The sequence below is a fragment of the Physeter macrocephalus genome, chromosome 15, assembly GCF_002837175.3.
Source record: "Physeter macrocephalus isolate SW-GA chromosome 15, ASM283717v5, whole genome shotgun sequence".
Classification (NCBI taxonomy): Eukaryota; Metazoa; Chordata; class Mammalia; order Artiodactyla; family Physeteridae; genus Physeter; species Physeter macrocephalus.
Window position 1 is genome coordinate 15,707,314 of NC_041228.1, and position 71,711 is coordinate 15,779,024.

General features: G+C 44.3%; 2 protein-coding genes across 2 annotated transcripts in view; one reads left to right on the plus strand and one right to left on the minus strand.

Moving 5' to 3' along the window:
• The window catches only part of TBC1D31 (TBC1 domain family member 31), a 60,837-nt gene extending 53,077 nt beyond the window's left edge, over window positions 1-7,760 (minus strand). Inside the window, exons 1-3 of the mRNA XM_024129407.3 lie at window positions 7,528-7,760; window positions 3,671-3,817; window positions 1-40 (exon numbers count right to left, since the gene is read on the minus strand). The exon at window positions 1-40 is cut by the window's left edge and continues 76 nt beyond it. Of these exons, the coding sequence (XP_023985175.1) occupies window positions 1-40; window positions 3,671-3,817; window positions 7,528-7,604 (264 nt within the window). The 5' untranslated portion in view covers window positions 7,605-7,760. The remainder of the gene's footprint in view (window positions 41-3,670; window positions 3,818-7,527) is intronic.
• Window positions 7,761-29,531: 21,771 nt separating this feature from the next.
• Window positions 29,532-54,336, plus strand: DERL1 (derlin 1). Its single transcript, XM_007126072.4, has 8 exons — window positions 29,532-29,912; window positions 39,594-39,705; window positions 43,367-43,431; window positions 44,501-44,527; window positions 45,069-45,164; window positions 47,642-47,694; window positions 49,175-49,285; window positions 52,522-54,336. The coding sequence occupies exons 1-8, from the start codon at window positions 29,760-29,762 to the stop codon at window positions 52,658-52,660; spliced, it is 756 nt and encodes a 251-aa protein (XP_007126134.1). The 5' UTR covers window positions 29,532-29,759; the 3' UTR covers window positions 52,661-54,336.
• Window positions 54,337-71,711: the final 17,375 nt, after the last annotated feature.

The window sequence follows — 71,711 nt, forward strand, 5'->3', positions numbered from 1 at the left end:
AGCTGTGCAAGCTTGCGATGTTCGCTGAACAAGATTAAACCTAGGAAGAGATGACTGCGTTAGTATCAGAAATTCTTCCAATAATGGTAAAATTTCACATTGGAGGTGTCCTTAGAGATGAAGAAAATGAAACCCAGAAAAATGAGCTCCCATTTTGGCAGAACAAAAACAGATTACGAAGAGAATCTGAATTCAAGAATTTTTGAATTTTTTGAGCACAGCAAGAATTTTTGAGCACAGCAGAATCATGGTCAGGCATGTCTTTCAGGAAGAGGATTCTGGTAGAGATGGCAAATGGACGGGGGACAAGAAGAGATGATTAAGAAAGCTACTACAGAGACTCTCAACCAGAGTTACGGGTATAAAATGGAAATGACGAATAGGAGAGGTGTCAGAAGTCAAGTGGAGAAAGGCCTGGTGATGCATGGAACATGGGGTGAAGAGGGAGGAATCAGGAATTCCTCACACGTGAAATGAAGAGAAGAAAAGATGTCTCATAAGGTTGTTGTGACAGTTAAATGAAATAATATCTGATGATTAAATGAAATAATGTATGTTAAGTACTTAGCAGAATACTTGGCACCTGGCCAGAGTTTCATTTACCAAAAAATGAAGTTTTCAAGCTTAGGCAAAAAAGGAACACACGTGGGGGTAGGAAACAATCATTCTGGTTTTAAACATGTAGAGTTTAGGCCCCTGAAAAGCATTTAGAGCCGTACTGTCCAAAAGAAATGGCCACATGCATAATTTAAAATTTTCTAGGAGCCACATAAAAAAAGTAAAAAGAAACATATGAAGTTAATCTTAACATATTTAACTTAATTCATTTCATTTAGATATTCATTTAGATATTCATTTAATATCATATCATTTAGATATTCATTTAATATCAAAAATATTATCGTTGTAACATTTCATTAATAAAAAACTGTTAGAGATATTTTACATTTTTTTTTATAGTAAGTCTTCAAAACCCATCTCAATTTGGACTAGCCACTTCTCAAGGGCTATAGAGCTTCATGCAGTCAGTACCCACCACATTAGACAGTCCAACCTAGAAGCTCCTCAGTGGGTGGCAGAAGCAGGTCTGAGTTAAGAATGTTACGTGGCAGCTGAAGTCTGAGGCTTGATGGTGACAAGATTATTAAAGGGAATACCTAGAATATGGATGGAAGCAGGCCAGGGACAGATGCCCAAACGGAACTGAAAAGAGACCACTGCTTAGGCAATTAGGAAGAGAGAACCCACTGCAGTGGGCTTTAGAATCAGGCCTGATTTCAAGTCACAGCTACGCCACTTACACCTCTGCCCAGGTGTCAATATTTACAGAGAGAAAAGGGACAGTGGACAGAATAAAAGAGAGGAATACTCATGGGGCAAAGTCCCAAGAGCAGCCATAGAAGACAGAGATTAGCGCTGGAAGAAATTAGGATCACCTATTTCTACAAATGAAGTGGCAAAGAGTTATGGATGGCTGAACTTACAGATATATTTGAGGTTCCCCTGAGAAGAAAGGGAAGCTTGAGGGCATCTATTTTCATCAACCAGGAGGCTAGGCAGTCAGAATAAGAGTAGAGTCTGAACATACGGAATCACGGAAATCGGTAAAAGTTTGGAATATACAGAGAAGAATGGGAAAAGTAAATGACAATAGATACAAGCAAATGAAGTACTAGCATCACTGATGCTGAAGTTCATTACTCCGTAATGGAGTCAATCAACAGTTATTTTTATTTTGTTTAGTCTGTTATTTTCTTTAGTGGGAGCAAAGAAGAGACAGGTGTATTGACTTAAGATTGGGAACTGGCTGGGTAGGTTAGCAAGAATAAAGGGTGGGAAAACTGTGATCATTTTTTTGGTGGGGAGTAGAAACAATGATTAACAGATTTCTACCTAGTAAATCACAGATAGATAAATCATATATGACCTCTTCTTTCCCTGAAATATTTGAGAATAAGTTACTGAGATCACGTTTCCCACAGACAAGGAAATTCTCCTATATAATCATAACATAACCATCAAAATTAGAAAATTACATTTATATATTACTACCATCTAATCCCCAGACCCCAGTTTTGCCCAGTGTCCTAATAATGTCCTTTAGAGCAAAGGGACCAGTCCGGGTCCAAGCCCTGACCTGCCATGTGTCTAGGCTCCCTCGGTCTGGAAGAGTCTTCAGTCTTTCCACAACTTTCATGACCTTGACCCTTATGAAGATCACAGGCCAGTCTTGTTCTACAGTGCCCTTAATTCAGCTTTGCCTGCTGATTCTACTGATTAGACTCAGGTGTCCTGTCTTTGGTAGGTAGGACTATCAGAAAAGCAACACTGTGTTCTTATCACTGCGCCCTACAAGGTGGCACACAAACTTTGATTTGCCCCACTACTGGTTAATTTAATTTTAATCATTTGATAAGGTGGTGTTTGCCAGGTTTCTTCACTGTAAAATTACTCTTTTTTTCCTCTTTAATTAATAAATATTTGGTGGGGAGGTACTTTGCGACTATGCAAATATCCATTCTCATTAAACTATCTGTTTGTTGATTACAGCATGAATTCATGAATTTCTATTTTATTCAGTGGATTATGACCCATCACTATCAATTATTTTGAAACGCAAATTGTCTCCAATCTGCCCAGAGAGAGCTCCTTCAAGCTGACGTTTATGTCTTTTTGACACATCCCCATCGTTCTCTGAACAAGTCCTTCTTTCTGGCTACAAAGTGTTCCAGGCTCATCTTGTACTCTCCCTGCCTCCATCCTGAAACTGGCTATTTCTGCAAGGATCCCTGATTTCTTGTAACAGAGAGCGATATTTAGAAAAGAACTGGGCACTAGGTATATTCATTACTACTGCGGTGTTATTGCTCCCAGGTCCTATACGTGGACAAAGCTAGGAAATATATGTACATATAATTCATTCACTTTCTCATACACACACCTCTGTTCATTTGTCTGTCTATATATGCTCAAAACCAGGAGTTCACACAGATATACCCAATTACAATCCAGTTCCACAGGGTTCAGTCGAGTTTTCTCCCTTTTCATGTTTGTAACTCCCCTTTCCAATAGTGAGGAATCTGGCCCCCATCATCCTCAGTCTATTTACTCATGTGACCAAACCTCCCCTCTTTCCCATGATTGCCCTGCCCCCAGGCAGACACGTTCTGACTCTCTGGCTGGGCTAACACAGATTTCCCTCCCATCCACCCACCCTCACTGCATGGATGCCTGCCTTAATCAATCCCACCTAATTGCTTTTTCACTAATTGTTTGGCAGAAGAAGAGAAGAGGAGGAAGAGTAAGGATCAATTCTTTAAAACTCCTAGATCTAGTATACTGACAATAATGTACAAAGGAAACTGTGTTCTTTCTAAACAATTAACAGACATTAACTGATAAATTAGCAATAATAAAATTTTAAATTTAAGGGAAAAAAAGCTACTAGAGATGTTGTTAAAACAAGAACTTTAATTCACTGAAAAAAAATCCAGCCATTTTATCTTTCTATTCTTTCTCACGTTATTCTACCAACACTTATGACAGAGTTTTACAAAGTGCCTGAAATACAGTAAGAACTTAATAAATCTTTCCGAATGAATAATTAATAGCAGGTACTAAAATAGTCAAGGAATTAATTATTTGGTAAATATGCAAAGTATCTGCTCACCTGTTTCCATACAAGTCAAAAACATAGATATTTCCTTGATGGTCCCCAGCAATTAAAGAATCACCTGAGCTATCAAAAGCCACATTCAAAAATCGTAAAACTTTGGGCAGGTGGTCAGAAGTGTTGTGAATGATGTTCACTATAATTCTGTCAAAAGAACAAAAATAAAAACCATTCAGTTCTATGTCAAGCATTACTCGTTGTCATGAAAACGATGGATTTTGTAGTATGCCTCACTAATTGTGACGTCTTCTGCCCACCCCGTCTTCCCTCTCCTGCTGCTGCTGCCTCTGCCTCTCCTAGAAGCAGCCCTACAAGGATTTCTGAAAACTGTCCCGGAAGTTATTGTCAAAGTAGCTTCCGTTCATTTCTTTATCAAATACCTGAAAACCCAGGGTGTCAGACACTGAACAAGCCAGGAGCTAAGAGTAGTTGATAGACAGGGGCTCTGCCCTCAGGAAGCTTTCAGTTTAGTAGTAAAGACAGACACTAAAAAATATAAACACACACATGAAGAGATTTATAAACTGTGATTAAGTCAGACAACAGGATATGATAAGAAACTGTATTTTTGACTGAGTAGTTGAATTGCTACATCAAGCAACAGACCCATGATAAAAGCAATGAAGTTAATTAGTGAAAAGTAGAGAGTATTATATAAATCACAAGCTACCACATGTAAGACAAATTTCAATTCAATATCCTAATTTTAAGATAACCTAATGAGATTTTGTTTCTGTGATTACAGAATGTTCCAAGTGTACATGAGTTTTATTTTCAGGTATATTTGTCTAAAGCTATTATATTTTGAGAGGAAGATCATGTACCATGTATCTGCTGAAAAGAAAACTGTTATAAAACTTGTAGCACAAATTAACTCTTTAAAATAATATATGTGTTTATATTTGGGTCATGAAGACCAGAAAAATCCCATTCTCTCCTGCAACAAGTTTTCAAATCATGAAATTTTTTATCTTAATTGACTTTCTACGAATTTGAATTTTAATATTAGAAACATCTGCCTCATTATCACTTCATTTAAAAAACACTGCATTGAATTAAGTATATCAAACATTTTCTACAGTTTATCTAAAAATACGGCTTTCAGACTCATTGGGTAAAACAGTAAAATTATTTTTATCTAGTCCCTGACAAAGATTCTTGGCTTGACCAAACTTTAGTCAGGCTCCCAAACCGTCTCCTAGGCCCTTCTGTGCACTCCCTTATAAAATCTAATTTTAGCAAGAATGCTGCTTAGTCAGTTTAATCAGAACCCCCTACCCTCAATACTACTGTCCTTGACATCTGATGGGTTCCTCATCCTCCACCATCTCCCAAGTGATGTCTGATCACCTTGGCCTGTCTTCAGCAGGAATCCTGTGAGGTAGATTTAGCCAGGACTCCCTTAACCCCAGATGTTTTCTCTCAGTAATTTTCCATCCACCGACCCCCACCATTCTCCTTGGCTATAGCTTCCCACTTGCCCAGGCTGTATTCAGAACTGAGCCCAGTTCTACCCTGAGGTCTTGTTTCCTCTATTGCAACAGTCCTGAATACAGTCTGTTTTTACTTTAACTACTGTCCAGCTCTGGTTTTTGTTTGACATTCCCAAAGGGGGATGGGGGGAATAAATGTATTGAAATAATAAGTAACAACATCAAAATGGTCCCTGGCAATTAAGCTCAGACCAAGCAAAGGACTTTTCCCTCCAGTCTTTTTTCTGTAACATTTATTGTGTCTGGATTACAAAATTACATGATCACTGTTCAAAATATGGAAAATACGGAAAAACACTAATAATTTGATTAGAACCCTACCATCATGATATAATCACATTTAATAGCAAAATTCTGTCCTTCTGATTTTTCATATAAATCACACATGCAAATATTTATTTTAAAACGGCTTTTCAATTGCTCACAATTTGCGTGACAGAGTTCTCAGTCCTTAAACATCATAAAAACATCAAATATTTACTGAACACCAAGATGCATGAGACACTAATTCCCTGAGACAATCTTGCTGTTCAGTATGATTATCTTCACTTACAGCCTAAGAGATTAACTTGCCCAAGGTCACAGAGCTAGTGAGTGGACATTTACTTCAACTAAAGTCCATCTGACTCCACAGTCAGTGCCCCTTGCTTCTCTCAACACCATAACAACGGGTTTTACTGAACAGAAAGAAAGCTATGTTTTAGTGGAAGAAACAAATGAGGATGTTTGCACACAAACTCGTTTTTCATTTTTTGAATCTTGCATGTGTATCTAGATATTTTATAACAGCAAGAAAGAGAATTATTGTGGGTTGGCATAACTTTTACAACATTTAGAGAACATGAGAAGTAAGGGTGCTATTTACATAAACTCCAAATTTGGAAATGAAAATCTCTACTGAAGTACCCTATTCTAGATAAAATGTTTCTTCAATGGAGTTGATGGGACAGCAGTATTGTTAGGGGACTAACAGCAACCAGAAACCAAAGAAACTAATGGTACAATGTGTAGCAGTGTGCTTTGGGCATGTGTAGTTGGCACTCAAAGTCTACTGATTTGTTGAGGAGCAAGCAAAGAATCAACAGAAAAATTACGAGAACAAGAAACACACTGCAATATGAGTGCAAGTGAGGCAGCAAAGTCCATGGAATCCTAAGGAATTAGAAGCAATAAGATTAACCTGTGTGCAGCAACTGGAACCAAGATGGCACCACTTTGGGACAAAGGCTTCCATTAAAGTCACACAGGAGCCTCAAACAGGACAGATACCTGGGAACTGAATGAGGAGTTGGGGAGGGAGGGATGAATGGGCAGGGCAACAGCAATTTTTAGGGCAGTGAAAATACTTTGTATGAGACCGTAATGGTGGATGAGTCATTATACATTTGTCCAAACCTACAGAATGTAGAACACCAAGACTGAATCCTAATGTTAACTGTGGAATCTGGGCAATAATGATGTCTTCATGCAGGTTCATCAATTGCAACAAATATCTGGTGGGGAATATTAATAAGGGGGAGGCTAGGCATGTGTGGGAGCAGGGGGTATAAGGGAAATCTCTGTACCTTCCTCTCAATTTTGCTGTGAACCTAAAACTGTCCTAAAGAAATAACGTTTATCAAAAAAAAAAAAAAAAAAAAAAGCAGCAGCAACGCTAGCCTTACTAGAAAGAATGCCCTACCTTGTAAACCGTAACCCCTTCCTCCACCACTATCACCACCATACACGTTAATACGTAAACTCCAAGAGAACCAGAAGTTTGTTTTGGTCCACAGCTGTCCCTCAGCGCTTAGAAGCTTGGCACATAGTAAGTGCTCATCAAATAGTCGATGAGCGAATGCTTGCCTGAATACAAACAATGATTCAAGGATGGATAAACTGCGGCATTTGGAAGGGGGAGAAGTGCACTGTTCTCCTTCCGCATCAGTTCCTCCTCCTGAGTTCTTTCCCAGCTGGAATAACTAACGAATATTTACTGAGCATCTACTGCGTGCCAGGAATACTACAGGGATTCTGTGTTAATTAAGGCAGGCAGTCCTGGTACTCATCAGAAACTCAAATTCCCTGGCATAAATCAGGACCTCCCGCTCCACGTTGATCCTAATGAGACCCCGTCCCCCGGACTGGGAGGGGGGGGTCTCTAAGGATCATGAAACTCAGGGCACCTGGGTTTCTGGAGGTCACCCAACCCAGGTATCCGGGGCAGGATCAGAGCCAGGACCCGAACCTCCATCCGGCTCCCCGCACCCCTACCCGAAACCCTCTCCAACAGCCCCTCCAACGCCTCGCCAAAGCCGCGGACCCGCCCCTCGCCGGCGGCCATCCCCCTCCACAGCGCGCGCCTCCCGCCGCGGCCTTTACCCGTCCCGAGTGGCCGGCGATGGTTTGCGGTGCCATATCTTGCCGCTCTCCTTGTTGCCCAGGTTTATGCTCTGCATGTCGCACTCCACGCGCGGCCGCCGCCAGTCCAGCCGACAACGGCCCCGGCGCCTTTCCGGCAGGCCCCGCGCTTCCTGCCCGGGAAACTTGAGCGCCGGCCGCGGCTGCTCGGATCCCCGCCGACCGTACCAAGCGCGCCCAGGCCGCCGATCGGACGACGCTAAACCCCGCCCAGGCAACCCCTCCCGCTCTGGACAATGGAATCAGCCTACGACCGTCTCCCTTAGACTCCGCCCCCTTTCGCGGTCCGTTCTCCCCACCCCACCCCCCAAAACCTTCTGGGAATCGTAGTTTTCTGCAGGTGTAACCTGGCGCGCGGAATCGGCTTAGGAATTCTGCTTTCTGGGGGCCTCGCTGAGTTTTAGGCTTTCCACGGAAGCAATAAAAGTGATTTTTCCCCACGGCCGCCAGATCCCGTTTCACGTTGCGTTTAGGGATTGAGGAGTTGTACAGACAACTAATAGAGAAACAAGGACCCAAATGCATTGAGAATTGAAGGGTTCCTTTTATAGAACATTCGGGTTCAAAAAAGAACCTTGATGGAGTCCACTCTTCTTGACCTTTTCATCGTCGTCATGAATGTTGTTTTAATTTCGTAGTCTAACAAGAGGCTCCAGTATTATGGCGTCGGATCCACCAGTCATGCACCAGTAAAACAATGTCATCAACAGCCAGTTGCGTTGACGCCAGAGAAATTCTTTCTGGTAAATATTTACTTAGAACTTGTGTAGTGCTTACTAGGTATCAAACACTCTTCTAAGTGCTTTAGGACTATTAACTCATTTAAGTTTTTTAATCCTCATAACAAACCTACAACATTGGTAATACTGTCATCTTCATCTTTAGTGCTTTATGAGGTAGTGTATTGGTTTGCTGAGGCTTTGTGCCACAAACTTGGTGGCTAAAACAACAGAAATTTATTCTCTCACAGTTCTGGAGGCCAGAGTCTGAATCAAAGTGTTGGCAGGTCACTCCCTCCAGAGGCCCTAGGGAAGATTACTTTGCCTCTTCCACTTTCTGGTGGTTGCTGGCTTCCTTGGCATGGGACCACATCACTCCATTCTCTGCCTTCATCTTCACCAAGCCTTGTCTTTTCCTCTAATCTCTGTCTCAAATCTCCCTTTGCTTTTCTCTTATAAGAACACCTGTCCTTGGATTTAGGGCCCACCTGGATGATCTAGGATAATCTCCTCATTTCAAGATCCTTAACTTACTCACACCTGCAAAGACCCATTTTCCAAATAAGGTAACATTCACACGTTCTGGGCATTACTCCTTGGGTATATATTTCTGGGGTACACCATTCAACCCACTACAGGTAGAAAAATGACTTTTTACAAAATTATATGACCATGACATTTAAAAAGCTCGAATTCTAGCAGAAATACAAAACGCTCACAAAAATTTAGCAGGGTGGATTTTTAAACTTTTTATATTTTTATCAAGGGGTGGCCCTGAGAGACAACTCTTAGTAACCCTTTGCAGAGGAGATTTTTATTTTTTAATTTATTTTTATTTATTGGACTTGAGATGGTAATAAACTGTATGTATGAATGTTTGCTTTATTATCCAGGAAATTTAAGGTGTTAAGCTTAGGGCATCTAACTTGAAACAGGTTATTTCCCACATTTGTGGCTCACACAGGTAACCGTACAACTTTTTTTTTTTTTTTTTTTTTGGCGGTATGCGGGCCTCTCACTGTTGTGGCCTCCCCCGTTGCGGAGCACAGGCTCCGGATGCGCAGGCTCAGCGGCCATGGCTCACGGGCCCAGCCGCTCCGCAGCATGTGGGATCCTCCCAGACCGGGGCACGAACCCGTGTCCCCTGCATCGGCAGGCGGACTCTCAACCACCGCGCCACCAGGGAAGCCCAACCATACAACTTTTTATCAGTAGCGGAGACAAATCTGCTGAATGATTTCCTTAACTACTCTGGTTTAACCTGCCTGCAGCTCAGCTTGTATGGGTTGTCACAGCCTATGTGACCATCCTATTCAATTTCAGATACATTGGTAAAGAGGTTTCCATATTACAGATCTCTGGACACCCACTTTTCACTTATCTTTGGATTTAGTTGGACCAGATCTGAAGGTCAGGCTGGCAACTGAAGAGATGTGCACCCATGGCTGCCAACCTCCCAATTTTTTCTCTTTTCTTTTTTTTTTTGGCCGCACCGTGTGGCCTGTGGGATCTTAGTTCCCCCACCAGGGATCGATTCTGCACCCCCTGCATTTGAAGCGCAGAGTCTTAACCACTGGACCACCAGGGAAGTCCCTAATCTCCCAACTTAGTAACCCAAGTTGGTAGACCATTTTCTAGTTCCTTCTTGAATCATTACGTAGTCAATAACTGATGCATACTATACATAGATAATTTTCAGCTTTATTGAGGTATAATTCGCATTTAATAAACTGTACATATTTAAAGTGTATAATTTTATAAGTTTTGACATAAATATATTCCTGTGAAACCATGACCATAATCAAGATAATGAATAGATCCATCACCTCCAAAATTTTCCTTCTGCCTCTTTGCAATCTCTTTTTATCCCTACCCCACCTTGTCCATGGGCAACCACTGATCTGCTTTCTGTCTCTTAGATTAGTTAATATTTTCTAGAAATTTATACAAATGGCTGTTAAACTAGGTACTCCTTTTTTTTTTAATCCGGTTTCTTTCATTCGGCATAATTATTTTGAGAGTCAACTATGTTGTTGGGTATATCAGTGGTGCATATGCTTTTATTGCTGAGTAGTATTGCATGGTATTGATATACCACAATTAGTGGTATATTCAGCTGTTGATGAACATTGGTATTGTTTCCAGTGTTTGGCTATTACAAAGAAAGCTGTTATGGACATTCCTGTTCAAGGCTTTGTATAAATATATGTTTTCATTTCTGATGAGTAAATTCCTAGATGTGGAATGGCTGGGCCATATGGTAAGTGTAGGTTTAACTTTTTAAGAAAGTATCAATCATTTTCAAAGTAGTTGTCATTTTACATACCCACCGATACTGGATAGTGTAGGATGGTTTCAGATACTCCATATCTATGATGAGTCTTTGTCATTATAGCCGTTCTAGGAGTGTTGTGGTACTTCATGGTGAGTTTATTTTGTGTGGGATCCTAGTTCCCCGACCAGGGATCGAACCCACACCCCCTGCAGTGGAAGCTCTTAACCACTGGACCACCAGGGAAGTCCCTTTCATGGTGATGTTAATTTCCATTTCTGGAATGACAAATGATGTTCAGTATCTTGTCATGGGATTTTTTGCCTTCTGCATATATCTGCTCAACTCTTTTGCCCGATTTATAATTGAGTTGTTTTCTTATTTTTGAGTTTTGAGGATTCTGTATATGTTCTGGATATAGGCCTTTTATCATGTTTATGTTTTGCAAATATTTTCTCCTAGTCTTTGTCTTGTTTTTTCATTCTCTTGACCATGTCTTTGAATGCATAGAAACTATTAATATGGATGAAGGGTTGACCAAGTCAGTCACCGTGGAAGGAAACCAAACAGGCAACAGCTGGATGACAAGGGTCCGTTGACATATTGTGTAGGAAAGCTGACATTGCACAGGAAAGAGTTCTGTTTCATCAGTAAAACAGAAATGTGTGTCATGATGGTAACTGACACAAACCCAGGCAATGTTTTCCGTTTCCTAGACAACTATTTGGCCCTGTAAGGAAAGGGGTGAGGAAGCCAAAGCCATTACAGGTGAACTATGACATAGTGCACGTCCCCCACCCTTTAAACATGAATCAGAACAGAAAAGGAAAATCAAAGGGTTGTGCTCCAAGTTGCTTAAATAAATATTCATGCCTAGAGGTTCTCATAAAACATACATGAAAGCAACTAAGGGTAGTATTTCATGTGGAATCAAAAGGATTTGGCACCTACAGTTGAAATGGTACAGTATCAAAGCAGAGGGGAAAATGTGATGTTGATCTTGACAGGCAGCAAGATCAGTCCCACATACAGTGAGAAACAACTCAAACTAGGGTTTCTAAAAGGCCTCATCCAGACTAAAGGAAGGAGGAGACCAGTGGGTGAAGCTCCCTCTTCTATGGCAGAGTGGGCAGTGGTTGCAAGTTTCTCATCTTTACAGCCCTTACGTGTGGCCAGGAGAGGAGGAGGACTTAGAATTCTTGATCTCTGTCTCGTCAAAGCTGTCCTAAGAAGCAAGGACAGCCTAGAGCCACCTCTGCCTTAGCTGCAACTGCATAATATCCCATCTTGTTGATGCAGCATAATTTAATAATTCCCCTAATTCCTCTATTTTTGGCAGTTGGGTTTTAAAAAATTATATGCAAACATCATGCCAAAGAAATTAATATCTAAGTGCGTAATTGTAGGCAGTGGTATAAGCCAGCTCAGGAAGCTTCTATAGGGAAGCTTAAACCTTCCAAATTATGCTCTGCATGTAGTGGCCTATTCCAAAGGCCTCCCTGGGCAGAGGGCTGTGGAGTCAGAGAATGCTGGGAATGTCTCCCATAGGACTGAATAACGATTCTTGATTCACAGGCTCCTAATAACATTTGTGGGCTCAGAGGACAGACGATCAATCACGTGTGACAGGATGCCAGTAAACCATGAGTAAAATGCCTCTAATTGCTGTAAGGGAGGAAGGCAAACTGATTGGGCTAAGCATTTATTGTCCACTAAAGTATTCTAGGGCAGCGTGGCATCCTTCCTGCCCGCTCTGGGCAGTGTGTGGAGAGAGGCCACAGAGCCAAGGGAGGATGACCACTTTCATGGCAGAGGAAAATCTTTGGAGATGGTTTTTGGGGGACACCAAGTCCACCGTCTCCCCAGATTGCCAGCATTCTGATTAAAGGCAACTTTCCTTTCTACCAAATTCTGCGAGTATTGATTTTTTCAAGCAGCGAGCAGCCCGACCTGATTTGGTAACATTTTCATTGCCCTAAAAATCCTATGTGCTCCACCTATTTATCCCTCCCCTCTCCCTGCGTATTTTTGTTACTTTCATTATATAGATGGCTTTGAAAACTACTGCAAGCAGCTATCCACGGGAGGAAAGAGAAAGATAAGATAGAGATGCACAGTGAGGCGGGCTCTTGCACCTATAGACCTTAGAAGGGTGTTGTCTTTGTGAGTGAAGTAGTGGCCTGGAAGCTGGTTCCATCTGCTTGACCCTTCAGAGAATTCTGTGTGAGGAAGCAGATGTGGACAGGTGCGGGTTGGCTTAGGTAACCACTTTTCACTTCATTATTCCACAGTTTCTTCTTTGGTCTTGCTTGCTTTTATTTTTTAATCCTATAGAAACTCCAATTTGAATTTTGCATAAAATATTAAAACCTCTAAGTCATAAGTACTGTGAACATAGAGTCCGAATTTCAAATATTCTGCCCTGTACTCCCCCCAAGTACATTGCACTTATTAGATCTTGTACCCTGACTAGTGGTTTGGAAAATGTGGGCAGCCTATGTGTAAAGGCATGGTACCCAGAATGCCTAAGTACATTGGCTCTAAAGCTTACTAGTACTATAACCTTGGGCAAAGTATTTAACTTCTCTGTGCCTTGATTTCTTCATCTGTAAAATCAGGACAATAATAGTGCCAACCCCATAGAGTTGTGAAGAATTTAGAACAGCAGCTGACACATAGAAGTCGTCTCCTAGTTATTATTATTGCTATTATTTCAGCCCTTCTAGGGAGAGTACCAGTGATATGCAGATACATTTAACAACTGGCTGTCTGGACAAAAAACTCTGGTTTGTAGAATTTGGCAATTTCTGTGGTATAAATACTCCCACTATGGACAATTTCAAGCTATGAATGTGATGTCATTGAATGCAGAGTTGGAGAGAGATGAGCAGTAACACACTATTATATAGTATGTTCACCATACAGATACAACAGACACAACCTCAGGAGCATGGATAATAGTACAATGAATTAAAATAATTTAAAAAATGATATGTCTTGAGTATTACCTTTTAAAAAATATAATTTATTTCTACCTAAGTTAATATAATTTAATATTTAATAATTGACTCAGAAAATTCCTGAAAATTTAACAGTTTGCTCTTGTGAGCTAACATGAGCCTGCTCCAGCTCTGCACTGTTTCTTTCATCAACTTAGACATTTGCTAATGTTTCAGTTGACTTGCTGTGTAACACAGTACCTCAAAACTTATTGGCTTAAAACAAAACTGATTTCCTGTTTTCCAGTCCTGTGAGTTGACGGGGCTCAGCTGAACAGTTCTTCTGTTCCACATGGTGTAGCCAAGCTCACTCACGGTTGCATTCAGCCCAAGTTCATCTTGAACTGGAACATCCAGGATGGCTTCTCATCTACCAGTGCTTCTCTCCATGTGGCCTCTGGGCCTTCAGGAGTCTAGCCTGATCTTCTTTACATGGTACGGGCTCCCAAGAAAGGAATGTTCCAATAGGACAAGCCTGAATGTGTCAGTGTTTAACAAGCCTGTTTGTATCACCATGCCCGCTAATGTCCCATTGGCTAAAGGAGGTCACATGGTCAAGTCTAGACTCAATGTAGATGGGAATTGCATATGTGCAGGAGTCCGGAGAGATGTATTTTGTCAGAGGCTGCTAATATAATGGTTGACCACAGATGACATCAGGAAATCCCAGGGCACATTCGGAGGGAGTACACATAGGAATAAAGCTTCCTTTGAGGGGAGTTGAGAGTGTTGCCTTACCGTACATGTGTGGGGTGTGTGCGTGTGTGTAGGATGTATAGGGAGTTGCAAATGGAGGAGAGGGAGTGGACAAGCACCACATATAACTCAGTGGTTCTCAACCAGGGGCGAGTTTGCCCCCAGAACCCCAGAGGACATTTGGCCACATCTGCAGACATTCTTGGTTGTCATAACTGGTGAGGTTGTCATTTGCTGCCAGTCACCCTTTGCACAGGGAAGCCCCTCACCAACAAATAACTGTCTAACCCAAAGTGTCAACAGTGCCGAGGCTAAGACACGCTGTGTGTAACCTCACAGCACGAATTTGGCTGTTTAGTATGTGCTCTCTCCTCCCGACACGTTTTCGCTACTGCCTCTGACAGCACGTGCAAGATACAAAATTCTTTCACAGCTCTCCAAATGCATGTTTAGCCTACTTGGATTGGCTTCAAACAAATGTGACAGATGTAGCCTTTCTGGATCCAGTGCCTTGCCAGGCAAGCATATGCGTGTTTGCACATCACGTCTGCAAAATCCCGAGACTGAAAGAGGCCACACCTCCAACTTCCAGGAAAATATCTCAAATGACTTTTCCCCCAAGTCTTCTGGCTCTCAGAAGCTCTTGATACCTCTCTTTGCTCACTTCTCCAGGGAAGCTATTCTGTCCTATCCCTCGTTATGCCAAGGTTACATTTGCCCTATCTGCGCAAAGGAATCCTCCCTCATTAGTTCAGTAAATGTCAATGGAACGCGTATTGCTGGCCAGGGCTGTCCTGGGTGCTGGGGTGCAGCAGGGAGTGAGACACAATTGCCTTTGCATGGAGCTTGCCGTTCTAGTTGGGGAGACAGACAACAACTAAGGGAATAAATAAATGATATCATGTTAGGTAATGAAAAGTGAAGAAAATTTTAAGCAGGGTAAAGGGACGAGAACAATGGGGGTGGGGTGATACTTTGATTAAGGGGTTTAGGGAAGGCACTGTCGAGGGATGCTGTCTGAGCAGGGAACTAGACGCTGAGCAGCAGGGAGACACAATGACAGGTTCCCCACAGTGTACTCACTGCACTGTGTGGGAGCTTAGTATTTGGTTCCCAGGGCTGCGGTCACCAAGGATCACAAATTGGGTGGCTTAAAACAACCCAGATGTATCCTCTTACATCTCCAGAGGCCAGAGGTCTGAAATCAAGGTACTGGCAGGGTTGGTTCCTTCTGGAGGCTCTAAGGAACATCTGCTCCCTGCCTCTCTCCTAGCTCCTGGGGGTGGCTGTCAATCCTTGGTGTCCCTCGCCTTGTAGACGCATTACTTCAATCTCTGCCCTTGTCTTCACATGGCCTTCTCCCCTGTGTGTGTCTGTGTCTGTTTTCTCTTTTTATAAGGACACCAAGTCATTGCTAATCCAGTAGTTTAGCTCTCCCTAATCCAGTCTAACCTCATTTTAACTTAATTACATCTGCAAAGACTCTACTGTCAAATAAGGTCATGGTCACAGGTACTGGGGGTTAGGACATTAATATATCTTTTGGGGGAATACAATTCAACCCATACCGTGATTCTTTTGGGTTATCACAATGACTAGGGGCGCAACCGGCCTTTAGAACAGGGGGCAGGGATGCTAGGTAGGCATCCTGTAGTGTATAAACTGGTCCCACACCCTTTTGAATGTTACCAAGATATTCCTGTAAATGAAAACGCTGTTTGTAATAGCTAAACTAGAACTGAATTCTGTTTTACATATATATAAACATAAAGGATATTTACAGGGATTTTACATTCACTAAATTTTCCTAGCATGCAACTACCTATCCGCCTGCCAATGCAGGGAACACAGGTTCGATCCCTGGTCCGGGAAGATCCTACATGCTGAGGAGCAACTACGCCCGGACACCACAACTGCTGAGCCTGCGCTCTAGAGCCGGAGAGCCACAACTGCTGAAGCCCACGCGCCTAGAGCCCGTGCTCCGCAGCAAGAGAAGCCACCGCGATGAGAAGCCCGCGCACCGCAATGAAGAGTAGCGCCCACTTGCGGCAACTAGAGAAAGCCCGCGTGCAGCAACGAAGACCCATCGCAGCCATAAATGAATGAATGAATGAATGAATGAAAAGACTAAAATACTTACTTTAAAAAAAAAGTGGGCATTTGGTCTGACCGGGCTGAGCACCACTCCGCTGGAAGAAATATGTTCCAGGCCGAGGGTCCAGCAAACACTGTGTTGCTTTGGGCCGTCCAGTGCAGGGAAGTCAATGAGGCTGGAGCGTGTGACAAGGGGAAAAATGGGAGGGATGAGTTACAGAAGTAGCCAGGGTTCAAATCATCTAGGGCCTCAAAGGTCATGGTAAAGATTCACCATCATACTTAGCATAAAATTCAATGGAACTTTGAGCAAAGGAGTTTCGGGATCTGCTTTAGGCTCCTGTGTGAGAACAGACTTCAGAAGGCACGGTGGAAGCAGGGAGACCACTTAGAAGTCTACTGCAGAAGTTCAGTCACTAAGGAATAGTTGGGATGGGGGGTAGCGTAGTGGAGATGTTGCAGAGTGGTTGGATTGGGGATATATTTTGCAGTTGGAGAGGCCAGGATTTGCTCATGAAATTTCTTCCGTCTTGTGTGAAGAGTTATACAACCCAGCCTCCACCTGAAGGAGCTTATACTCTAGAGGAGACAGCTACACACACACACACACAAGTAATTATAAAACAGAGAGCTAAGCGCAATGATGGTGATTTGTGTAAGGTGTTCTAGGAGTATAGAGGAAGGGAGTATAGAGGAACATTGACCTAGGATGGGGAGTCAGGGAAAATTTCTAGGATGAATCATAATTCATCCCTTCCACAAGGATTTCTTGAGCACCCATTATGTATCAGGCACAGATGTAAGCACTGGGGATACAAAAGTGAACAAAACAAAGTCTCCATCCTTGTGGAGCTCACATGCTAGAGGTCACAGTCTGAGACCCTCTTCTTTTTTGGTGGGAGCACTCAGTACTTGTTGTATATGTAACATGACTCATTGGTGTTACTCAACTGTAGTCACAGGATTCTGGAAGGCCATTCCCTTGAGGCACTTGAATGTTTTCAGAGGGAAAGAAAAGGAAGAGGAGGGGAGGGTTTTGGCGGGAGTGAGAGGGAGGGAGGGCAGGTAGGGCTGGATTGACATCTTTAGAGTCAGACCCTAAATCTAAAAAAACGAAGGTACCTACTCCCGTTTGTAATTCAAAATCAGAAACAAGAGATTATCTGATTGGGAGATTCTATCGACAGATAAATTCACTGAGGCCCTGCTTTGCTGGTGTCCTAAACCTGTTCATCATTTACCAGCGGATGGTGAAGAGGATTGGCCATCTGGGTTGTGGGTAGGCTGAGAGCCAGAGCCTGTCCCTACATGGAAACAGGAATTTGATTGGGAACTCAGGTGGAGGTGCTGGGGATCTGATTCTTCTTCAATGCTATGCAGATTGCTCTGAACTTGAATTAGGGTCAAAGGGCTAAGGGCTGTGAGCTAAGGGCTCTATGCAGAAGGGCTCTACCTAAGACAAAACCCCTGAGGACACCAGACCAGGCAAATCTCATTAAGCCTTAACAATTGCTAATTGGGTTTCAGCCCAATTTTAAGAGCTCAAGGGCAATGACCCTGTAGCCTAACTAAGTTTTCTATGGGTGAAAAGCAATATGACAATGTGAAGGAAGTGGGCAGATCCAGGTTTTGTTGGGCTTGAAGATTATACAATTTGAGGGGCCCTCTTTAAGAAAAAAAAGTAAAATTATGAATACAAAATTAAGCGAAAGCCTTGCAAGAGCCGTGTAAGTGAGGTGTCCGGTAGCCTAATGTTGATTAGCTTTACAATCAGGTGATCTCTGGGAATAATAGTCATAAGGATGTTTGTATCCTTTCATCTCAGAATCCCACTCCTAGAAATCTGTTCCATAGAATTATTGAGAGGCAGTGTGGTACAGTAGTTAAGAGTAAGATAAAATGCAAGGTCCCTTCAGTAAACTACAAAGTCTTGTCTGATTCTTTCTTTCTCTCTCTGAACTTCTGCCCAACTCCCTCTCCACTCGGCCACACTGGTCTCCGTGCTGTACCGCCTCCGTTCCAGGCACCATCCCACTTCTGGGCCTTTGCTGGTCCTTCTACCTGAACTGCTGTTCCCCCAGATATCCACATTGTTTGCTCTTTCACCTCCTTAAGACCTTTACTCAAATATCTCCTGAGGTCACAGTGAGGCCTTTCCTGACCAATCCAAATCTCCTTCTCTTTATTTTTTTTCCTAGCATTTATCAACAGTTTTCTACTAAACTTCTTACTTTTACCCTTTTCAACTGTCTTTCTACGTCCTGTAGGATGTAACATCTAAGAGGACAGAAGTATTTGTCAATTTGGTTTACAGCCAGATCCTCAATGCCTACAAGAGTACCCGGTACTGGGCTTCCCTGGTGGCGCAGTGGTTGAGAGTCCGCCTGCCGATGCAGGGGACACGGGTTCGTGCCCCGGTGTGGGAAGATCCCACATGCCGCGGAGCGGCTGGGCCCGTGAGCCATGGCCGCCGAGCCTGCGCGTCCGGAGTCTGTGCTCCGCAACGGGAGAGGCCACAACAGTGAGAGGCCCGCGTACCGCAAAAAATAAATAAATAAATAAGAGTACCCGGTACAGCAACAAGCTCCTGTGGTCCGATTGTTGGTGTTTTTCCCAAATTCCCCCCAAAGTGCTGAAATCCTACTTGCCCAATGTGACGGTATTAGGAGGTGGGGCCTTTTGTAGGCTCCACCCTCATGATGAGGGTAACACCCTTATGAAAGAGACCTGGGAGCGCTCCCTTGCCCCTTCCACCAATGTGAGGATGTGATGGAGAAGTCTGCAACATGAAGAGGGCCTTCACCAGAACCTGGCCCTGCTGGCACCCTGGTCTTGGACTTCCAGCCTCCAGAATTGTGAGAAGTAAATTTCTGTTGCTTATAAGCCACCCAATCTATGGAATTTTCTTATAGCAGCTGGATCAGAGTAAGACACAAGTATTTGACAAAAACCTTGTTGAAGGGCCGAATTAAAGGGCACCGCCTTTGAATTCAGATAGACCTGGGTTTAAATCTTACTTATGCATCTGCTGGCAAGTGGCAAGTGACTTCACTTTTCTGAGGCTGTTTCTTCATTTATTTATTTATGTTTTAAATATGTTTTCCTTTCCATTCTTTATTTTTTTAAAGGTTTATTTTTTTATTATTATTTTTGGCCGTGTTGGGTCTTTGTTGCTGTGCGGGCTTTTCTCTAGTTGCGGTGAGCAGGGGCTACTCTTTGTTGCGGTGCGCGGCCTTCTCATTGTGGTGGCTTCTCTTTTTGCGGAGCACAGGCTCTAAGCGTGCGAGCTTCAGTAGCTGTGGCACGTGGGCTCAGTAATTGTGGCACACGGCAACGGGAGAGGCCACAACAGTGAGAGGCCCGCGTACCGCAAAAAATAAATAAATAAATAAGAGTACCCGGTACAGCAACAAGCTCCTGTGGTCCGATTGTTGGTGTTTTTCCCAAATTCCCCCCAAAGTGCTGAAATCCTACTTGCCCAATGTGACGGTATTAGGAGGTGGGGCCTTTTGTAGGCTCCACCCTCATGATGAGGGTAACACCCTTATGAAAGAGACCTGGGAGCGCTCCCTTGCCCCTTCCACCAATGTGAGGATGTGATGGAGAAGTCTGCAACATGAAGAGGGCCTTCACCAGAACCTGGCCCTGCTGGCACCCTGGTCTTGGACTTCCAGCCTCCAGAATTGTGAGAAGTAAATTTCTGTTGCTTATAAGCCACCCAATCTATGGAATTTTCTTATAGCAGCTGGATCAGAGTAAGACACAAGTATTTGACAAAAACCTTGTTGAAGGGCCGAATTAAAGGGCACCGCCTTTGAATTCAGATAGACCTGGGTTTAAATCTTACTTATGCATCTGCTGGCAAGTGGCAAGTGACTTCACTTTTCTGAGGCTGTTTCTTCATTTATTTATTTATGTTTTAAATATGTTTTCCCTTCCATTCTTTATTTTTTTAAAGGTTTATTTTTTTATTATTATTTTTGGCCGTGTTGGGTCTTTGTTGCTGTGCGGGCTTTCTCTAGTTGCGGTGAGCAGGGGCTACTCTTTGTTGTGGTGCGCGGCCTTCTCATTGTGGTGGCTTCTCATTTTGCGGAGCACAGGCTCTAAGCGTGCGAGCTTCAGTAGCTGTGGCACGTGGGCTCAGTAATTGTGGCACACGGGCTCAGTAGTTGTGGCACACAGGCTTAGTTACTCCGCGGCATGTGGGATCTTCCCGGACCAGGGATCGAACCTGTGTCTCCTGCATTGGCAGGCGGATTCGTAACCACTGCACCACCAGGGAAGTCTCCTGTTTCTTCGTTTATAAATGGAAATAAAAGTACCTCATAGGGTGATGTGTTCTTGCAAAGACTAATGGATAAAGTGCCAATCAAACTGTTAACACTCAGTAAATGTTAGCTATTAGTGAAAAAAACAGTTAGCTATTTTATACAAAGACGTATATGCATAAAGATTTTCAAATTGTCAACACACAAAATTAATCAATAGTCAATCTAAGAAAGGAAGGAAAATTTTATTCGAGCCAACCTGAGGATTAGAACCCGGCAGTCTTTCAGAAAGCTCTGAGGACTGTTCTGCCCGTTAGACGTCAAAGCACACATATAAGTTTTTGAGACAAAGTGTTATACATCAAATGACATATTACTGACAGTTAGTGAGTCATAAGTCATCATGGCTGTTACACGATTAAGATAGGGAATTCCCTAGCAGTCCAGTGGTTAGGATTCCGTGCTTTCACTGCCGAGGGCCCGGGTTCGACCCCTGGTTTGGGAACTAAGACCCCACAAGCTATGCAGCGCAGCCAAAACAGAAAGATTAAGATGGACTGTTATCTCCTAAGGACGTCTGGTTAATGCAGATGCACAATACACACTAAAGGGGAGGGAGGAGGCCCAAAAGGGCAGAGAGAAATTTTACATTTAAATTCTCGTCTTGTCATAAAATATGAATTTTATTTTATCAAAGCTATATTTAGTGTTGAGAAACAAATAGGAAAATAGTCAAAAGATTATACTACATCACTAGCAGAATATTATTTAGTCATCAAAATGATAATTATGAAGACTTTGTAGAAAGAGGGAAAGCTTTTTTTATATAAAGTTAAATAAAAAGACCAGACAACAGTTTGATATGGACAAAAACTAGGAGATAGTAAAATACTTTTATTACCTCTTCAAAAAACATCCTCCCTCCCCCAAATCCTCCTCTAATTACTCTATTCCTTCCCAGAAAACAATCTACCCGTAAAGTTTTTAACTACAAAACCCACAGTTTTGTGATATTGTGACATAATAAGAAATATGTATCTGGTCTTTGTCCCCGGTTCCTGGCACAGAGCTTCTAAAACCCTTGTCATCTCCTGAGTGATGGGGAGGAGAGGAGCGTCTTTTGTTATTCATAAGCCCCTTTCTACCACCCCTGAATTCCTGATAAGGCGGTGACTCTTGGAGGTTGGGGGCTGGTACCAGAGGCACCAACACTGTGATTAGGGGGTTGGAACTTTCATCACCACCTCCCAACCTCCAGCGAGGGGAGAGAGACTGGGAATCAAGTGCAGTCACAAGGGCTGATGATTTAATCAATCATGCCTGCGTAATGGGACCTCCATAAAAACCCTACATGAAGGGGTTCAGAGAGTTTCCAGGTTGGTGAACACATCGAGGACCTGGGAGGCTGGTGTGCCCGGAGAAGGCAGGGAAGCTCCAGTACCTTCCCCGTGCCTTGTCCTATGCATCTCTTCCATTTGGATATTCCTGCGTTGTATCCTTTAATAAACCAGTAATAAGTTGTTTCCTGTTATGGGAACAGGCTCCGTGCCTTTGCAATGGCTCAAGGCCCTGGTTAATGTGCCTTTCACCAGATGTATCACCAGCTGAAGGCCTTTGAGAGTTCTTCCTGTGCTTTAATTCTAGTGGAATGTCTATGTCATCCGTGATGACTTTGGTCCAAGGTCAACTGACAAGAATCTGTATTTAAATACACGTCACAGCCTAACACTGACATTAGCTTGAGCAGCTTTTTCTTCGATTTAGAGGGAAGGCATTTCAGATCCTTGCAGGCCTTCCTCAAGGCATGTCTTGAATATCATTCACTGTTGTTCTGATTATGAATACAAATCATGAGTATATGAATATATATATTGAATGTATGTTATGAACAGCAATAATGATTGTTGGATTATTGTTATTCTGATGATTTTGGTTTGCAGAATTGTTAGTCAAGAGAAGTTTGATATTAAAGGGATTCTTTTTTCCCCAAATACTTCTACATAAACTCTGGTCCAGCCAGCCTGGTTTAATCATCTATGAAACACTGAGTGAGTCCCATGTGCTGGTCCTTTGTGTTGGCTACTAGAATAAAACCAGTACCTATGAGATGCTTTTGAGTTTATAATAAAAAGCCTTCATTATTTTCACAGAGGTACAGCAGAGTGGTTAAAAGATGGACTCAAGTCAGATAGACCTAGATTTGAATCACCACTTACAGTTATGTGACTTTGGATAAATTAATCTCTGTTACTGTAATAATAGTACCTGCCTATGGGGGTTAGTGTAACCAAGCAGGACTCTATGAAGCCTTCCCAGAATAGACCTCCACCCTTGTCCTCCGCCTACATTTTGTCTGTAGAAATACTTTAGTCAAAGAATAAATTTAATCAGAGAAGTGAGAAAATGCAGAAAGGAAAACAGTCAAGCAAGATAAAATAATAATACTTTAGCCATTAAACAAAGTCAAGGACCTTTAGTTCTTCCTCAAGGACTATAGATAATATTCTGAGCCATGGCCTTTGAGCTGTTTTGCAGGTACTGAAACCCCCAACCAGGTGGAAGAAGTTAACTGTATGCTGCCCAAGACACGTAGACCCCAGACCGGTTGGAACCAGAAGGTCGATGATGCTGACTCCTGATTACCTCACCACCAACCAATCAGAAAAATGTCCACGAGCTGACCACTCCCTGCTCCTTGAACACTGTAAAACTCACTACCCCCTCCAGGGTGGGACACACAGTTCTGAGGGCAATAGCCTGCTGTGGTCCCCTTTGCCTGAAAGCAATAAAGCTATTCTTTTCTGCTTCACCCAAAACTCTATCTCTGCGTTTCTAGTGGCACCGGTGAACAGAGGCCGAGTTTCGGCAACATTAGTGTGAACATTAAGAGAGATGGTGCCCAGGGACTTCCCTGGTGGCGGAGAGGTTAAGAATCCCCCTGCCAGTGCAGGGGACACGGGTTCGAGCCCTGGTCCGGGAAGATCCCACATGCCGCGGAGCGTCTAAGTGCATGCGCCACAATTACTGAGCCTGCGCTCTAGAGCCCTCGAGCCACAACTACCGAAGCCCACGCGCCTAGAGCCCGTGCTTCCCAACAAGAGAAGCCTGCGCACCGCACCGAAGAATAGCCCCCGCTCGCTGCAACTAGAAAAAGCCCATGTGCCGCAAACGAAGACCCAACGCAGCGAAAAATAAATAAATAAATTTATTTATTAAAAAAAAAAAAGAGAGAGAGAGAGATGATGCCAGAAAGCACAAGTACAGAGCTTGGTAAACAGCAGGCTCTCAATTAAAACAAACAACAACCTTGATGTAGGTGGCAGGTAATACTATTTTCCCATTTGGATGAGTCAGCTAACAGGCTAGTTACTTGCCCATGGTCACACAATCAGCAGAGGACAGAGGCAGGACTGGAATCCAGGTTGATTCCTTTACAGTGTGTAGAAGAAGGTTCTTTAGTACACACACACACACACACACACACACACACGTGCACTAATCAGAATAACAAATGGGAAATGCTTTATATGCTATTTACTAATCCTCTTGTTTCCCAGCCCGGTGTGCCAACATAAAAAAAAATTTCCCAGGCTTAGGACTACAAATATAGGACTGGTTCTGCCAGGCATAACAGAGATAAACTATTATTCTTGCCATAGCTTCTTCATCTGCAAGATGGGGCTAACAAAACCGCCTACTAGTTAACATAAAGATTAATTACATCTTTGCAATGTGCTTTGGATTTCTTGAAGATAGAAGGCACTAACGTGGCAGGCATCCCACTAGGATGGTGTTCCTATATAACTGTTGTGACAGAAAGATATTTAAATCATCAGTTCCCTGTCTGTCAGCATCACTCAGCAGCACAGTGCTGAGCTTATCACCAGGCAATAATGTGTTCTCCGTTGTTGGTCTCCCTCCAGTTTTTTTAAGTTCTTATTTTTAGAGAAACAATAGGAAATATATTTCAATTACAGGAGGACAGACATTGTTGAGGTTATCTTTTCTATTTCTCAATCTTTCTGAAGATGTTGACATTGAACATGTTCCTTTCTGAACAAACCTCCTTTCTACATATTTTTAAAGTTAACTTAAAAACACGTAGTACATATAATTGGGGTAAAATTTAAAAGGCACAAAAGGATATGCAATGAAACACCTCCTTCCCACTCCTGCCTCCCAGTCTCTGAGTTTCCCTTCGCAAAGGTAACCACTGTTTCAAGCAAATACTGTGTGCATATTTTTGTGTGTGCCTTCTGTACAATTCATCTGTGTAATGGCGTAGCATGTGTGTTGTACTATTACTCTTGTATTAATGCTGTATGTTATTAGAGATTATTCCATGTGGGGGGCATACAAAATTATTTTTTTCTAATAAAGTTTGTATAGTATTCAATTATATGGATAAAGTATAGTTTATTTAATCAGTTTCTTATTGACAGATATTCAGCTATTTCCAGTCTTTTGCTATTTCAGAAAATGCAGCAATGATTATCCCTGCGCATTAAAAAGAAAGTTTGAGTGTACCTAAAATTCAAATTCCTAGAAATGAATTTAAATATTGCCAAATTGCTTGCTGGAGGGGTACCAATATGTATTCTCATCAGTAATTCATGAGAGCGCCTGCTTCTCTCACACCTCCACATTTTTTCCTAGAACGTAGCCTGCTATCATTACCTGCATGTTTTTAAATGATGACTTGTGCTGATGACAGTAACACAGGAACTTTCTTACAAGCTAAGCGATTGAATTCTAGAGCAAGCTATCTGGAGCACTGGGGAAGTCCTCTATTTAAGATAGCTAAGAATTAAACACATTGGTGTTTTATGCCCAGAATAGTTTATCACAATATAGAGTGATTTTATAATAAAGAGAAACGGGAAAATCCTGAATGTCCATCTAGTCGGATGGTTCTCAAAGAATGGTCTGCAGGTAACTTGCATCAGAATCACATGGTGGGAGGGGGAAGGGCTTTTGAAAATGCCGATTTCTAGGACCATCTCAAACTTATGGAACTTGAAATCCCTGAGGGATGGGCCAAGTTCTCACTGGTGACCCTTATACTCACTCTCACTTGGAAACACTGTTCTGTCATTAAGGTAGGACAATTTGAAGGCAGACAAGCACTCTTACTGATTAACTTGTTTAAATTACAAAAGTCATAGATACATTTTCATTTTAAACATTTCAAAAGGAGAAATAAGCACAAAGATAATTGAAATAAGTATACTGCTTCAAGCACTAGACATGAATTTGTCTCATACATCTTCACAACAATCCTATGAATTACCTTCCGCCCACCCGTTTTACAGATGAAGAGACTGAGCTACAGAGAGATTTTTTTTTTTTTTTTTTTTTTTGGTACACGGGCCTCTCACTGTTGTGGCCTCTCCCTTTGCGGAGCACAGGCTCCGGACGCGCAGGCTCAGCGGCCATGGCTCACGGGCCCAGCCGCTCCGCGGCATGTGGGATCTTCCCGGACCGGGGCACGAACCCGTGTCCCCTGCATCGGCAGGCGGACTCTCAACCACTGCGCCACCGGGGAAGCCCCAGAGAGATTTTTATTTTATTTTTGGCCGCGTCATGCAGCATGCGGCATCTTAGTTCCTCATCCAGGGATCGAACCCATACACCCTGCAGTGGGGGGCGCGGAGTCTTAACCACTGGACCGCCAGGGAAGTCCTGAGGTTTCATTTTAAAAACATGATATTGCCAATAAGTGGCATAGCCACAATTTAAGCTTGTGTTTCTAAACCCTGAAGTTGAATTCCAGAGCACACACTCAGTGAATTCTAGAGCACAACCCAGAAATAAGTACTGACAAACACTGGATGTATGTTGTTTTATCCTTGTTTTTTTTTCTCACGCACCTTACTTATGATTTCATCAGAGAAACCTTATTTAGCCCTCCACCTAAGGTAGATAACCCATTTTTTTCTCACCGTACCTTGGATACAACGGGTAGTAGGTAAAAGAAAATGGGTGATGTAGAGAAGGAAACTTAGGCGAGATTTCTAAATATCTATTTATACAATGTACTAGCTTTTCTTTTATATCAAAATGATCTTATAAGGTTGTAAAAATTTACATTCCCACCAGCTTTGTACGGGTGAGACGTTTCTTCATATATTTACTATGCTTGATATTCTTTAGGTCCCCGAATATTGTATAGTCTCATTAGTCTATGGAATATTTAGTGCCTTTTTGTTCTGTAAAAAATGCTTTTGTTAATTAACATCAAGGACATGGTGCTACGAAATGTTCTCTAAAATAACAGATTGGCAGAAACTTTGCTGTTTGAAATCAGTGTGGATGGAACACCCCATTCTTGCTGAAGGACCTGAGGCATACGGGTCATTTTGACACAATTTTAAATCCAGGTGCAAAGCTTTAGATAAGGAGTTTTCAGACCCACATTCCACACTTATTTTTTTTTTAAAAAAAATCATAGGAGTACTGTATTTTTTTTAATTTTATTTTTATTTATTCTTTATTTTTGGCTTCTTTTGGGTCGTTGCTGCACGCGGGCTTTTCTCTGGTTGCGACGAGCAGGGGCTTCTCTTCGTTGTAGTGTGCAGGCTGCTCATTGCGGTGGCTTCTCTTGTTGTGCAGCACGGGCTCTAGGCACAAGGGATTCAGTGGTTGTGGCTCGCGGGCTTCAGTAGTTGTGGCTCGTGGGCCCTAGAGCGCAGGCTCAGTAGTGTGGCACTCGGGCTTAGTTGTTCCGCGGCATGTGGAATCTTCCGGGACCAGGGCTCGAACCTGTGTCTCCTGCATTGGCAGGTGGATTCTTAACCACTGCGCCACCAGGGAAGCCCCACACTTATCTTAATTTTGAGATTTCTAAGGAAAGAGGACCCTGGGTCTGCTTTTCATCTCAGGCTTAGGCCTGATGTTAACACTTTTACAGACAGCTCTGCTCTGTTTTGAGCCTATCAAATCACTGCTTCATTTAAATTATACCACAACTCAACCCTTCCTTATAATCCAATAATGACCCTATTCTCTTTAGTTTGGTGAGATGGTTCAGTTTCCTCTGGAGTTCAGCTTCCCTCCCATCAAGTTAAGAAATCTAACCTTCTGGACTATAGGTGTGTTCCTAGTGGTCTCTATTGGATGGCCTCATCAGTCTTAAACTGTAGGTCCTTATATGATCAGGCCAATCAAGATGACTGTTCTCTTGTCTCTGTACATCCCCTGCTGGACCAGTACGTACTTCACCTACACCCTACTCACATGACTGACCTTCCTACCCCATGACCCAGCTAGTGATTGTTCTAATCTTTAGATCAGAACATTTCCCCCAGGATAGTTTATCAAAGGGGTGGTGAGGGGCATGCTCCTCCAATAGTTTCCCTGGTAACCGATAACCCAGCCTGACATCAATTCCCCCTGTAAGTGGTAACCTCTCTCTCCCCCAGGTAGCAAAGACTGCTGCCATATCCTGCCCACTGTCTGCCACACATGGTGAGGTGTCGCTCCAGGACCTTGCTTCAGATGTGTAAGCTCCCCCTATCCATTAAACCTTTGATGTCTCTGTGGCTGACTCTGGGCTCTTTCTTTGGTCTTGAAGCTGGGCAAGTGCAGGGCTTGCAGGCCTGCAGGGTGCAGCCCGACAGTCCTATATCTAAAGAAAACAGGAAAAGTTCTACTCTGTATCCTTTGACAGATTCTTTTAAAAACAAGAGGGATTTTCATCTACTTGTAATTTAGGTCCTACCCAACAAACTAGATTAAGAGTCATGATCATTTCTGCTTTCAGTTCCTCCAAATCGCAAGCCAGTTGGAGTTGTTGACTGAAGAAAAACCACACAACCTAAAAGTTGTGAGCTAAATTTTATTCGAGGAATTTACTGAGGACTATAGCCCAGGACATAGCCTCTCAGATAGCTCTGAGGAACTGCTCCAAAGAGGTAAGGGAGAAGCCGAGATATATAGGAGTTTTTGCTGAAACAAACAAAAAAACCATATAGTCAAATATCAAAAGCTTACTGCTAATTGCAAAAAAGAGACATCTCAAGGTAATGATTTTAGTGCTTTTCTATGTATGGGAAGGTGCAATAATCTGGCTCATTGAAATTATTCCTTAGATATGCACCTTAACTATTTAGGGCCGGTATCCTGTTTTCCTCCACCCTGAATTCTCCTCAGGGCACACCATCTGGGTGGCTGCAGTGGCTAAGAGGCAACATTCCCTGTTTACTGGAATAGAAGTCAACATTCTTTGTTTACTGAAATGGCAGGCAACATTTTGTGTGTGCAGAGTGGCTGTTTTATCTGTGTGGAAAACTCCCCAGATGTGTGTGTGTGTGTGTGTGTGTGTGTGTGTGTGTGTGTGTGCTCAGCTCAAAGATCGCCTCCTCCAGCTTCTCCCTGACCTTTCTCATCGAAAGCGGCCATCTCTCCCCACACTTCTGCACTCCCACCCCATCACTCTATCCCCACTATCCTAACTTATCTTCCTTATTTTTCTTACCACTCTCTTGAAATTATCTTATTCAATTATTTGTTCATTACCTCCCTATCTTTGTATGGAAGCTCCAGGAGAGAAGGTACCACAACAGCTCTGATAGCTGCAGCACCTCCAGAGTCTAAAACCCTATCTCGCACTTACTAAGCCCTCAATGAACATTTGTGGAAAGAATGGACAATTGAGGGGCTACATTGTACTTTATTTTCCTCCTTCCCCTTTAAACACCCTCCAAGTGGAACCACCTGGACTATAAATCCGGCAGGAGCTGGGTAGAGGGCGTTCAGCCTCCCTATTGGCTGGAGTATCTGTCGTTGCTCCTGGCAACCACTATTCCCCACCAGTCGTGTTGTCGGCCCCGCCTGGCCCCGCCCCTCGCCCTCCCGCCTCAGAACCACGGAGCTTCTGCCCAGTGGTAAAAACGGTGCTCGCCCTTTAAGCGGCGGGACTTCTGGTAAACGTCGTCGGCGGCCGCCGGAAGGGGAAGTTTCGCTCCCGAATTCTCCCTCGCTCGTCCGAATTCGGTGGCGCCACGTCCGCCGGTCTCCGCGTTCTGCAACGGGGCTGGGGCGGCTTCCGCCTCGACACCTTCCACCCGCCCAGGGGCCCGCGTCGTGAGGGGGCCGGGACGGGAGTCGGGCGGCTTTGCACATCCCGGCCACCGAAGAGGCGAAGATGTCGGACATCGGGGACTGGTTCAGGAGCATCCCGGCCATCACGCGCTATTGGTTCGCCGCCACCGTCGCGGTGCCCTTAGTCGGCAAACTCGGTCTCATCAGCCCGGCCTATTTCTTCCTCTGGCCCGAAGCCTTCCTCTATCGCTTTCAGGTACTGACCGGCGACTGGGGAAGTGGAGACTACAGGCCCCAGGTGGCCCCGCAGCGGCGGAGCGTAGACCGGCCGGTTGCGGACGCGCGGTGCCTGGTGGGACTTGTAGTGCGGTGGCTCCAGCGGTTTAGGGCGGGGTCCTGTGGCCAGGGGGTGGGGTGGAGGCCAAGGGGTTTGAGCGTGGGCGGGCCTGGGTAGCTGGAGACGTGGAGGGAGACAACACGGTTTGGCCCGGTGGGAAGGGATTGATTTCGTCCTTCCATTAAAATTGTGCTCCCCGCCCTCTGTACTCAGAGAAGGCGGCAGTGGGAAGGAAAGTCTGATAGTTGTCAGTCTATTGGACGCCAGTGAGTAGCAACCTGGGGCCACCTGGAGCAGCTGCCCTGTGACCTTCCTCTGCCACCCAAGTGGATGGCATGTGGACGTCGCCTTGCTCAACTACCAGCTGAGTTCTTTTTATGTTAATGGAGTTTCTTCCCAGTAGGAATGATTTGAAGCCCGAGGTGCAAAGAGTGAGTTTATTTATGTGCATCCCAGATCCTGATCTAGTATCTGGCAGGTAGCAGTTGTATTTATGAAGGAGTGAGTAAAGAGTAAATTGCTCCTGAAATGGAAGTCCTTATTTTTTGAAGCATGAAGGAAACAGTCCAGAGTAACATTCCTGGCAAGAGAATATTAGTTTTCTGGAGGTTATTTTTATTCACCGGATTCTGTGATTTAAATCTTTAATCAGTGGCAGGTCGGATACTAAGATCTGACATTAATTTCAACACGTTGTTTGGACTGTGGGTAACACACTCTTGTCTTCCCTCTCCTCACTGGCTGTTTCTTAGTTTTCTTTGCTGATTCCCCATTTTCCTGATCCTTAAATATTGTGATGTACCCCAGGACCTCTTTTCCATATTCTCCCTAGCTGTAGGTGATCTCATGTAGCTTCATGGCTTTATATAATTTCTACAAACTGAAGATTCTCAAATACAAATATACATATTTTCAGTCCAGATCTATCTCACTTCCAGACTTGTACATCCAAACTTTTACTTGAAATTACCACTTAGATGACTAATAGACATCTCAGACATAATGTGTCCAAAACAGTACCCTTTTCCCTAGAAGTAAATAGCAACTCCATTATTACAGGAGCTCAACCTAAAAGTCATGGACTCATGCTTGACTTCTTCTCTCACATCCCACACTCTGTTAGCAAATTCTGTTTACTTTAGACAAATATCCAGAATGCAATCCCCTTTCATTCTCTATTGCAAGCCATTATCATAGCAGCCTTGTTCCTTTCAGTCTTTTCTCTAGACAGCTAGAGTGATCCTTTTAAAACATAAATCACATCCTGCCAGTCTTCTGCCCAGAACCTTTTAATGTCTTCTCAACTGGATGAGTAAAGCTCAAGTCCTTTCAGTGGCCTGCAAGGCCCCTACTGCCTCTCTGACCTCATCTCCTACTACTTTCCACCTTGTATATTAGGCTCCACAGTGGAATCCTTTCTGTTTCTTCAGCACCTAACTCCATCCCTGCTCAGGCCCTTTGCACATGTTATTTCTCTGCTTGAGGACGATAACCGTGGTTTATCTCATTACCTCCTTCAAGTCTGCCCAAATGCCACCTTATTGGCAAGGCCTTATTTGATTGCCCTACGTAAAATAGTACCTTTCCTTCGCTCTGTCTCCCTTATCCTTAATTATTCTTGGTTATATATCACCCCTTGATGTATGTTAGCCTGCTTCCCTTTAGAGAATAATGCTCCATGAGAGCTCTGTCTGTTTACCACTGTTCTTGTTACCTAGATTAGTGTTTGGCATATAGCAGGTGCTTATATATGGGTTGAATGCATGGAAATAATTGGGTACTTGCCAGTGCTGGGCACTAGGGGTACAATAGTGAATAGTACAGAAAAAGTCCCAGCTCACATGAAGAAAATAAGAGAGGGGTGTGTGACGGAGAGTGACTTTGATGGAGTGTTCCAGAAAGGCCTCAGAGAAGATATTTGAACTGAAATCTGAATGATGAGGAGCCGGCTTTGGGAAGATCTGGCTCTGGGGACAGTCTTCCAAGAAGAGGAATAATAAGTGAAAGGCTTAGAGGCAGGAGTTAGAAACAGAAAGAAGACTGGATAGTTAGTACAGAGTCAGCTGTAGGGATGAGGGTTGGTAGTTGAGGACAGAGAGATAGCCAGGGGTGAGTGCAATAAAGTGAAAGTGGAAAGGTAGGCTGGGGCTAGATGGTATAGGACTTTGTGGTTTGAACTTTAATTTGAAGGCACTAGAAAGGCTTCAGAGCCTTTTGAACAAAGGACTGAAAAACTGCCTTGCCTACTCTGTGGGATGGACTTGGTATGTGAATGGGGGAAAGGGTGGGCTAGGTAACAGGATCAGAGAGATGAGTCAAGTTAGAGGGCGAGAGAGATGGTGGTTTGGACCAGAGTGGCTGTGAAGATAGAAGTGGACAGATTTGGGAGTTGGAGCTACATTGCAGCTTGATGGATGTGAAGGGTGAATGTGTGGAGGAGCAGGACTTGAAGATGTCGCTGTTTTCACAGGAGCAACTGAGTGCCTGGTGGAACTCTTTTCTGAGATTGGGAATGTTTAGGGAGGCTTAGGTTTGGGGGTGGAGAAAGGTATCCATAAAGAGTTATATTTTGACCATATTAAGTCTAGAGAGGCTTTTTAGGCATCCAGGTGGAGAAGTTAAGTAGGCAGTTGGGTATTAGAATAGGATCTGGGTGTGCAGCCAGAATTGCATACTCTCTTCTATTTGCTTTGGTAGAATATTGGTTGCAGTGAATGTTGTGCACTTTGTGCCCGGTGGCATGTTAGGTAATGTGGCGCCTGAGGACCAGTGGTCATAAATGATTGTAAATCGTAAATGGTCGTAAATGAGAAGGTCCTGGTCAAAACTGGCTCTTTGGCCCTCCTTGCAAAATCTTGGTTGTTTCTGTAGTCAGCTTAGTAAAAGTAAGTCTTTCTAATAGACTACATGTGTATAATATTAAAAGTGGTGAACTGATTAGAAAGGTCATCATTCATGTCACACCTCCCATAATTTTCCCATCTTCCTTGCATTGTTTCTTGTGGGCTTGTTATCCTGAAACGGGGGAGAAGCTGCTGGAAGAAGGCAGGACAGTGTGCTCACTGCCCAGGTGTGGAGAGACCAGTATCTATACTTTCTTTCTGCTACTCTGACTCCTACTCTTTCTGGACAGGTTTAGCTTTCAGACCCACCTGGAAGAACTGCAAATGAAGCAGTTAAAGGAAAAACTGCATCTGAGAGGCTGATGGGTGAGGACACACAGCCTGTGGTGTGCTTTCTGCTAGATGCTCCTCTTTTCCTTAAAAGCTGCATCTTTGGACAACTTGGAGATGATCAATTTAGAATTGTGGATTCATGCTGGAAGTGACAAAAGTTACTTTTCCTCCTTGTCTGTGGGTTTCCTCTGAGTAGCTTGTTGGTTTGGAACTCTAAAGTTTAAAATGTTACTTCCTTAGTTTGGGTAAATGGAAAGGCGTAGGTGTATGTTAAGACTCACTCCACTGTTGCCTAAAGTTCCTCATCCCTCACATTTAGGACTCATTGATCAGATAGTCCACAGTGATGAAATGTCTCCATATTGGTCCCTGATTAACTAGAAGAGAGGCTGCACTTTACTCCTGCCCTCCGGGTTTCTGAGATTATGTCTCCCAGGGCTGCCTGCATGGGAGATTTCGTTTCTTTGGACAAAATAACGTCACTGCCTTACATCTGTGTTGGGCTTCTCCATATGATACCTAATTTAACCCCCATGATCATCCCGAGGTCAGCGTTACCCCAGTTGATAGACAGCTGCAGTTTCAGTTTCTATTTTGGTGAGTTCAAGATAGTTCTAAGCGCTCTTGTTTTACTCCTTTGCATACTGTCTACCAAAACACATAGTTAAGTGTTTAACAAAGCATTCTTGAGGGTGATTTCTTTCAAACCAGTCGTAGCAAATTATTGTTCCTTTTCTATTAGAGTAGAAAGACTGGGATTTTAAGTAGTTGAGTCATGGTCTCCAGGCCTGGCTTAGCCCCCTCGCAAGCTGTATGCCCTCAGGCAAGCTGTTTATCCTTTCTGAGCCTCAATTTCTCCACCAAAAAGTGGGGATAATTTAATACCATATTAACTCTGTTCTAAGAGTTAACTGTGTTGTAACTCCATTGGTTATAAGATGCTCCTTTAATTTAATACAATTTTTTGCAAGGGGAGGAAAGTACAAATTACATTAAATGAATATATTGACTGTAAGGCACATCCGAATTTCAGGAACACAAAAATGAGTATCTCAAATTGAGGAAAAATGCTATCTACTTCACGCCTCTATAATATAAAAACATAAAAAATGTTTGTAAAGTGCCCAGTAAATAATCTGGTAGATAATCTATTAAAAATACAGTGCCTGTTTTTACTTAGTCGTCACTAATAATTCCTACCATTGCTGCCTTCTCTCCTTGGGCAGTAATAGTCTAATTTTAATTTGTAATTGAAATTAAAATGTAACTGCTGGATTATTATCCTTCTTTTTGTCCCACTAAAGGCGTCCTGACTAGAAATGGGAAGATATGTACTCTCAATTTCTCTAGTTTGTTTCCAGGAACAAAAAGAAATGGCACCAACCAAGTCTGTGATCGGGCCTGGTGCTTATATTTGCCAAGCTTTTGCTCATGTTATCACATTTAGCCTGATGACAGCAGCCCTAGCAGACTCATCTGAGTGTGTTGGGAAAGAGAGTCATATAGACACGTAACTGGAAGGGCAATGAACTTGGTCTGTGGGCTGAGCATAGAAGTAGCCTCAGGGTTTGGATTTAGAACTTTATGGCAAGTGTTCTGGTATGTACAGCTTTAAAATCTTTCCTTTGCGATCCTGTCCACATAAGACAGTTCTGCTGTGGTCTGTAGCTAAGGTTGAGCTCATAGCTTCCTTTTTAAACTTTTTGTTGAGTTGCAGTATACAAGCAGGAGAGCGGTATTATATACTTATAGCTTGTTGAATTTTCAAAAATTGAACATCAGTATATAACCAGCCACCAGATCAAGACACAGGTGGCACCCCCAACCTTCCTACTGCCCTCTTCTGGTCACTACCCACTGCAAGGGTAACTACTCTCTTGACTTTTAATACCATAGATGGTTTTTGCCAGTTTTCTTACTTTTCTATAAATGAAATTATACAATATGTATTTTTTTGTGTCTAGCCTCTTTTCAACAGTTTGAGGGTCACCCACATTGTTGCATGTGGTTATAGATTGCTCATCCTTGTATTGTTCCCTTGTGTGAACAGACCACCATTTATTTACCCTTTCTGCTGGTAACGGGTTTTTTGGGTAGTTCTAGCTTTGGCTAGAATGGGTAGTGCTGCTGTGAACATTCTGGAGCACGTCTTCGTGAACGTAGGTATGCATACGTACCTAGGAGTAGAATTGATGGCTCCTAATAGCTGGTTTAACGTCCTCAGTTGAGACTGAGTGCCTTTCATTTGATATTCGTGCCTGTCTATTGTCCCCCCAGCCCCACCCCCCGACTCCTCTCCCCCAGACCGCCACCCCCTGCCAAAAAAAAAAAAAGAGAGAGAAAAGCCAGAGTTTGCTAACATCAGCGTTTGGCACATGGGTGCTCTTCTTTCTTACTTGCTTGATGACCCAGGCAGACTTTCTTTAACTCCAAATCAACCAGTCTGTATTGTTGCAGAAAAATCTTTGCCTTTGATAGTTAAAAAAACCTGCCCTAGACTCTGGGTGGCGTTTGTAATGATTTCAGTAGCACATTGTTTGGGAGATTTTCGTTCAAGGATGGTTGAACTAAACACTCAACAGAAGTTGTTGGACTAGCAGCTGACAGTGTCTGATGTTTCTTTGAAGGCCTCTATGCCAGGGAGCACGTGGGCTTCTTGCTCTTGTTAAGTGAGGAACTCTGGGCGGGTTACCTCAACTCTAATGAGGGCCCAGCTTTCCTCGTGAAAAGGTTGGTGGTTATGCTTCCGGCCTTGAGGTTGCTGTGGGGTTAAAGTGAGATGCTTGCCTGCAAGTCCCAGGCTCTTTGTACTGCCCCTGGCTGCTTCTTAGGGGTCAGTGCAGGCTTTCTAGGCTCGAAAAGGTGCCTTCACCACTCCCAGCCCTGAAAATAAAGCCATTTCCTTATCCTAACTACGTTATCAGAGGAGAGGAGGGGATTTAGTTGGTTACCTTCAAGGGGGATTTCAGAAATATATTACACTGTGTCCCTCTGAAGAGATGAGCTGTCTCCTGGTGTTTTCAGATTATAATTTTAAAGTGATGTAAAAATAATACTAAGTCCCTTAGATCAGTGAGAGCAAGTATAACTGAAGGGTAAGCTTAATGAACTGGGAAAAGAAGTGTGCGGTATTTTGACAGACACTGATTTCCAAAGCACAGGTGCACACAGTGGCTAAAAATAGCAGCGTGGCGCGTCAAGTGTTAGTGAAAAATGTAGTCAGAAAACCCCCGAGGTTTCTTTTCCAAAATCAGGCCTGGAGTAACTTAGAGGAATCTGGGGGGAGTTTAAAATGTGAATTTGTAGAAACCAGGTCAGCACGTGTCTCCTAAAAGATTGTAATAATTGTATGCCCACACAAATTTTTTTTACAAAGCACCTTTTTAATCTGCTTTCTTAATTCCAACCTTTTACAAAATCTGTGAGATGAGGAAGGCGGGAGTCAAAGGACACATGTTACTGGGTAGATGAAGATGCAAACTCAAAGGTCCAGACTTTTCCAAGGCCCCGAGCCAAGGCCACGGCTTGCTTGCTTCTGGTCTTTTACCCCCAATGCCTTTTTTTAAGCAGGGAGAGTGAATTTGTGAGCTTAGGCTCAGTTCATTTCAGGATTATACAAGTAGTATAGTAGTACTGAAAATTTTTACTAATTTTAATTATATCTCGTAGTAATGATGTCACTTGTGAGAGGCATTGTAAAAATAGGGGCTTATTAGTATTATAAACTCTGGAGTCAGGCTGTCTGGGACAAAATTCTAGCTCAGCCACTTACTGGCTATTATTTAGCCTTTTCTCATTCTGCTTCCTCATCTATACAATCTACCCCCTGAGTTAGGACATGTAAATGAGCATAATATTACACTATTTTTTTTAAACCATTAACCAAAATGGAGCAAGTATTAGTATATCATTCCTCTTTTACAAATGGAAATTGAGACTCAGGACTGATGACTTGTAAGCCCTTACTGAAATCTCTGTCTTCTTAAATCCTTTCCAGTGCTCTTTCCATCAGACTCAACTGTTTCTGAGATAAAATTGTGAATAAACGAAAATGAATTTTAACCTATTTTGTTTTACTGGTTTAGTTCAGGGTTGTTGGAAGTGACTTTTGGGGTATGTGAAGTGCGTTCTTCTCTACAGGGAATTAAGCTCTGAGGGTTGCAGTTCTATACTTGGAGAACCTGACTTGCCAGCTGTGCCTGGCCAGTCCCACAACTAATGCCCTCCATTCTAGCCACACCCAAATCGTTAGCAATACCCATTCATTACTGTGCTCTTGCAGTTCTTTGGGACTTTGTACTCATTTTTCCAAGACCAAAAGTTCCCCTTCCTGTGCCTACTCTTGCTTCTTTGGACAGACTCACCATTATCGAGACCTCCTTGATGTAGGGACCATGTCTTTCACACTCATGCGATAAGACACACAGCTCTCAAGACAAAAGCCAGCATTATGTTGGCATTTCCAAGTCTGGGAAGGCCATCTTCTTCAACCTCTATAACTTAACATTATTCTGGAGGTGTTAGCCAGTAAATTAGGCAAGAAGAAGATACAAAATTTTATTTACAGATAGAGTTGTATACTTGGAAAGTGCAAGAGGCTCAGTTTTCAAATATTACAAACAATTAGATAATTCAGCTTTGGTGGTTGGGTATAAAAAAGATAGAAATCGAAAGCTCTATAGAAAGGTATGAAAGACTTCTTTCTGGCTGGAAACTGTGTCTTTATCACATTGAAATAAGAAAGGTGTTGGTTCTCATTCATTTAGAAAAGTAATATGGAGACTAGCTAAGAAGATTGTGACATATGTGGAAGAAAAACAGAAGGGGGATTATTTAATTATATAACTTTACTAGATAAGAAAACACATTATAAAACTAGAAATTAAAATAGCTTGGTATTGGTATTGGAATTCGATTCCAAACAGAATAGTCTAAAAGTAGACTTTCCTATAAAAGAGAATCAATATATGATGAAAGTAGTTTTTCAAATCAATGGCGAGAAGATGGGTCACTTTGTAAATAGTATTGGGAAAACTAGTGACCGTCTAGAAAAATAAGTTGACTCTCTTTCTCACTTCCTACATAAACCACAGTACAACTGGGAGCACTGTTATATTTTTGGAGGGGAGAAGTACTTGTAAACGTGATACGTGATGGATACATTTGCCTATATAAAAATTAAACTTTTACATTTCATTTTATATGGCAAAAATACCACAAAAGCATAAGACTAATGACAGACCAGAAAATAATTGCAACAATGAGAAAGGGCAATTTCCATAATATGTAAAGAAATGCAAATCGAGTAGAAAAATGAAGAAAGAAAATGCTAAAGTTTTAGAAACATGATTGGTGACTGTGAAATACACTAAGTGGTGAGGCTGTGGAGAGAAGACAGACATTAATCTCCATTTTAGGAGGAAGTATATATTGGTTAAACATTTTTGTAGGCATTTGGCAATATCTGCTGAAATTAAATGCAAATGTTTGATCTAGCAGGTTGACCCACAGGAATTTATCCTATATGTACATGTATAAAGAGGATATTCAAGAATATTCATTGTAGCATTGTAACAGTTTCAGTGAAGTTTGGACATCCACACAGAAGGAATATTATGAAGCCTATAAAAATACTTTTTCAAGGGAGTGAAACAAGGTATAGAACAGTGCAAGGTAAGTTAGGATGAAAAGGGAGGAATAATAGTAATAGAAATGATTGTTTCTCGAAAGAAATACAATAAATGGATCCGTTCTTGCTGGAAAAGGAGCTGGGAGACTGAGGGTCAGAGGGAGGCTTACTTCTCATTGTAGACCTTTCTGTAGTTTTTTGGGGGGAAGGTAATATTTTTAAGTTACGTATCCATATTGCCTAAGTAGCACATTGATTTGAATGGAAAGTTCCTATTTTACTTCTACCTTTTGAATATGACATTTTTTGGACAAGGTTTGTCATCCCAGTGTATTCTTTTCCTAAATAGAGATAATTACTATACTGTTGGAAATTATCTTTATAAATCTTTTTTCTTTTTCTTTTTTTTTCCACTGTAGTTGATTTACAATGTTTCAAGTGTACAGCAAAGTGATTCAGTTATACTGTAATTCATTTTTGATAGGCGTAACTATAAGCCTGATCCCAGTAAAGATTAACCATATATGTCTTTAGTATTGATTTTTTTCAACTTGTTTAGAAATATTTATTGTTTATTTTATGATGCCGTCTCATTCCATTGACTTGCACATTGAAGTCATTGTAGCTAATATGAACTTTTCTTCAGTTTTCTTGAATTAATATTGGTGATGTCCATTTGGTAGCTCTCATCACTGAGGAGAATGTTTTTCAAGGGTTAATTTTGATTAGTTAAAAGAAAAAAAACCCCACCCAGCTTAGAGAAACTAACAGCCGTGTTTATTTTGATCTGGACAGATTTGGAGGCCGATTACTGCCACCTTTTATTTCCCTGTGGGTCCAGGAACTGGATTTCTTTATTTGGTCAATTTATATTTCTTATATCAGTACTCTACACGACTCGAAACAGGTATGTTATCTGTGGTTGTTTTAAGTATTGTTTCTGTCTAATTTACTAATCCATGTATTTACTTATTGGAGGAATTTTGAGGGCAGATGGCATATATAAAGAAATGACATAATGGTGTAAATGCTCAGTAAGTAGTGACTGTGCCAGGACTCTACTAGGCGCTTAGATTATTCTTTTTTTAACCCTCACAGCATCATCATGAGATGTAAGCAGCAGTGTCACCATTTTATAGGTGAAAAAAATACAAGAGCAGAGGTTTACACATCTTGTCCATATCCTGTGTGTGCCTCTCACTTCATGTGACGTCTCCCTCATTTCTGTCACACAGCAGTCCCTGTTTTTTAAAGCACAATTGTGCTGAAGTGTATATATCTCCTAAATTGGGGTTGAAGAACACTACTTTATGCAAGTAAAAGCCTGGACTTAGTCTCTGTAATTGAAACATGCAACTTAAAAAAAATTTTTTTTAAATAAATTTATTTATTTATTTATGACTGTGTTGGGTCTTCGTTGCTGCACGCGGGCTTTCTCTAGTTGCGGTGAGCGGGGGCTACTCTTCGTTGTGGTGCACGGGCTTCTCATTGCGGCGGCTTCTCTTGTTGCGGAGCACGGGCTCTAGGTGCGCAGGCTTCAGTAGTTGTGGCTCATGGGCTCTAGAGCACAGACTCAGTAGTTGTGGTGCATGGGCTTAGTTGCTCCTCGGCACGTGGGATCTTCCCGGACCAGGGATCGGACCTGTGGCCCCTGCATCGGCAGGCGGATTCTTAACCACTGCGCCACCAGGGAAGTTGCGAGAGGCATTTTTCAAAACAGCTTTAGGGACTTCCCTGGTGGTCCAGTGGGTAAGACCCCGTCTCCCAAGGCAATGGGCCTGGGTTCGATCCCTGGTTGGGGAACCAAGTCCCGCATGCATGCTGCAACTAGTAGTCTGCATGCTGCGACTAAGAAGCCCGCATGCCCCAACTAAAAGATCCCGCATGGCGCAACCAAGACCCTGGGCAGCCAAAATGAATAAATAAATATTTAAAAAAAACACAGATTTATTGATATATAATTCATACACCATACAATTCCACCCATTTAAAGTATTTAATTTGGGACTTCCCTGGCGGTCCAGTGGTTAAGACTCCACACTTCCACTGCAGGGGGCGTGGGTTTGATCCCTGGTTGGGGAACTAAGATCCCGCATGCGCAGTGCAGCCAAAAAGAAAAAAGTCTATAATTTAGTGGATAGTCAGAGAGTTGTGTGATCATTACTATGATCAGTTTTAGAACATTTCATCACTGCAGCCATTCCCCATTTCTATTCAATCCCATCTCCCCCGACCCCCCGCAGTCCTTGGGCAACCACTAACCTATGTTCTGCCTCTTTAGATTGCCTATTCTGGAATTTCTTACAAATGGAATCATACAATATGTGCTCTTTCGTGACTGGCTTCTTTCACTTAACGTAGTGTTTTCAAGGTTCTTCCATGTAGCGTGTATGTATTAGAACTTCATTCCTTTTTATTGCCAAACAAGATTCTGTTGTATGGATTTACCACATTTTGTTGGTCCATTCATCAGTTGATGGACATTTGACTTGTTTTCTTTTTTTGGCTGTTAAGAATAATGCTACTACAAACATTCATGTAGAGGGGAACTTTTGAGATCTTTCAATTGAACCCTCTTATTTCACAGACAAGAGAACAATGGTCTGGAGAGATGGTGACGTGCCCCAGAGGTTACAAAGCTATTTGAGAAACACAGCTAGGACTGAAACCCAGTTTACTGACCCCCATCTGCTCTCCACCATGCAGCTTCAGGATAACATTTTGACAAAATGTTTGCCACCTTCGTATTTTCCTGCTTGGCTATTTTAAGTATCTAGCAGTGTTGGCTTATTTATAAGGACTCTGATGTGAACTGGAAGACTGCAGTTTGAGACCAGTTTATTTGTAAATTCCCAGTTGCAAGCTTGCCAAGTAATATAGTACTGTAGTTCATGTAATTACAATGTTTTAAGTACTCAATCTAAAGAATTTTTAGAAATCGCAAAGCCAAAACCATAGCAAAAGAAGCACAACCGTTATTAAAGTTCAGAAATTTTGTCAGAATTTCAGCTCCGATGCATCGTAGTGACCCCCTCCTGTTAAGCATCCTTAACACTGTGGCTAGAGTGTGCCTTCGAAGTACTGGGCGGGGGGTGGTGGGCGGGGGAGAGAAATAAGGAAAAGAGGAGGAGAGACTTTGCTGGAAATCTATTTTCCTTTAGATAGATTTTCTTTCTGCCTTTCTGATACTTGTTAGGATTATTACTTTATTTTATTTTTTAGTTACACAGTTTTTAAAGGTTACTTCCCATTTACAGTTACTGCGAAATATTGGCTGTATTTCCCATGTTGTTCCATACATCCTTGAGCCTATTTTACACCCAGTAGTTTGTACCTCCTGCTCCCCGACTCTACATTGCCCCTCCCCCCCCACCAACTGGTAACCACTGGTTTGTTCTCTGTATCTGTGAGTCTGCTTCTCTTTTGTTATGTTCACTAGTTTCTTGTATTTTTTAGATTGTTAGGATTATTTTTTTTTTAATGGACTGTATATATCATGTAATTGTGCTGGGGTGTGTGGGGGGGATGTAACCGTTTGAGATAGAGGGAACTTGCAGTCCTTTGTTCTTTTCTCCGCCCCTCTCCTAGTCTTCCAGCTGGAGGCTTGAGGATCATCCTTAGAAGGGAGAGCTGGGCCAGTGTTGATTGTTCTGCCCCGTAGTAAGACAAAGCCCAGTATGTGGCGTAGCAGAAAGAACACTAAACTAGTAATTAGACTTCACTCTGCTTCTAAAAGCCATGTGACTTTGGTCATGTAACTGTACTTCCTCATCTGCAAAAAGAGGGTGTAGGTCTTTCCATTGTCCCTCACAGATACGATAGGAAGAGTAAGAGTCAAGGCCATGGAAAGGTGTGGCTGCCCCCTACTCCCCCACCATTGTTTTCCTTTGCTAGAATGTGAGGTCCTGGAAGACGGAGACCGAATCCTCTTGGTAAGCCCAGTGCCGGACTGAGTGGTAGTGCGTGTGCGTGTGCATGTGCGTGTGCGTGTGTGTGTGTGTGCGCGCGTGCGTGTGTGCGTACGTGTGCGCGTGCACGTGTCTCCAGTCATAACAACAGTAAGTGCTTCCCAGCCTAGTTGTGTAGAGGAGCCACAGTGGTAAGCAGAGTGGACATGGTTCCTCCCCTGACCGAGCTTGTGGTCTATTGGAGGGAGAAGGGACCAGCCAGGTAATCAGGAGTAGGTCTCCATCGCATGACGAGAGCCATGAAGGAAAGGCCAGCAGGCTGTGAGGGGCTTCAGTGGATGGGGTCTCAGTGGCTGTGGACCTGACTGTCCTCCCTTTGGGTTTCTTTTGGCTCGTGCTAGTTGAGCAGAGCATGTTATGGACTGGAATTCAGTTAGGAGAACACAGATTATTAGCCTTGATACCCGGGCAACTTTACTTTAGGGCTTAATTGTGGACACGGTTTTATATATTAAAAAAATTTTCTTTTACTTCCAAGGAGTGGTTTTAAAATACTCTCATTTTTTGGTTTCTTTACAATTTTTTGAAGTATTTCTCAACATAGAAGTTTCTTTGTCCCGAAATTCTGAACCATGACATTTGGCTTATTTTCGTTTCCAGGAGCTTTTGATGGGAGGCCAGCAGACTATTTATTCATGCTCCTCTTTAACTGGATTTGCATCGTGGTATCCTTCCGTCTGTCATTTTGGGCCAGAAATAACCAGGTTTTTTTTCAGGTTTGGGGAAATGGGCAGTAATCTGCATAACATTTTAAATGATAGTATTTGCATCTTTGTTTACTATAGTTAATAGTTAAGAATCATGAAAGTTCTTGTCAAAAGTGGTAGTAAATCACATAGCCGTGGAGTGATGCGCTCCCTTACCATTGCCTTTGTGGGCTTTTTCCACATTTGGTTGAGTTTTATTACTGTGCCCTCTTCTTGTTCCCAGTTCTCTGTGTTCTGGTGTGTGGCAGCTTGTTGACTGCAGCACAGGGAGATTCCGTGCCATGAGACTGCTTTTGAAAGCTGTGGTCCTTATCAGAAAATTAATTTACAACCAGCATCCTTTCTGACTTTAGTGCTGTGTTTGTCTCGAGGTCCTAAATGGTAATTCGATTCCTCTGTAAGTGCCTGGCTCTGGGAAAGGACACAGCATGCCTCTCTGCTTGCTCTGTGTCAGCCACAGCTGTCAGCAGCCTTGCGGCTGCAGACCTTTACAGATAGTGAGAGTCCCAGAAGGGGCTTGGTGGCTCAAGTCCTGTGCACAGTTGGTGAGCTCAGAATGGCTTTGGGGTTTAGTGTCCACTGAAACTTGGCCAAGAGCTAGAAAATTGTGGCACTCTGGATGCCCTTTCCCTCCTTTAAGGGAAGATAAAAAGATTGTTTTGGACTTGAGCTGTGCTGTGGAGCCCTGAATGTGAGCAGACGCATTATTTGTTTCAGAGGCATGTTTCACATGCCCCTCCATCTCCTAATTGAAGGAGAGATGCTAAAATACAGTGACAGGGCACGGAGGACACAGGCAACCAAACTGAGTCATGTGCCAAAGCAGTTAATTTCTGCTATTTCCTCATCATCGGATAGTTTAATAGCGTGTTCACAGTGAAGATTATTAGATACCTTTGTGTTCCGGGGCGTTTTAAGCAACCTGAACTATAGAAAAGTGTTTTCCTTCAGAAAACTGGAAAGAAATGAACTTTTATTAGGTGTAGAATGCTTTATTTGTGTCTGATCTTTAACTTTACAAACCAAGATTACTGGCTTAGCGATGGATATGCAGGTAAGTGTCCCTTGAAACTATTTGGCCTTTCATGTGTTTCAGATTTACTGTTAATGACCTTTGACAGAAGTTTAAATTGCATTAACTGCGTGGTTAATTATATGGTATTTTGAAGCTCTTATGTGAGTTACCTAAATCATTACTGTCCTTGCTCATTTCTGGCTTCTGTATTATGTATGAACGTCGAGAGCGATGGTTATCCAGTATTTTCTGTGCATGTGTGTGGATATGTGTTTTTTAAAAATTGAGAATACATGGTAAGTAAAGCTTTATTGCATACTTTTTCCAAGTAACAGAGCTTGACCCTGATATTTCTGAATCCATCACAAATAATATAATTGTGTTGTATTTTATTAGAGGATTTTAAAGCATGCATTGCATGATTAAGTAATTCTGATGAGTTGAATTTCTTTCTGCTTTTTGAATAACCATGGGAGAATTTATTTGGAGGGGAGAGGTTAAAAAGCAAAAAAAGGTAGGTTGACGCTAAGCCTCTGTTTTAAGTGCCTCTGGAGCCTTTACGTGTTCGTTTCTTTTGCAGTTGCTGATGATTCCTCTGATCATGTCAGTACTTTATGTCTGGGCCCAGCTGAACAGAGACATGATTGTATCATTTTGGTTTGGAACACGATTTAAGGTACTGTAAACTAGCTGGGAAAATTTCCTTGTCATTTGTCTTTGCAGAAATCCCTCTCTTCAGCCCAGAGATGTACTTTCTGACACGTGCAGAAGAGGTCACTGCAGAGCAGTAAACTGTAGGCAAGCCCCTTCTCCCCTCCTCAGCCCCCCTGGATTTCTTTAGCCAGCCCTGAGTCCTTTGCTGACTATTACTTCTCACTCCCTCTGGAGCTCAGGCCCTTTAGGCATGTGTCCTGAGTGATCTTATGTATGTGTGTGTGGTAGGGGGAGGGGAGGAAGGACACTCATGTGGAACCCTCTCTTTTAGTCTGTTCTTATCATTGCCTGTTACGTATTTTACACTTAAGCTGAAACAGATTGGTTCCCCCCCAAACGCTTCCCTTTGTGCCTTCTCTCACGACTTTCCACCTGTAACATCTTTTTTATTTTCTTTCTCATGTAAATCCCGCCCATTCTTTTTTTTTTTTTTTTTTAATTTTATGTATTTATTTATTTATGGCTGTGTTGGGTCTTCGTTTCTGTGCGAGGGCTTTCTCTAGTTGCGGCAAGCGGGGGCCACTCTTCTTCGCGGTGCGTGGGCCTCTCACTATCGCGGCCTCTCTTGTTGCGGGGCACAGGCTCCAGATGCGCAGGCTCAGTAGTTGTGGCGCACGGGCTTAGTTGCTCCGCGGCATGTGGGATCTTCCCAGACCAGGGCTCGAGCCCGTGTCCCCTGCGCTGGCAGGCGGACTCTCAACCACTGCGCCACCAGGGGAGCCCCAATCCTGCCCATTCTTAATTTGAGTGGGGGACTAAACATATTTCCCGCCTCTCCTCCCTGGAATTGGACTTGCCTTTGGGCTTCTGCAATACTTTGTGTTCTTCTTATAGTACTCACCACATTCTGCCTTCAAGTTATTGACGTGTAACCCTTTCTTTACCAGTTTGCAATGTTTTTTGCAACGCCCTTTGCTCTTAGTATGATGTCTTGAAACTGGTAAGGGGTGTTGACCTCAAGTAAATAGGCTGCCAGATATTTCTGCAGCAAAGATGGGTTTACTTGGGATCAGTAGAGAACTGCATTTCGGGGTCTGCAACCATGGTGAGCCACGAGCAAGTCCCTACGTGCAAAGGGAACGAGAGCACTTTTATATAAAGAGGAAAAGGAAGTCGAGGTGTGGTAAACAAAGCTTTTCATTGGCTGAGTCCTTGCAGGGGAAGAAGTCTGTCTTCTTCCTCTTGGGCTCTGCTGTTGAAACAGGGCGTGAGAGCTCCCCCTTCTGGGGTCTCCCAACCCTACTTAATGGAGGGTTCTGTTTACTCATTTTCTTTTTACAGGGGCTCAAATGTTGAATTCATCTGGAGAGCTGTCTTACTTGGGAGAGTGTTAGTTCAAGAGATCGATGTATAATGTGATAAAGATTCAAAGTAATTTTGTGAAATATGTAAAAGGAGAACCTAAAAAAATGGGGTATGTTATAGCTGATGGGTAACAATTTGCTGGCAGGAGTCTTAATGTGACTCTATTATGGACCATGTTTTTATTGGCATCCACAGGACACTCATCTGCTTTCTTTCTTTCTTTCTTTTTTTTTCTTTTCTTTTTTTTTTTTTTAGTATTTATTTATTTATTTATTTATTTGGTTGCACCAGGTCTTAGTTGCAGCAGGCGGGCTCCTTAGTTGCGGCATGTGGGCTTCTTGGTTGTGGCATGCATGTGGGATCTAGTTCCCTGACCAGAGATCAAACCTGGGCCCCCTGCATTGGGAGCACGGAGTCTTAACCACTGTGCCACCAGGGAAGTCCCAGACACTGATCTCCTTTCTAAAGCTATTTGTTATAATTCAGCAGGCTATGTATTGGATCTGAAAACTATGGGCAAAGTACTCTGTCTCCAGTTGCTAATATATGAATAAGTATGATGCTGGGGACTTCTCTGGTGGCGCAGCGGTTGGGAATCTGCCTGCCAGTGCAGGGGCACGGGTTTGAGCCCTGGTCCGGGAAGATCCCACATGCTGCGGAGCAACTAAGCCCGTGCGCCACAACTATTGAGCCTGCGCTCTAGAGCCTGCGAGCCAGAACTACTGAGCCCACATGCCACAACTACTGAAGCCCGTGTGCCTAGAGCCCATGCTCGCAGCAGAAGAAACCACGACAGTGAGAAGCCCTCACACTGCAGCGAAGAGTGGCCCCAACTCGCCGCAACTAGAGAAAGTGTGAAGACCCAACGCAGCCATAAATAAATAAATAAATAAATAAATAAATAAATAAATGAAGGCTTGAAACAGTAGGACTGATGCTAGATTGATAAAAGGAACTTTTGCAGTGACTTTCCAAAGGATTTATTTATTTATTTTTTAAACATCTTTATTGGAGTATAATTGCTTTACAGTGGTGTGTTATCAAAGCCCTTCTCAACAGAACCTTCCCCATTTCAGCCCCCTAGCAGCTGTATCCTCTGTAGCTATATTCATGTTTGTGTATCTTCTTTCCTAGGCCTGTTATTTACCTTGGGTTATCCTTGGATTCAACTATATCATCGGAGGCTCGTAAGTGATACTAGATTTATTTAATTGCAAACTAACTCTTGGAAGACTTCCATCATTCTTTATCTTCCTTCTCTAATCTTTATAACACTTCAAAGAATCTCAACGTTGATACCTTGGTACCTTATACTTTTGAAATAATTTCATTTGGATGTAATTGATTAAAATTGCAGGGCTTTAAGCACATTTAGCACTGATTGGTTTTTTATTATTGTTGTTGTTTGTTGTTATAGCATGCTTCCATATATGTGTTTTTGAATAAATATTTCTGGATTCACTGTCCAGATTGAGCAAATATAGACCTAATTTTATCCAAGCTGACTCTGTGCATAAAATTCCTGTTTTTTTAATTCTGAAGGCATTTCCAGAATGCCTTGGAAACTGCTCACCAGTCACAGAAATGCAGATTCTCAGATGGGAAGTTTTGTCGTGGTTTGCTAGTATAGAAGTTTGGGCCAAACAGGGTCAAATTTCTAGTCGGGAATTGGACCTGAGACTTAGGAAAATCTTGAAAGCATCCAGTCGGAATTTTGGAAGGAGGATTTCAGGATGCAGTTATTCTAAGAACTCGTGTTTCTTACACTGCAAAATATTTTTAACGTTTTTGAACAGATTTTGATAGTGCTGGTTCTTAATACGACGGCATCTTTGCTCTATATGGTCCTAACTTCTGCTGCATATCCATAGGGAGAAGGGAATGAATCGAGTAAACAGGTTCTGTTTAGAGTAGAGCAAGTCCGGGACTTGGTAAAGCTGCCCTGCTGCCCAGAAGGGCAGAATCTGGGAGCAGTTGTAGACAGTGATTTGTCCCTAACAGGAATCATGTTGCAGGTGGAGACGGAGAAGGATATGTAACAGTAAGAATTGATCTGTAAAACCTTGAAGTGGCCTGTGTGTCAGCCCTGGGAAGATTGAGGAAGGGCAGTGTTTATTTTAGGATTACAAGGTGAAGGTCAGCTTTCCAGAGTGATCTCTGTGAGGTCTTACAGTCAGGGACCCAAGAGGTGAGGGAGACGTGATCCATGGTTCCAGGAATGGAGGAGTGGACGTTTTTCATCCCTCCTTTCCTTACTCCCATGCTTCTCTCTTGCCAGCCTTCAATTTTACCCATGGTTTGCAAATATGGTGTTTGTTACTGAAAGCGTTCAAAAGCTTGCTTTGCAGCTTGCCCCAACTCCTGAGGCAGGAAGTAGCAAAAACAATATGTTGAGAACGGGCAGGGGCTTGAAAGAGATGTCAGAGGGGCAGCTGGCCTTGAAGAGCACAGGCCCCATTGGTCCAGCAGGACGCATTTTGCTTCTCATTCAGAATGCGTGTGCCACTCAGACTTTATAAAAGGGCTCACTGTTGAGCTGTCACAGACTCCCAGCGACCAGAAACAGGCTGCCACGAAGGATCTCTTCCCTCTGCTATTAGTTAAAACTTGCTGCGTCTCACTTTACTGCTTGAATGTCTTTAAACTCATTTGGCTCTCTGTTTGCAGGGTCATCAATGAGCTAATTGGAAATCTTGTTGGACATCTTTATTTCTTCCTCATGTTCAGATACCCAATGGACTTGGGAGGAAGGAATTTCCTATCCACGCCTCAGTTTTTGTAAGTGTTTCTTCCCCCTCTCGTTTGATAATCATCTTATTGTCCGTGTTTGTCAGCATCCTGATAAAAACTCCGTGAGGGGTAAGGTTTCCCTCTCAGTCTGATGGAGAAATGTAAGCCAACCAGGGACTTGCCCAGGTCACTCCAAGCCGAGGCTTGGTCTTCTCCTGGAGCCCTCGTAGCCAGGGGCCGCTGAGCCTAGATTCAGGCATCCCAGAGAGCCGTGGGCCCTGCAGAGAGGGCGGCGCGCCTGTGTGGATCCAGTGTGTGCAGCGGGGGGCCAGGGTGACAGGGTTTTCAGTTTTACCCAAGATTTTGGCTGAGGAAGGGGTAAGAGCGTAAGTAGTCTCATTGATTAGCAGTTTAAAACATTTTTATATTCAATATTATAGACCAGAATGTTTAAAGGACTTTTCAACGTTAAAATGAGAGACCGGAGGCTTGTATAGTCCCGCCCCCTGGGAGGATGTGCGTGTTCTTTCTCTGTTTGCAGGGTTTACTAAAGTGAGGAGGCCAAGGGCACAGCTTTGGTTTCGAGACAGACTTGGGTTGGAATCCCATTCCCGTCGTCTACCAGTTCAGATATTGGGAACATGACTTAGTAAATCCCCCGAGCTTCAGTTTGTGAGTCTGTGTGTTGGGGGGAGGCCCTGTCTCACGGGTCTGCAGGAGGTGGGGTTTACCGTTAGCAGCACGGTAGTGGATGCTCAGTAAATACAAGCTCTCAGCCTTGCTCCTGAAGTTGGGGCGGGGGGCGGGATTCTGATGAGCCCCCAGAGATGCTGACACTCTTAAGCGTTCAAGTAGTGTGACCATTCTGTCAGTGAAGCAAAAGGCTGTCGAAGAAGGGACAAGTGAAATCACCATCTGGGTGTCACAGCCGGCCTGACAATCACGCTTAATCTCCAGTCGGGCATATGCAGGGCGTATGCAATAATAGCTTGCTCTTAGAAGCTTAAAAAAAAAAAAAAAAAGCAAAAACCCCTTTCACATCTTGCTCGTTTTAATGTTTTCTAGTTTGTCATTCTTCCGGGGGGTCAATGAGGGCAGTAACCTTGAGTAGGCACCCCTTTCCCCCACTTTTATAGGTTAGAGGAAGGTTTTTTTATGGTGAGATACAATATACAAACAGAAAAGTACACTGTTGTTGTATTTTTGTTTTGTTTTGTTTTTTTCGTTAAGAGCATAAGAAGAAACTTGTTTCTCTTGTGAGCCTTGAGTTGCCTTCAGGCTAAAAAAAAAAAACAAATGACCAATCTGCTTTCTAATTATCAAAGGACGCAATAATAGCAGGTTTGGAGTTTTGATCTAGGTTTATCAAGTCGGATGGCAGATGCATCATTAAAAAAAAAACTTGTTGCTTTGGGGGGCAGCCAAGAACTATTTTACTTTAAACGGCCATATTCTGACTTAATGGCTTGGAGAGATTTCTCAGTTGTGGGCAACAGCGTGTATGGGATTCTAGTGGCAAAATCGACAGCCCATTGGAGCCTGCCTTCCACTTGAGCTTTCCCTGTTGGTGGAAGCCCTTCTGTTAAATTTTGCATAAAGATCAGATGACAAAATGTAGCTCCTTGCAAAAGCAGTAACTGCTTTGAAATTACCATAAATCTTTGTTGATTATGTATAATTGGGTATCTTTTTATACTAATTACTTGCATTTAATTTCACTATCTGTTTAAGCAGTGGCGATGGCTTCCATATTGTCTCAGAGTAAGAACCAAAGCAAGACAGCCTTGGTGTTGCCTTTTTTAAGTCTTCCAACTTATTACATACTTTGGAGGAATGTTATTGTGCCAGAACGTCATGAATGTTGGGAAACCAGTGCTTGGAAATACATGTTGATGTAATGATAAAACTGTATTTGTTTAAAAGGGAGGATGCGAGTTATAGAATTCTAAGTCATATCACTATTTTGCATCCCACTTAGAAAAGTAGACAGATCCTCTTCTGTGCACAGTTATTTTTCTCTTTACAAGGGGTTTAATTGTCTTTTTGGGGAGGGAGCGTGCAGCTAACTGGGTTGGTGTAAACACATGAGGACTCCGGTCACTAACTGTTGTCACCTGAATCTCATGCTGTGTGTCCTGTGGAAGTGTGAGGTGTAGGAAGTGGTGTGGGGCACGAGCTCCAGAGTCAGGCTGCCTGGGTTTGAATCCTGTCTGTCACTTTAGAAGAGCTTTGCTCAATTCTGCCTCAGTTTTCCCATCTATAAAATGGGTTAATAGTAGTGCCAACCTCATAGGGCAGTCGTGAAGATGAGAGGCATTTATAAACATGCAGCACCCTGTGTAAGGGAGATGCTTTATGATAAGGTTGAACTCTGCAGGCTTCCTGCTGTGGGCAAGTCACCCCTCGTGGTTTGCTCTTGGTGCCATGAGGGGTTTAAAAAGAGGTATCAGATCACGGTCTCTGCCTTCAGGACAAAAATTGAACCATCAGGATCTGATTAGTGGAATAGGTTAAAATACATTCTCAGTTTACTAATAGTCAAGGAAGGGAAGTAGTTAGAAAAACTATTGCGAACATAGAGTCCTGGGTTTACATTTTCTTAGCTGTTCTGTGACTTAATTTATTAATTTGTAAGGTGAGAAATCAGCTAACCTTTTCGGGCCTCAGCTTTCCCACCATCTATGAGAGAAAGATTGCAGTTGGAGGGCAAACTATGAGTCAACTTTAAAACATGCCCAAATTCCAAGACAGAAAGCTGTCTTCTCCGCTGTCCCTTGATGGACCCCAAGGAACGCAGCAGCATCATGGTGGTGCTGGGCGGCGCTCAAACACGCCGGCTGCAGATTTGTCCTTTGGAACTGAATTTATTTTGTATCCTTTGAGCCAGTTAGAGCCATAGTTACATAAACTAAAATGCTGTATAGATGGTTCTTTCTGGTTGTTGGGCTCGTGGGTGTAATATTTTTGTTTCCATACTGTTCCTGCATGAATTGCTTTTATAATCAGGGGAAAAAAAAAGTTAGAGTGTGAAGTTAGCACGAAAGCTTAGTAAATTAAAAAGAAAACATAAAAAGTGAGTGACTTCTGTGGTCAGGGCATTGAGCTAAGTGCTGAAAAGGCAAAGTTCAGTAAGACGTTGTCCTCAGCCTCTCCGTGGCCACAGACGAACGTAATTCAATGTGACAGATGCCGTGGGAACCCCAGGAAGGGAGATGCGATGGACAACTGCGTGGAGAAGTGACTGTGCTTTTCTCTCCTTTTGTTTCTTCCCCCCTCTGCTCCAGGTACCGCTGGCTGCCCAGCAGGAGAGGAGGGGTGTCAGGGTTTGGTGTGCCCCCCGCTAGCATGAGGCGAGCCGCCGACCAGAACGGCGGAGGCGGGAGACACAACTGGGGACAGGGCTTTAGGCTCGGGGACCAGTGACAGAGTGGCCTCTGGCCTGCCCACCAGCCCTCCACTCAGATGACGTTTCCTCCCAGTGCCGGGTGACCTTTACCACCGAGTTCTAGCTAACGCTGTTGGACCTGACCCACACTGAATGTAGTCTTTCAGTACAAGACAACAGTTTTTTAAATCCTGAAGAAAAAATATATGTTCCTCGAGTTTTGTGATTCTCATTCAAGTCCTTACTGCTAAGAAGAACAAATATCAACTGGGCAGATTTCAGAACTGACCTTAGTTTTTGGTGTCTTCTCTTCCTTTTCCATCTGAATCATGGGTTTCGGCAGGTCCCGCTCTGCTGGCACCAAGCTGGGTATCTGGCGTTGGGTCACCAGACCCCTGTCCCAGGGGCTCTTAGCTCTTTCTCACACCCATGCCTCCCTCCTCCTCCCCCACCCTCACACTCCCAGCTAGAGGAGATTGCCCATGAAATGGTTCTGCCTCTGACAAGCTCGCCTTGTTTGTTGGCTTTTGCCAAGGCTTGGCCACAGAGGCCTTGTGCCCAGCGTTTTACGGTGGCAGAACCGTAACCGTAGTGCAGAAGGCGGACGGCGGATGAAGAGCTTCCTCAGCTTTGGGGATTGCCGTGGCCTGGAATCAGTGGCCACCGTTTGCCACCTCTTCAGCTGCTCTGATAAAAAAAAAACACCGCTGAGTCAGTGAGGACCACAGATCGGTACTAATGAGGCCTGAAGGTCCTTGCTAGGCATCTTTTATCCTAAGTGATCAAAACTCTAGTGGAGTTGCATCTGACACAGGGGCTGCTTTTGAACCATGGTGGGCGTAATCCCTTTGCATCTCGTGTAGGGCATACTGGCTCTGTGTGTACCCAGAGTAGTGGATTTGTATTGTGCTAGAAAGTTCCAAAGCACATTGGCCACAGGGAGAAACTCTCTTTGAGAGGTGCCTGGGCATTGATTCGACTTCATTCTCCTTCTGGGTGTATGTTTATTGAGTAGAGTGGAGGGAGAACCTTAAACCCTCTTTAAGTTGTCTTTTTTTTTTTTTTTTTAAACCAAGCCCCCATTCCCCACCCCCATGGCCATATGCTTCAGTTAATTGTGAGGAGGGTGCAGCTCCTCTGTATGTAGATCTTATTTTAGAAGCTATTGTAAGCACATCTAAGTGAATCACATAATTTTGGGTGTAATGGCTTTAGAATCATCTGTGTTTGAGGAGCTTTTTTATTTCGAGTCATGAAGGTACATCAGACCATCTTCACCCACAGCTCTTGTTTTTATAGGGGGGCTTTTTCCATCAGAGCCAGGCTTGTCACCGGATAGCTTTTTGAAGGCTGCGACGTTTCACACAGGTTCTTATTTTATATTTTTATTCTGAAAGCAAACTGCTAGGAGCAGTGCTGAGTGGCTGCCATACTTTGAGTCAACTAGAGAAGGCTTTGAACATTTTGACCAGTCGTTCTGTGCAGGAAACACTGTGTGCTAAGAGTATGACTCTTCGCCCCACTCTGAAGCAGTGATGTGTGTTATTCTAGGAAGTGGGGATTTGAAATCCGCTCCTCATTTTTCATGAAGTTTGTTCGAGTGTACCTCTTCATATTTAATTTATAGCATAAAATAGGAGGCGGGGAGAATCTGAACCCTAACTGTCATAGGTTTGCTGTTGACCTGTGGCCAGAATAAAATTTACTTGTAAAATTTTAGAAACCCTTCTTCCTGTTATGTCACACTTGCACTCACTGTGCAGGAGTGGAGACTTATTGTATGTGTGAGAAGATTCTCACGGTAAGTGAGCTAGTCTCCTACACGCTGTCACAGCAACTGCCTGAGAGCAGTAGTCTTTCTGAAGGTTACAAGTATTCCTTAGAATTCTTCAGTTCAAGGCAAAATGTTCATTAAATTCTTCCTCTTAAACACATTTAAGAAGCTAATAATTTTATTAATTTTGTCTGGATTACCTATCTTGGGGGAATAATTTTAGCTAAGCAAGCTATTTGAGATTTGATTTGGCAAGGCAAAACATGACAGCGGATTCTCTTTGTGAAAGAAAATAAATCCTAATTTTGTATAGAGAAATTCCCTTTTTGTAACTAATCCTTTTTCTTGGTAAGAATTATAAATTAAAATGTACAACTTCATGGTTGTATGTCTTAAGTTTCCGTGTCCCTACTCTGCTGCCTCTTTTAGATATGATGTAATTTATGTAGCCAGTCATCTCTTGGTGGGCATTGAGGAGTGTCCAGTGTGTGTTGCTATTATAGCCACACAGCAAACTTTTAAAAAAAATTTTATTTGTATTTGGCTGCATTGGGTCTTTGTTGCTGCGCGCAGGCTTTCTCTAGTTGCGGTGAGCGGGACTTCTCTTGTTGCGGAACATGGGCTCTAGGCGCGCGGGCTTCAGTAGTTGCAGCACGCGGGCTCAATAGTTGTGGCTCATGGGCTCTAGAGCGCAGGCTCAGTAGTTGTGGCGCATGGGCTTAGACGCTCCGCAGCATGTGGGATCTTCCCTGACCAGGGCTCGAAACCGTGTCCCCTGCATTTGCAGGCGGATTCTTAACCACTGCGCCACCAGGGAAGTCCCAGCAAACATTTTTGTACCTGCTTCTGTTCACGTGTTGGAAAATACCTGTACGATTAATTCTTGGAAGCAGGGTTTTTAGGTTTTCATTATAAGGAAGCAGTATGCTTCAGAACATTGGGTTAGGGGTTATATCTGATTGTAGTATGCTGTATAGCATTTTTGTCACCTCCACCCATGGGTCTGAGTCTTGGAACTGGACAGAATTAGTTTATTCCCCTTTCTGTATTTTCTTTCTCAGGATCCATGGACTGGATCCTGAGAAAGACAGTGTCACTGCAGGTGCAGTGACACTCCTGAACCATCCAAGTCTAGCCCCGAGCCTTAGGCAGGCTCTCTTCCTTCATCACAAGTTGGGTGATGGGAAGGAGTAGGGCTGTGCACCCCTATTCTGGTGCTGGAGAAACACCGAAAAAATAGGAACAGTCCTGCTTGTTTTGGAGGACAGCACGTTGCCAGTATCGCTGTGTTCTAAACTACCTTTTGAGTAACACTGATGTAATAGGTGATGCTGCAGCTGCCAACAGTTGCATCTGTTGCCAACTCTTTCTGAGGTCCTGGCCCCTTTGAAATTTTCAACATTAACTTAACAAACCTTAACCTTTGGAAAAATTTACCCGTCTGCTTGGACTTTTCACCGTTAGTATCTTGAAAGGCTGGGCTGAGAGAATATATGTCTCCTGGCAGTTTGTTTGCTCTCCAGAGTGGCTCTGGTGATTCTAATTGGAATTGAGGGGAATATCATGTCATGTAATTCCTTCCATGTATGGTTTATGCCCAGAATACTTCCACGTGCTCCTCTTATTTTCCCACCACTGTTCCTTAGGGTAGAATCCCATTTTCTACAGCACACCTGGGTATTTTTTTTTTATATATAAATTAATCTCTCCCTTTTCTTTTTTTCTTTTTAAATATTTGTTGATTTATTTTGGCTGCACCAGGTCTTAGTTGCAGCACATGTAGGATCTTCGTTGTGGTGTGCAGGATTTTTAGTTGCAGCATGCGAACTCTTAGTTGCGGCATGCAATCTCTTTAGTTGTGGCATGCATGCGGGATATAGTTCCCCGACCAGGGATGGAACCCAGGCCCCCTGCATTGGGAGTACAGAATCTTACCCACTGGACCACCAGGGAAGTCCCTTCATCTGGGTATTGAGCATTAATGTGACAGGTGCTTCACGAATAATTTAAGCCTCCAATCTCTGGTTTCCAATCTGGCTATACGTGAGAATCACTTGGGACTTTTGAAAAATGCAGATTTCTTGTTTCGTTTTCATTCTGCATCTTTTTAAAGTTGCCAGTGATTCTGATATTCAGCTGGGTTTGGGAATCAATGTTTAAACCCGCTTGTGAAGTAAGTAGTAGTATCCCCATTTCCCAAGTAAGGAAATTTGAGAGATTAAGTCACTTAAGAGCAAGCAGCTAGAAGTTACCAAAGATAAGATATGAACTCAGCTCTAAGACCTCTGCTGCTGCAGTTGAGGAAGCCAACGTTGAGAATCTGGCATTAAGTGACGAAAAAGATTCTTTTCTTGCCAGGCTGAAGGCAGGCCAACATGTTTGGAAACATTAGTTGAAGGTATAAATTGCTATCACCCCTGGGCGGGGGAATTACCTTGTAGCCTGGGAAGAAAAAAACATATATTAATATGATATTAATAAATAATATAGTGTCTGTTGAGTAGTGCCTGGGCAGATGCAAATAGGACCTACTCTCTGTCTTCACAGCGTGTTCTCTCCACGAAGGCACACAGCTTGGCTTGTAGTAGGTACTCACGTATTTGTTGAATAGGTGAGCACAAATTATAATACAACTTGATAAGCTGCTAGAATAGAAATAAGTAAAAAATTGTATTGGATAGAGGGGTTAGGTCTTGAAAAATGGATGGGAAATTCCAGGCTGAGAAGGAGAATGAAAGAGCAGTGGGGACCATTGAAAGATTTTCGCATTTGTTCCTTAAAAAGCGACTGGCTGAAGCACTGGGAGGCGGGGAGAGGGCCGGGAGGAGCCGCTGAAGATCAGGCGGCTGAGCTTTGAGTTCGTTGCTGTGGCGCAGACACAAGGTCGTGGGTAGGTATGAGGTTGGCCTGACCCAAGGCCGTGGGATGGGGGGCCGGGGGCTGGATTGGAGAGACCTCTGTGAGGGAGCTGCTGGGAGTTAGTGAGGAAAAGGGGGACTTGTGAGCACGGGACATCAGGACTCAGCATAAGTTTCCCATAGAAACGAGTTTGTCTGGTTAAAATGCTATATATGGTGCAGCACATTATAGATAACTGGGTGCCAGTGGACCAGCCTGGAAACCTAGCCAGTATTTCTAAGTGTATTTCTGTGGAAAAATAAATTTTTATTATTACAAGCTCTAAACCCATGAATGTGAAAATAAACTTTTAGAGCATGACCTCTTCCTGGGTTGGGGACAGCTTTCCAGAAGGCCCCACGTGAAAGAGAAACGACTCTCTTGATCCGTGTTGCCCACCCTGTCCCCCTCCTTCAGGTCTCCCCATCTTCCACGTCGTTTCATCAAGGAGCGGCCTAGCTAGGGTTGTAGGCGAGGTAGAATGTCTCCCCATAGGGTCCACCGGCACCCTGCTCTCTGATGGGACTCATCCATCCTCAGTCATTGGCTTAATGTCTCTCTTCCGTGGTCTGTTACTAGCATCATGGGGACAGTGACTGCACCTGGTTCGGGGCTGTGTGCCGAGTCCATACCGCGGCGCGTGCCGCAGACGGGCTTCTGTGTTTGAGGCACCGAGCTCAAGTTTGGACTGGCTAAGAGGTTGGGTAGGAATCTGGCCTATTTAGGGAGAGAGCGAATGGCCTGTTCTCCTAGGAGCCTTAATGGATTGGGGGGTGTGGGAAGGTTGTCATACAGGGGAATCAAGCCTCCTGAAAGAGGATATTGGAAGAGGTTGGAGATACTGGGAAGAATGGACTCAAAATTGAGAAACTTTTTAAAACGGCAGTTAATAGCTTTTGTTTGCGGTTGTGTCATTGCCTGCTAATGGATGTGTATACTTGTGGTGATTTGGGCAAAAGGAGACTCAGTATAGACCGAAGGCAGGCAAAAACATTTGGGAAGCTTAATCGAAGGTATAAATTTAGCTTTCTCTCCTTTGAGGACTTCTCCTGTGGCCTGTACAAATGCGTATGCATTTAGCGAGAAGGAGAAACCCCTGCCACGGCATCTGGGCCAGAGAGACCCCCGGGGAGTGCGGAATTGAATTTAGGTGCAAGGCTGCAGGATCACTTAGGAAATGTTTACTGAGTGCGATGTGTCATTTGAAGCCTCAGCCTGACCCAGGTGAAGTTGATCTCTCTCTCCTCGGTCAGTGTGTTGGCCTTTGCCTGAGGGCTGGCACTGACAGGGTGGGTATCCTTGTTAATGGTGGGCAGTCACTGTTAGCTTAAGGGAGACTTCGGAGTTTGATGGAAACTGTCCTGATACAGAAGTTGTAAACCTGGTGCTTAGGATATAAGATGCATCTGTCCCCATAGCCAGGCCCTTGTCCCCTGGAGGTTTCCCCTTGTGGGGGGAGGAGGGACTGGGACTTTTCATGATCCTTTCCATCAGTTAGGGTTCTTTGATTTCAGGTACCCAAAAAGGACTCTGGTTAACTTCAGCAAAAGGGAATTTATCGGAAGGGTATAGACTTATCTCAGAGATTCCAAGGGTCTGCTGAGAAACCTGACACGGAGAGTGTATCAGGGATCCGGGGAGCAGGAACCGATCTTACCTAAATCAGCTCCACCTTCTATTCTGTGCTTGCATCTCTCCCTTGACGATTGAATTGAGGGTCTTATTGACGTCACTTCGGCCTTAAGACTCCCTGTTAAGAGGGGAGAGGTAATTTTCTGAAAGCAAAGCAAAGCGCTGTTGCATCATAAGGGGGAAGAGGGTGCCGGATGCCTGAAAAGCCCTGGCCGGCCCACTGGTGCATGTAAACCACATGTGTGACCTCCTGGAGGAGCCTCTGGCTTTCCCTCATCCCAGCCAGGAACAAGACAGTATCTCCGCCCCTCTCCTGTCTCCAGCTTGTCTGCAGAGCATAAGCAGTGAGGATTTTGCTGAAGGTTTTTTGGGGGAGAGGCATGGAACATCTAGGGAAAGTGACTCCCCACATTCCTGAGAGCAGGGACTGTGTCGGTCTGTTCACCACCACATCCCCAGTACCTAGCGCAAAGATTGGCATGCATAGCTTCTTTTTTCTTTTTAAATTTATTTATTTACTATTTATTTTTGGCTGCATTGGGTCTTCATTGCTGTGTGCGGGTTTTCTCTAGTTGCAGCGAGCGGGGGCTACGCTTCATTGCGGTGTGCAGGCTTCTCATTGCGGTGGCTTCTCTTGTTGCGGAGCACGGGCTCTAGGCGCATGGGCTCAGTAGTTGTGGCTCGCGGGCTCTAGAGCTCAGGCTCAGTAGTTGTGGCTCGCGGGCTCTAGAGCGCAGGCTCAGTAGTTGTGGCGCACGGGCTTAGTTGCTCCGCGGCATGTGGGATCTTCCCGGACCAGGGCTCAAACTCGTGTCCCCTGCACTGGCAGGCGGATTCTTAACCACTGCGCCACCAGGGAAGCCCCAGGCTTCTTGACATAAATACTCGTTGAAGGAGTGAATCCATTTCAGAACCTAAATCCCCTTCAGCTATCAACTGGCTCCTGCCTTTCTCTTCATCCTCTCCTCACGTGACTTTTCCAGTCCCCTCGAATTCCTTGGTCAGTTTAGCTCTGGCTCCAAAACGCTTTCCTCAGCAAAATAAAAGCCTTGCAGTTAATCAGACCTACTCACCTCAGAAAGGCTTATCAAAGTTATTCAATAGATAAAAAGTAAGACTCTTGGTCAGTGAAGCAGGGGAATTCTGCTGCTAAAAATTTAAGATCATTTCGTTATGTACAAACTCCCCAAGTTCTGATACGCACCCTGTAGTGCATTGAATGGTGGCCCCCAAAAGATATGTCCATAGACTAATTTCCAGACCCTGTGAATGTGACCTTATTTGTAAAAAGGGTCTTTGCAGATGTAATTAAGGATCTTGATGAGGCGATCATCCTGGATTATCTGGATGAACCCTGAATCCCATGACAAGTGTCCAATAAGAGACACACAGGGGATATTTAACAGACAAAAGAGAAGACACAGACACACAGAGGAGAAGGTGATGTGAAGACAGAGGCAGAGATGGGCGTGATGTGGCCAAAAGCCAAGGAATGCCTGAAGCTACCAGAAGCTGGAAGAGGCAAGGAACAGAATCCTTACAGATTTTGGAGTAAGTGTGGTACTGCTGACACCTTGATTTTGGATTTCTGGCCTCCTGAACTGTGAGAAAATAAAGTTCTATTGTTTTACACTATCAACTTTGTGGTGATTTGTTACAGCAGCCCTCGGAAATGAATACACCTCCTGTAAAGTGCTGTAGTAAACTGCCAACTATCTTCTCTTAATTTCTTAAATGCAGTGTGCCTCTTTTCTGCCTTTCACACCTGGAACACTCTCAGAATCTCTGACCTAGCAAGGTGTATTGGAAATCATATTTCATCCCTTCAGGTGAACCAGTCAAGCACTGTCCAAGACAGAAAGTTTGACCACCAATGTCCCACCAGCTAAGGTCACCTGAATGCATCTCTTTGCTTTCTGAGAGAGCTTTAACTAATTTAGAAGCTGACCACGAGGCTTCTCTCGGCATCCCAGTGTCTGTCTACTTTTGTCGTAGGCAAAATCATTGGCAGAACATTGCAAAAATGCAATTTTGGATTTCTTATATAAGCTCAAAGATCTAGGGGGTCCTGAAAAGATTATCTAAATCAGTGATTTTTCCAGTGATTTTTAAGCATGGAACTCTGCCTTAATGAAATCCAAATCTTATATGTAAAAGACAAAGGTGAAGCTGATGTAAATTGGGAAGGAAGAGAAGGGTCACAGCTAGTGCTGGCTCAAACCCACCCCGTATTTCAGTCCCTTTTTGCTCCTACTAAAAAAAAAAGTAAATCCCTTGAAATATCCCTGACTTCTGTTGTTAAAAATGATTTTTCTAAATTGGTCTCATTTGTGGACCATGGCTACGGAGAACAGGTCCTTTCCTAGTCTTTGTTGGTTTTTTAGGGACCAGTAATTCTCTCTCCCCTTTTCCTTCTCGGTTTGGAATGACCAAGAGAGAATTACAGTTATTAGATGGAGATTAAAATGTTAGCTTCATTATTGAGAAAAGCTAGATTGGAAGACATGGTAAGGGGGTGTAGTCATGTGGACATCCTAAAACAGAACCCCAGAATTTGAGAGTCCCTGGTCCCTGGCACAGCATGGCAGGGACAGGACAGCCTACTGCTGACCACGGGGAAGAACGGAGAAGGTGGCCTCCCGAGGCCTGATTGGCTTCACACAGGCTGAGGTCAGTTCCTACGTCTGCTCACCAATCACGTAATTCTTTCCCTTGGGAGAAAAAGAGTTTCTTGTTTACTTTTCCTTCCTGGGAAATTGCCTCTCCTCTAGGGAAATGCCAGGAGGGAGGAATAAGTATTTCTCCTTGAGCATGCACTTCCATTCCCATTGACAAGACAAGAGAAGTTTCCACTTGGAAACCCAGGACCCAAATGGCATCTTTTAGGAAGACGAATTGTGTATTAGAGAGGCAGGCTAATAGCTGTAACAAACAATCCCCAAGTCTCCATCGCATATCACGACAGAGGTATGTTTCTCGTTCACATCACAGCCCACTGTGGGTAGGCAGGCGCGATGGCAGGAATGAGGAGGGGTCTCTGCTCCATGCAGTTATTCAGGGACTCAGTCTCCTTTTGTTTAGTGCCATGGTGACAGGTATCAGTACCTCCATGCCCTCCTGGGACCTCAGAGTCCTCCACTAAATTCTTTGCAGTGGTGAACAGATTGAGAAACAGAGCAAGTGGAGGATCGTGTAGGAGATTTAGGGGCCAGGCTGGAAGTAGGATTCTTCACTTCTGCCCACATTCCGTTGGTCAGCACTCAGTCACGTGGTGCCAACTAACCCCAAGGGAAGCTCAGAAACATCAGTCTTCCTGGTGGCCTAGAAGGTACATCAGAGAGGTTGAGAGAACACAAAGCATTGCCTCAGCACAGTATCACATTCACATAAACACAACCCAACCACCAAAGCAATTTCACAGTGATTCCAATCTTTGAGAAGTCCAAAGAACAGACCCGCTACAATGCTACTGCTTTTCAAAAAAATTTTATTGTATTTGAATACAATTTAGAAAATACATTTAGAAAATCGCACACAGCCTAAGCATAGGACTTGATAGTTTTTACAAATTGAGCATACCTGTATAACCAGCACCTGGTTCAGAATATGACACCACCAGCCCCCCAGAAGCCGCCTAGAGCTCCCTGCCAGTCAACAAGACCTCCAAGTGAGCCACTGTCCTGACTTGTAACCACGAAGATTACTTTTTGCCTGGTTTCGAATATTCTATAAATGGAATCATGAATTCTTTTGTGTCTGGCCTCTTTTATTTACCATTACGCTTGCGGGAGCCATTCCCATTGTTGTGTCTAATTGTCCCGCTTTCCTTCTTGTTGCTGTAGAGTATTCTGTGTAAACACACCATGATTTATTTATTCATGCTACTGTTGATGGGCATTTGGGTAATTTTAGGATAAAGCGAGCTGTGCTGCTGTGGACATTGTAGTGCACATCTCTTGGTGAACGCAGGGACATGTTATCTGCTGCGTAGGCACCTCCCATACCTCGTTCCTAGAAGTGAGAATCCTTGGATCACAGAGTATGTGCAAGTTCAGCTCTAGCAGAAACGACCAGTCTCCCAAAGCGATCGTACCCGCTCTCTACCGTGCTGTGAGGTACGAGGGTGCCGATGTCTTTCCCCAGAGTTTCTTAAACTTCTCACTCTGCTTTGTTCCATTTTGACCCTTACACCTGTAGTAGAACGCCTGACCCCCCACCTCCAAGAAAACTGCTTCCCAAACCGGAATCTTTGAATCTCAACTTTTCTCCACCCACCCCGCTTTCACTTTCTTCTAGTTTGGTGCCTCTCAGCCATCATTCTCCGATTCTCTATCCCCCCAAACGTGGGAATAGGCCTGGCTCAAAGGAAGCGAAGCGGTGGTGGGACGGGGCTGGGGGAGGAACTGAAAATCTAAAGATAAAATTTCCTTTAGAGATGGAGGGTGTGTGCGTGGGGGGGGGAGCTGGCAACACTCACGCATTAATAATTTTTGTATCTGTCACACAGAGAGAGAGAATTAAAACCCTGCGAAATCATTAAGAGGAACTATCTGGAGGAGTGTGGGCTCTTATTAATATTCACATCCACATGGTGTGTGATGGGCGGGGAGAGTCGGGTGCTAAAGTGAGGAAGTGAACTCCCCTAGATCCTCCCCAGCCCAGCCCCTTAGGGTAGAGCGGTGGCAGGGTGAGGCAGGGGGCAGGGGGGAGTAGGGCCTGCTGAAGAGGGTGTTGAGCAAAGGCCACTGGAACCTAAGAGCAGCCCTGGGCTGGGAAAGGTCACCGGTTGCGGCTCTAGCTTCTCGGTGGCCCTGATTCATGTCCAAGTCGGGCGGGCGGGCATCGAGGCAGCTGAGCATCCCCCACTCTCTGGAGAAATGCGTAATCATTCATCAGCATCACCGGGCTCCACTCAGACTAAGTGGCCTCTTGTGATTAGGAATGGGCCCTTGAAAAAGAAAAACGCAGCCTTTTAGCATTTTAAGTGTGTGCATTTGACAATGGCTTTCTTGATAGCGGTGGGGGGTTCGGAGGGGAGTCCAAATGCAGGGCCCTGAGTGTCTGTGTGTGTGTGTGTGTGTGTGTGTGTGGTGTGTGTGTGTGTGGTGTGTGTGTGTGTCTGTGTGTGTGTGTGTGTCTGTGTGGTGTGTGTGTGTGGTGTGTGTGGTGTGTGTGTGTGTGTGTGTGTGTGTGTGTGTGTGTGTGTGTGTGTGTGTGTGTGCCGGGAGTGCAGGCCTGGCTTCGGGGCCTGAGGAACAAAGCCCATTGGAGGAGTTGTGGGCCTGGCCTTCGTGGTAGGAGATGAGACGGTCCACCCTGCAGGTTGAATTCAGATGGGGTGCCTTTCTCTGGGTAAGAGCTGGAACTTCCAGGAATGGTGAGGGCAGCTGGGGGCTGGCTTCTCTCTCGACTTCTGAGTCACGCGGTCGGTCCTGACACACCTGGAAGGCCCGAGTTAGAAGGAAATAATCCAACTCCCACCTTGGAAGGCTGTTAAATCAGGTAGGATGTGTAAATCATTTAACTCTGCTCAGAAATGTTCATTTAACTCTGCTCAGAACTGTTCTCCTTCCCTTCCCAGCCATGAACTCATGTAATCCTCAAGATTACCCTCTGAGGGTAGTATTGTCCTCGTGCTGCAAATGAGGACACTGGGGCTCAGAGGAAGCCAAAGACCACCACCCCCTTCCCAGTTAGAGGCAGGATCCACCCCCCACCTTCTGTGTATTCAGTGTAGACTGGAGAGTCCAGCCGACCTGGGTACCGCTGACACTGCCCTTTACCAGCCCTAGAACCTCGAGCCGGTTATTAAACCTCCTTGAACCTCAGTTTCCTCAGCTTTCTGAAGGATGAGAATCAGGTTCGTGTGAGAATTCAGTGAGCGAATGTTCGGGGAGCGTTTGGTGTGGAGACTGTCCACAGCAAACATTAGTTTCCCTGCCTTCAGATCAATCATCAGTTTGACCCTCACAACAGCCCGATGAGGTTGGTGCTGTTACAGATGTGGAAACTGAGGCTCAGAGAGGTGCTGACCATCTCTCTGCCATGTCCTGCAGTGAAGCAGCAGCTGTGGCACTTAGGACCGGCCTGCCACCAAAGGGGTGTTAATTACAGGGGAGACTGTGGGCCCAGGCAGTCACCTTAAATCCCACCTTTGGAAATGATTCTACTTGCTTTAAAGTCAGTTTGGGGAAATGTTTTTTTCCAAAAAAATTACCCTTTTTTTTTCCTATAAAAATCTGAGTTGGCCCCAGTTCTGCCTTCCCTCGTATGACTGTCTACGCTGCAATGCACATGAAGGACAGGTGTGAAGAGTGCTGAGAACGGCATTATTTATAATAAGCCTCAACTAGAAACCACCCAGTGTCCTCTGGCAATAGAATGGGCCAATTGTGCTCTACTCCTACAATGGAATACTATACAGCTAGGAACACGAACAAAGCACTGCCATAGGTAGCAACATGGGCCAATCTCAGAAACATAAAATTGAATGAAAGAAGGCAGGTGCAAAAGGATATATAAAATGATTCCACTCATATAAGACTCAAGAATATGCAAAACGAATCCATGGTCTTAGAAATCGGTACATTTAGAGAGGAGGCAAGTTATTGGGAGGGGCCTTTGCGGGTGCACCTGGGGGTACTGGTAATATACTTATTGATACGGGTGATGGTTCACTTTATAAAAATGTATTGAGCTGTATACTCATGATTGATATACTTTTTGTCAGGACATTATACCTTAGCTTTAATGCTTGTTTAAAAAGATTATTGGGTAACCAGAAGAGCCACTGGGAAGGCTGGAGAAACAGGCTTGAGGCTGAGCTCCTGGCAATGACATTTGTAACTCTGCTGCAGAATTGATGTGATAAGGAAACTGGCCCCGCTGGGCACCTGGTGTAGCAGTTGCACCGCTGCAGCCCCTTCCACACCAGGAACTCGGTCTGACTGTAGTGGGAACGCTGCCCCACTGCCAATGCCCCTCCTCCAGAGCATGGGTGCTGCGTGGTGCTTCTCCCTCACTTCCCCCTGCTTCTGTTCTGTTAGCTCTCGCTGGCTGTATTTGATTTCTAGAGCGGATGCTTGCTTCCAGCTGCAGGGGAGGCCGGCAAAATGAGATCGTAACTTCCATGTTGAGGTAGAAGCGAGGAACTCTCCAGATGTATGGAGACCGCCAAGAGGCGTGGGCCGGCCACAAAGCCAGCAAATGTCCACTGTGCTCACGCCCGAGCCAGGGCCTTTGGGGGACAGCACCTTAGTCTTGGATGACCCTAGTGAAGTACAGGTTTTGCCTGTTGGTGTTCAGCTTGATACCTGCCCTTTGATACTTTTTCCTGTACTACTATCTCTGAGGGACTGTGTTTTCCAGACTCCCTTGCTAGCTGGGAGTTAATTCAGTTAATTATTGCAATGAAAGGCACCTGTGTGAGATCAGAAGTTAGACGTTGTTTTTCCTCTGGCAGCGGCCTTGCAGCGCCTGGGCTCCTGGGCTCTGGGTAACACCACTTTCCTCCATGTGTGTCTTCGGCCCTCCCAACACTTGTTATGAATTTCCTGGAGTCACCCCAGCCCTGTGTTCCTGATGGACATGGACCTGTACCCACAGACACCTGAAGAGCCGTGAGGCTGGGGGAGAATCAAGCCTTTCCCACCACCCCAAGGGCCCCCCACCCCGTGGAGTCGTGGAGTGGTTAACATGTCACTGGAGGGGCCTGAGCAGTGTCTACTCGTCTGGATCTTAGGCTGGTGGGCTCTGCCCGGGGATGCCAGAGCCCAGGACGCGTGACGGGAGAACAAAGGTGCTGGGACCAGTGCTGATCTGGAGTCAGATGGACCTGGGGGCCGGTCCTCTCGTCGCCACCTCCCAATGTCCCTCTCAGGCAGCTCCTGTAGCTACTCTGGGCCTCAGGTTCCCCATCTATAAAGTGGGTAGACTAATACCTACCCCGAGGGTGGTGGGGGAGCCATGTAGAAAAGTGCAGGTGAAAGCCCTTTGCAAACTGAAAGAAGGGAGTGGCTTTTCATGGGGAGGGAGTACTCTTAGGCCCCAGAGAAGGACACTTCAGCTGAGGAGCGACCTGGACCTTCTCGTCCTCCTGATGGGAGTCAGTGGCTCCCATGCGAGGGTGAACGTTCACATGTCTATTTGATCCGGCGCGTGCACAGGCCTGGCGCTGTGCTGTGCTGGGGTCACTAAGGTGGAAAAGACTCGTCTCCACACTGAAGGAGCCCTAATGGGAGACACATGCAACCCGGCGGATCACAAGCCAGCGTGAGAGATGCATTGAAGGGGTGAGTAGAGGATACAATGGGAGCTCGAAGCAGAGGTAGCTCCCCTGGACCTGGGGGTGGAATCACAGGAAAATTCTAGAAGGAGGACTTGCTGAGCAGACCTGAAGGAGGAGGGGTTAACCAGCTATAGGAGCAGGGCCGGTTGGCGGGTGGGGGGGGAGTCTCAGGTAGAGGGGCGGTGTGTGCAAAGGTCTGAAGGCAAGTGGAGGATTGGGGAGCTGGAGGCCAGTGGAGGCAGAGGGTGAGAACTGGGGGATGATGGGCCTGGAGGGTGAGGCCTATCACATCCTGCTAAGTAAGGGGTTTGGATTTACTGGGCACATTCTCTGCCCCAGGAGAGACCCAGCTAGCCGTGGACCCAGCTCCCGGCTGATTTATCAGCTCCAAGTGCCAAGAGTGGGCACGTCACCTGTTCTGAAATCTTAGGCGCGTCAGGCGCCGGGGCAGACGCTCTCTGTACTTTGTCCGGTGTTAACCTGAGCCGCCTCCGGGCCTCATGGACTCTGGCTGCGGCTCTCAGCAGGAGGAAAGCCGCAGGAGTGGAAGCAGTCCCTCCCAGGACCCACTCCACCCTCTATTCACCTCTTCTCCCTGATCTTGATCAAATCTGAGGTCCTTTCTCTTCTCGGTTCGTCAAGCCAGGCAGGAAGGAGCATTGTGATTTCCCACCGGCCCTCCAGACAGGTGATGCTCATGTGGGGGAGACCAGATGGGCTCACACTGGTGTTTCTAGGTTGTCTTCCCATCGGAGAGTTAAAAACCCCATCAGCTCTGCGAAGGGGAGGCAGATGGAAGCTAAGTAGGAGAGAAAGCAAGAAGCGGGAAAAGCTTGTTATCAGCGTGTTTCTGCTTAACCCTGTCTCCTCCCACCTACTTCTTCCTGTGTCTTATTCTTCTTTGTCTCCGAACTCAGCATAGGTGGCACCTCCTCCAGGAAGCCCACCACGCCCCTGTTTGAATTGATGCCCCTCGTCTGTTTTTCCAACTCTCTCTGGAGGTGTCCGGCTGTGGTTGCTGTTGACTGGTCTGCCTCACCCGTTAGACTGAGCTCCCTCAGTGCAACAGAAGTGAAATGCACACCTCCTTTGTGCTGGGCTCTGCCAGATCCTGGGTGGTCAAGGATGAACTCAAACTCCAGGACTGGACAGGGTCCTGCAGTGGCCTGTGATCTAGTGGCACAGACTAGTGGGGTTCATTTAGGGCAGAGGCCAGCGTTTATTCAGCTGTGTTTCCCCAGCAAGTACAGTGCTTGACACACAGTTAGCATGCAATAAGTGAATATTGAATGAGTGGTTTCGGTATTGTGGAGGTATTTATGAAAGTTCTAAGAAAAGAAATTACAAGAGCACTCTGGAAAGGAACTCATCAGTGAAGCTTTCACCTAGAGCACTTCTCCTAGCTGCCCTTCCCCAGCCATCTCCCTGCGTTCTTTCCTCACAGCGGGCTCAGGTCATTGGGCATTTGCTTGCGTATTGCCCGTAGGCACAGGTGCTGTGGGATGTGGCGTGGAACTGCACCTGGCTAGGAGGAAAATGAGCAAGTGGCTGGCAGTAGCTGGACCATCACTAGTCTAGGGAACTGGGAAGGCTGAGACCAGAGAGTTGGGGTCCAGGAATGCAAAGCTTAATGGAAGAAACGTTATATTCCCACCAATGGACAATGGCCAGATGACAGCTACTTACATTATCCGTCATCGTAACCAGCATCGCTGGCTGTGACAAAGCACTATCATTTATATCAGTACATAATCTCGTATAATAACCACTAGATTTGTATGGTGGGTATCACCGTCACTTTAGACTGAACAGAAGGTGGCCCAGAGAAGTCAGGGATTTGTTTAAGTCAATACAGCTTCTAAGTGGCAAAATTGGGAGTAGAACCCGGGCCTGTTGACCCCAAGTTTTTTTTCCTACTACACTATGCAACTATTATTATAACCTCTCTGTTAGTATGGCATTATTTTAGGAGATTATCAGGGTAGGTATTATTATTTTTAATTACTTATTTATTTGGTTGCACTGGGTCGCAGTTGCAGCAGGTGGGCTCCATAGCTGTGGCATGTGAACTCTTAGTTGCAGCATGCGTGCGGGATCTAGTTCCTTGACCGGGGATCGAACCCAGGCCTCCTGCTTTGGGAGCGCAGAGTCCCATCCACTGTGCCACCAGGGAAGTCCCCAGGGTAGGTATTGTTGTCCTAAAGCCACAAGGAATATAAATATCTTTTAAATTATTTATCCACCCATTCATCCACCAACTACTCATCCATCTACCCAGCCACCCAACCATCATCACCTACCCATCCACTTATCTATTCATCCATCTCTCCACCCAACATCCAACCATCCAGCCACCCACACAGCTATCTATCTACTCATCTGCCTACCCATACACTCACTCAACTATAAATTCATATATTCATAATTCATCCATTCATCAGTTTATCCATTTACCATTCCATTAATCAATAGATATGTATTAAGCACATACTACGTACTAGGCACTAGAGTACTGAGCTGCAAAGATGCCTGGGTTTTGACTGTTGTCCTTGAGGGACTCTGATGGTGGAGACAGGGTGATACATGCCATAACAGAGGTATATATAAAGGGCCATGGGAAATCAGAGGAAGGGTCATGTCCCTTCCATGGCAGGACAGAGAAACACAGGCTTATCTCTGCAGGTGATAACTCTAAAAATACTTGGTGTGATGTAAGCTCATGCCAGTGATCATGTTCTGGGACCGAGGAATGCTTTTGTCATTAATATCAACAATAGAAAGACGTAAGAGTGTGTTGTGTGTGTGTGTGTGTGTGTACGTGTGTGTACGTGTGTTGGGAGAGGGAGAATAAAGAAATAGGCAGATAACTGCTTTAAGGACAAGAATATTGTCTAATGTATCTTGGTATCCCCAGCATATAGTACGGTGCTGAGTCTATAGTAGGTGCTCATTAAATATTGAGAAACCTTGCTAGAATCTGCAGAATGGGAATGAAATGAATGGATCAGTAATGAATCAACAACCAATCACTACCACCTCAGCTTCATTTCTTACCAAGCTTTGGTTTGAATTTGGACTGTTTTGAATTTGAATTTGGAGGAAGATTCGTCCTTCATTATTCCTTGAGAACTGAAGAATGTTTGTACTTCCTACTTTCTTGAGCCTATAAAAGAGGAGGTTACTCTGATTTCTCATAGTTTACAGGGGACAATGGACCTTTTATGGCTCAGAGGCTTTAGGAATAAGTGCATTGATGGCTCTACCAAAGACAACTTTGGCGCATGGCTGTAATAATAATGTTTATAATAAAGGACAGAAAAAGCTGGTTCTGGACTGTAATATTTCGGTTCTGGTCCTGGATGTGTAACTAATTAGAAGATGACCTTAGACAGATGACTCATGCGGGACTGCTCTTTCCCCATCTCTGAAACAAGGAGGCCTGGGCTAGATGAACTCCACCACCTTGCATCTTGGTGTCTCTGAATCGATGGCTGTTTACCTGGATTCCTGGCCAGAATCCACTTGAGTCCATTTGAGCGTTCGCCTTTCTCAGTCTGGACCACCTCTGGGTCTGCGTCACCGAGTCCCTTGTCACTGGCTTCTGGTTGGGCTTGACCCTGGGAAGCAGTGTTAGGAGATTGGAGGGCTCGGGGGAGAGAGGGAACCTGGCATTTCTTGTCCATTTTTCTTTTCCTCTCTCTTTGGTGTTGTGTCACCAGCAGGAGCTGCAACTAGGACTCCAGCTAGTGTCCCCTTCTCCACGGCACTAACAATCACTGGCTGCTGGTAACACTCTTCCGAGGTTTTTTCAGCCCTGCAGGTGGTAATGGCTTCCCACTGTGGCTAGACTCTGGGTGCCTTGCTTGTTCCCTTAGGCCTGCCCACACCCGTCTAAACAGTCCCTGCAATGCAATCTCTTCGGTTGAACCACCTGTGGTTGGTAATGTTTCCTCTTGGGCTTTTGACCATCCAGCACTGCACCAGTGTTTCACGTTTGTTATCTAATCAGTCCTCACAAACGTCCATGATGCAGCCATTATCTTCCCATTTTACACCCAAGAAAACCAAGGCTCAGAGAAGTTCAGTGACTTGCCCCAAAAGACAGGATTTGGAAGGCCCGCTTCCAGGTCTGTGTTCCTTCTCCCGTACTCATCCTCGTCTCCTCCCCTACTTCCAGGCAGAGTGGCTTCTCAACCTTTCCCTTCTTCATATTTTTCCATTCTGGCATCTTGGGATAGGATATTAGTCTATCTAGGCTCTAACTTTTTTTAAAAAAATTAATTAATTAATTAATTTTTGGCTGTGTTGGGTCTTCGTTTCTGCGCGAGGGCTTTCTCCAGTTGTGGCGAGCGGGGGCCACTCTTCATCGCGGTGCACGGGCCTCTCACTGTCGCGGCCTCTCTTGCTGCGGAGCACAGGCTCCAGACGCGCAGGCTCAGTAGTTGTGGCACACGGGCCCAGTTGCTCCGCGGCCTGTGGGATCTTCCCAGACCAGGGC

Coding starts and splice junctions, on each gene's coding strand:
- DERL1 (XM_007126072.4), top strand. CDS start 29,760: ATGTCGGACATCGGGGACTGGTTCAGGAGCATCCCGGCCATCACGCGC. Junction 29,913..39,593: donor CCTTCCTCTATCGCTTTCAG/GTACTGACCGGC, acceptor TGATCTGGACAG/ATTTGGAGGCCGATTACTGC. Junction 39,706..43,366: donor CTCTACACGACTCGAAACAG/GTATGTTATCTG, acceptor TTTCGTTTCCAG/GAGCTTTTGATGGGAGGCCA.